At 34.5% G+C, this 72,089-nt stretch overlaps 1 protein-coding gene and 1 pseudogene across 1 annotated transcript; one reads left to right on the forward strand and one right to left on the reverse strand.

The window, feature by feature from the left end:
• Positions 1-2,456: 2,456 nt before the first annotated feature.
• On the reverse strand, positions 2,457-5,941 carry LOC141707076 (serine/threonine-protein phosphatase PP1 isozyme 4-like; annotated as a pseudogene).
• Positions 5,942-39,911: 33,970 nt separating this feature from the next.
• LOC141707082 (uncharacterized) lies at positions 39,912-45,390 on the forward strand. The gene is made up of 4 exons (XM_074510069.1): positions 39,912-40,832; positions 40,974-41,366; positions 41,733-41,974; positions 45,168-45,390. Exons 1-4 carry the CDS (start codon positions 39,912-39,914, stop codon positions 45,388-45,390), a joined length of 1,779 nt encoding a protein of 592 aa, XP_074366170.1.
• The last annotated feature ends 26,699 nt before the right edge of the window (positions 45,391-72,089 follow it).

Genomic DNA, 72,089 nt, shown 5'->3' on the forward strand with positions numbered 1-72,089 from the left:
TTGAAATAATTAAAAAGTAATAAAATAAAATTTTTATAATTTTTGAAGAATTCTTCAATTATATACTGATTTTACAATTGAAAACACTCATAAAATCATTTAAGGGTAAATAATCAATAAAATATTGATTTCTCAATTTTAAAAACTCCTAAAAATAATTAATAAAGTTATGAAGCCATAAAAATAATTTTAGAGATAATCCCCCTATTTATGAAAATAAATCTTGAATAGAATCACCTTTAAATACAAAACAAAACAACCCAGCTTCACAACTAATTACACCAATCATCCTCGAACACCAATAATCACATATGATTAGTAACAAAATAATAATATCCAGCTAACTGAACCCATATACATATTTTATTTATTTACTAATTCAGAATCACATTAAATCACATAAATAATTCCAAATAATTATAAAAAATAATATCTAAAAAATATGGGATATTACATCAACGAATGGACCCTGTGATGATTTTTTTAAAGAATGAGAGGTTTATTTTAGAGATATTCAAGAAATTAAAACCAAGTAAATATGCTGAAATAAATTAATTAGTTTTTTTATTTGGTTGATCTTTCGAGAGATACGAGTATTTCAAAAACTTTCAATGTGAAAGACCTACATGAGTTCCATGATGACGTTCCTTTATATCCAAATTTAAATCGAGGTCGAATTTTTCAAAGGTGAGAGGAACTAATGGAGAACAAGAGGTTTTAGGTTAGGAAAAAAACTTGAGAAAAGAAGGCATGAAAGTAAGCAATAAGTTAATAATATTATTATGCTTAAAACACCGAGATGCATTGAACCTTGTTAGAGATGCTAAAACCGCGTTCTTCTGGAATGGTAAAACCCAACTCTGGAATGGTACGTTAAGTTGCACATTCGTTAAGGAAGCTTAAACCGTGCGTATTCTACACCCTAATTCTGAAACAGTGAACCCCATATGAACCATTGTCATTATATATAAAAAAACTGATATTTTCAGTTTATTGAACCTCATTTATATGTGTGTTCATGGTTCTACTAGTTCTCATTTATTTATTGGTTCTCACTTGATCAAAACCCACCTTTTTAAATATTTTGCCTTTTTTAGTGAGTTAGCAAATTAGGGCTCTAAAATCATTTTTAAGATTATTGTCTTGAATCAGATTAGATTTAAGGAAAAGATAAGAAAACTAGATATAAGTAATTATAAAGAGGCCTAAGCGACAGATGTGTTAAAAAACAACAGTCAGCAAGACTGTTGTTTAACAACAGTCTTTTGTGTGCTCAATATAAAATTTTAATAACCATCTTTTATCTTGTTCTATTTAAAAGTTATATTGCAACTCCTCTTCATTCTTTAACAACCAATTTACTGAATCTTCAGATAAGATAGATAAGGAAGCTTTGCATTAACAACCATGCTAGATTAGCCAAACTTAAAGTCTACTAAAACTAATTTACACGTATGCAAGTAGACAAATAATTTGAAGGGCAGGGGCGAACCCACAACATACCAAAACTTTCATTACTTGTCGATCCCCTCCTTTAAGAGAATCAAGATACTGGAACTTCTCATCTTTCCTGTTGATTACCGCCAAGCACCAATGTGCTTCTTTGTGGATAGGGACAAATATCTAAAATTAATAATGATGATAAGAAATATTGTCAGCATCCCAACTATAATAGGGTAACAATAATTAACACACACACACAAATTACTTTTTCACGTTCAATGAGACTGTATCCCAACTTCCTTTGAGTAGTCCATCTTCTGACTGATTTATAATCATAGCCACTTCCCCCACCTATCAACTGAGATCATATATAAAAAAATTTATCAAAACAAATAGGACGCGTAGAGCAGAAAGAAAGATCCAACACTAAAAGAAAAATATATCAGTCAACTCTAGCAGGAACCTTAATTAAATAGGAAATAAAATAAGTAATATTTATATAGGAATAAATTAATAGTCATTATATAAAGAAGTAGCAATACTGCAATCAAGTCAAAAAACTATGAGAATTTTGGCAGCATGACACCAACATAGCCGTCTAAAACTAAAGGCTAACTGACTTTTACTAATTGTTGACATTTGAAACACCAGGACAGGGGACTATATGTGTAAATACAATAGTCAAAATTCCATCTCTTCTCATTCGGATGATGGTTCTTGAAGAAAGACCCTTTATATAAATATAAAGAAGCAAAGCAAACACTGCAAGAAGTGACAAATAAACTAAGTTAATAATAGTAGCAGGTCTTGCCAATTGTGGTAGTTGCAATACATTGAAGTTCAAATCATACTTAATAATCTAACTTGTTTTATATTTTAAGATATGAATAGTACTTCTTTATAAGTTTAAAAGGTGAACCAGTCTAACCAACAAGGTCTAAACTACCATAAACCTGCTAATGGCAAATTAGCAATATACCCAGAAAGGAAAGGCAAGAAAAAGTATATACCAGTTACATTTTTGTGGACAATAAAAAATTATTCTTTTTTTCAGTTGGCTTCAGTACTTGGAAAGAGCACATCAAATTTCCATCAACGCTCATCATTGCACCAGCATTATCAAATTCACCGCAACAGTTGGGAGCGGAAAATATGGTAACAAGCTGTCTTTCAGCAAAGAATTCATAACCATCCTCCACAACCTGCACAAGCATAACGTCAAGTCATCAACTCCGGTGCAAATTAATTGTTGAAAAAGAGAAAATTATTTTTTTTACCTGATGAGCACGACAAACAAGGTCCAAGTCATGCTTCGCTAAGAACTCTGACATCTTATCAGGGCCAAAGGGGAATGATACTCCTCTATCATTCAATCCCCATCCCTTGACATCATTACTGGGATCTGACCAAAGTAAATCAGAGAGCAAACCTGTGTCAGGTATAGCAGTTGGACGTGGCAGTTTTTGATCTGATCCAAATTGTTAAGATCAGGGGACAGACCACCATAGATGCACAATATCTTATCATCAACAACAGCAGCCACAGGAAGACAGTTGAAACAGTCAGTAAAGGTTTTCCATAGTTTAACATTGAATCGGCACTTACATTCATCATAAAATCCATATATTCTATTGATAGAGGCGCATTCATGGTTTCCCCTAAGAAGAAAAAAGTTATCCGAATACTTAATTTTATAAGCAAGCAAGAGCCATATCGTTTCTAAACTTTGTTTTCCACGGTCCACATAATCCCCTAAAAACAGATAATTTGATTGAGGAGGAAAGCCACCATATTCAAAGAGTCGTAACAAATCACTATACTGCTCATGGATGTCACCTGAAATGCAAACGAGTGTACATTATATATTTTCAGCAAGCACAAATCTTAGTATTAAGTGAACCATAGCAGTCTTGTGTAGCAGAAAATTTAAAAAAATATAAACAAAAAAGCCAGACATTGAAGTGTAAAGTGTAAATAGCTTCACCTTTTATCCAAATCAAAGGTACAAGCCTTAAATTGCACACATTACATATAACATTTTTACAGTTATTGCTACAATTCAATTTGATGTTGTAGAGCTAAATCAAGAGATGAAATCTATAACAAGCACCAAGCACCAAATCAAAACATTTAAAACCTAATCATATCCGTAATAAAATAATAGATCAACATTTATAACGAGCAAAATAAGATAAACAACACTAAATCAAATCACAAATCACAACTAAAGCAAAAAAAATGAGGATTGAAGTTAAAAAATACCATGTAATCAGTAGAGATGAAAGGATCGTTAACTTTACACAATTTATAAAAATAAAAAAAATACAAAAATACAAATGAACAACCAAAAACACCCAAATTACCTAAATCTCTAAATCTTTTTCTCAGATTAGGTCATGTATATAACAAGAAGAAAAGTATTAGCAACAAGTTTAGACACTAAATTAATAAAAAAATAAGGGTTTCGAATTAGAAAAAAACCCAATTTACAAAATTAGGGTTTTGAATTCAAAAATCCTCAACTTTTAAAATTGGTCTTCATGCAGAGAAGACCAGTTTGATTCAAGTAGATACAACACTTACCGAAGTAGAGAGGTTAACTGAAAGAGGCTTAACGGAGAGATTGGGAGCGGAGAGAGGTTCAGAGAGAGAGAGAGAGAGGTTCCAGAGACAGGTTCGAGACAGAGAGGTTCAAGAGAGAGAGAGGTTTGGGAGATTGTGATGGTGAGATGATGGCCGGAGTTCAGAGCGATTGTGAGGGGAGAGAGGTTTGATCGAGAGAGAGAGGTTCGAGAGAGAGGGAGGTTCGAGAGAGAGAGAGGGAGGTTCGAGAGAGTGAGAGAGACTGTTTTTTAGTTTTTAGTTTTGATTTTTTAGTTTTTTGTTTTGATTTTGTATCTGAAGATTAATTTGGGGGGAACCAAAATTTGGTTAAGGGGGGAGAATTTTGGGATGGGGGGGAATTTAGAACTAAAACTGAATGAAAATTTGACTAAGGGGAGAAAGAAAAGGTGGGCGTGAAATTATTTTTTTTAATGAATTTTAGACATCGGTTTAATTATAACCGATGTCTACAAAGAACAAAGACATCACAAAAACACGGGGTGATGTCAATATTTCTTTTGACATCAGTGGCAAAGTTAACCGATGTCTAATGTGTGATGTCTATTAACATTATTCTTGTAGTGCAAGGTGAGAGGAACTAATGGAGAACAAGAGGTTTTAGGTTTTGAAAAAAACTTGAGAAAAGAAGGCATGAAAGTAAGCAATAAGTTAACAATATTATTATGCTTACAGGCTCCCTCATCATGCCAAAATAGTGGATTAAGATTGTGGTGCATGAATATGCTGAAAACTGCAAGATCATGTTACTTATATTTAATATTATATTTTTCATTAAAAAAAAATTATTATCTTCGAGGGTTTTATCCTTAAGTAAATAGTAATATGATGGTACAATAATATTAACAACAAACAATTCCCGAGAGTTTTTCGAATTCATGAATGCGTATCAGAAATTGTTCTATCTTAGGAAACCCACATCTGCTACCCTTCGTGTGCGCACTGGGTAAATCCCACGGGTTCACGCAAGCCTGTAACTACCCTTCGTATGTGCATTGGGTAAACCCCACTGGTTCACGCAATCCTGTAAACCACATGAATCAGGTAAATCACATTTAAGCGACAGGCTCTAGCTCAGGCTCAGGAGGCATAATCATAAATTCTCCTGCAGTTGGATTGGAACCTATGAGCAAGAGGATAGTTATCCCCTCTTTAACTAACTAAGCCTATATAACCATATTTTAGTATTTCTTAGTATTATTCTTATGTCAATATTTCTTAATATTCACTACAAGTAACAAGGCTAAATCCGACCGAAAAAATTGGTCGTATTTAGCTAATTTCGACCGAAAACGGTCATTTTTAACTAAATTCTATCGATTTTGAAACAGTTGTTTTTAAGGGAGTCGGATTTAGGAGTACGGTCATTTTAATACTAAATTCGTCCGGTTAATTATGATCGGATAAATACAACCGATTAAATTTGACCCGATAAATTCGACCAAAAGTGGTAAATTTTAAATTTTCACTTAAAATTTGAAAATCCCGCCCAAAAAAATTGAATTTTCTTAAAAAATTTAAAAGGCCCGCCCATAACTTATTTGACCGTATATAGTTAAAAATATGATTCTAAATTCGAATGTATTCAGTTGAATTAATGAAAACCAGATTTAAAAAAAAAACTCGCCGGAAACCGGAAAATTTCTATATTCCGGTGATCATCAAGAATCCGGCCGCTCGACCAAAATACCATTACAAACAAAGAATAACAACAGAAGATTATCTTGATAACCCAGAAAGAGCAGCAACATCTTGTTAAAAAAACAACAACATCTTTAGACTTGCGCTTTGGTGGACGGCCACGATCACGCTTGAGTAGCACATCTGAGTCTGGCTTCATGTATTGATTCTTGACTAAAATTAGTTCACCGTTCATGCCATCTAGGTTTGGTATTGAGATGCTGAGTAAGCACGTTGTTGTGGCAATTTATTACAATATCATCGGTAATTTAAACGTCATAAACTTCTATAACATAAATGAATAACAACAAAATGTTAACATAACCAGCTTTGGTGGCTCGAACAATCCGATGATTACAATTATTGAACACTGAAACCATATATTTTTTTTGCTAAGCATTTGATCAAACACCTTAAATGAGCTAACAATATTGATGAAATTTACTTTATTAATGTTATCATTGCAGCAGTTTTGCCGTGTCTACTTCCACATGATTATACAGAGAGAAAGAGAGCGAGGGAGCAAGGGAGGGAGGGAGAGAGGGCGAGAGGGCGAGAGAGTGAGAACGAGCGAGAGGGGGAGGGAGGGAGAGATATAGGCAATATAGATTTATAAAATCTAAGATTATACAAAAAAATAATTGGATACAGAGGTGAAGAAGGGATGGCGTGCAAGATGTTATATAAGAATTAAAATGTAGGGCTTTGAACTTTGGGTTTGTTAAGCTTTAAACTGGGTTACAATTTGGGCCTGCTTGGGTGAATGAGTTATTGGTCTATAATGATTTCTAAGTAAATAAAAAGGAAAATGAATAAATTAATTTAGTTTTAAGTTATTTATTTATGAAAAATAAAAAATTATTAATTTAAATTGTGAAATTGGCCGAGTGGTAAAGAATGAGGTGAAAATAAATATGAGGAGGTGAATGGATTCAATTACACATAAATAATGTGCATTGTAACTAGACCCGGCCAATAATTTTGATACACGGATAATAAAGTACACAAACACAAAAAAATACAAACATAATTTATATCGGGTTTGGTTTTTCAAAACAAGTATACGTCACATGACCAAGTAAATAGAATAAAAAATTATATAATTTTTAATCACACACAACTAATGAGCTACTCCATTTTTTATCACTGATTCATTATAACTAAACGCAAAATCACTAAAACTTTATCATAAATCATTGATTTACACAAATTATTTACCAACTCTTTTGAGATTGAATTAAAATACTATTTTATATTACACAAATTACTAAAATACCGGTTAATGCTAAAATAACTAATTTATTTTACAAAAATCACTAATAAGTGATTTAAAATCACTAATTAATTTTGTAAAAATCACTAAAAATTGATACAAAGTTATTACATATTAAACACATCGATTACAACATAAATGCCTATCTCACAATTATCACCTTAATCAGTTCATCACTATGACTATGTAAACGCAATAATGTCAAACATAAATCAATAAATTTAACTATTAATACAGTAATTATTATGTGTAGAGAAATTTGAAAGTTTCCTTTATCATATAATTTTTTTGAAAGAACAAACCTTTATTTACAACTCAATATTTTATTAAAAACTTGGAATGGTAATTGTGGTTTATTTTAATATAAATTTCATCAATAACAATATGCAGTTCAATTTGGGATTATGTTTTAATATACCTTATTTGTTTAAATAATCAAGCTCTAATAATTAGAATTTTTTAAAATTTTTTGTATTATGTTTTTTTTTAAACTATTTTAACACCGGTACGGTTGAATCATCCAATATTTATTTTGAATTGGAGAAACATTATAGGATTATGATCTTAGACACTAAACTGTAATTGCTATAAAGTCTAGGAAATGAACTTTGGAAATATATATTTTTTGCATACAATCCTAACCTTTCAAAATAAACACATATAGGGCTGTAAACGAACCGAGTCGAGTCAAATTTTTCCTTAATGACTTCGAGTTCGATTTTTTTCTTAACGAGTCCAGCCGAGTTCGAAAAGTTTAATGATCAGATTTTAATGTTTGAACTCGAGTTCTTTAACAACCGAGTCGAGTTCGAAGATTATGGTAAGTCTGTGGATTCCAGGGGTTTAAAACATTCTAATATCACCATGAGGATGAGTGGCAAGTATAAATCTCTTTAAGCCTTATTGAAATGTGCATTTTTCATTTCTCATAAAGTCAGTAGTACAATAATAAAAATTATCATAATTAAATTTGTATGAATAAGGAATCCTGCAAGGTGAAAGATGATATAGTAAGTTAACATGTTAGAACTAGTTAAGGCTGGTGAATGTATTTATAACGCATGTGAACACGCATTAGCTAAACAATAAAAGTACATGCAAGGTCCACAGAAGAATTCATATGAACTCTTTAGCTTCCATTAAAATGCCAAAGAGTAGCTTCTGACTGTGTTCTTGCTGATCCCAACCCTGAGTGTACAAAATTACAAAATTGGACAAAAAAATAAATCTTTCTCATCAACAATCCTGCTGACTTCCATTTCACCATATGATGGGAATCTTCTTAGGCAATATTTAAACATTAAATGAAACAAAAAAAGATGTTATTTTAAACTTTAAAGTCTAAACCCTCTTGTAAAATCATACAGAAATTGTTCATAACTAAAGAATTCATCAAAATAGATAAACAACAGCGACAACATCAAAGATTTAACTTCAACCTACTTTCCAAAAGTATAAAAATAAGGTTTAACTTCGATCATAGAGTGTAGAAGATGAATGAGTGCTACACGCAAAGAACAGCTGCACCTATTGCACATTAATGTTTGGATTACGGGATCCTGTTATAACATCATATCAGACAAGATAAACTGTTCCCATATTAAACAGAATGTAACAAGTTCAACAATTTTTAATTATCCGGAACTGATACTACTGTGAGAAAATGGAAAGTTTGAGGCATATTTTATATATGTGCTTGATATGATTTCCGGAAACTAACACTTGGAGATTGTTCCTTGACATGAGGACCTAAACTTTCATATTTGGATCTAAGATATTTTCTTAGTGGAATCCATGAATATATTGAGACAAAGTTGCTTGTTTGAAATCGGTTATGGGGATTTTGTCCCACATTGGTATTATAAAAGAAAGATATTGAGTTTATATAGTATCTTGTGTTAGTGTTGTTTACAACTACTAGCATAAGTGGAATGCTTGTGGCCTAGTGCTAGTGAGAACTCTTATATTTTTTCTTTTCTATTACAAGTTTAATTATTTATATTGATTATTTAATTATTAATATAAAATATATTGAGTAAGAATTATTTTAATCATACTCTGAATATATTTTGTAATATTAATTTTAATTAATCAGGATATAATATAAATAATAAGGAAAACCCATTTTGTTTATTTTTTTCTGTTTTGATACTTGGTGTACCACATCGAGTAAAATAGAAGAACAACAACTTGAGATGCCTATATATTGAGAGGTATACTTGAGATTAAAAGGACACAATTCTCGATGCCTACCTCGCAAACATATATGAGTTGCATATGTTTTTTTTGGCAAACTGATGTGCGAGTCGCCGTTGATCATTGTTGGTTCTGTGGCCGAATTGATCAGTTATTGTTTTATCCTCGAAGCGATATTGCTGCATTCCATCACAGCTTAAGTGGGGGCAATAATCTCTTCAAGAACAGTCCTCTTGAAGGGTTTGGCGACTTAGCTGTTGTGTTCTTCTTCTTATCAGAATTTGGAAAGTGATAAGAGATAAGTTTTCTTTACTTTCTTTGTCAATTACAGTCTTTATCGTTTGTTATTGCCTTCGTGTTTTATTTCGTTAGTTGGTTATTTGCCATGTTCTTGTTATTATATATATAACTGCCCATTGTTGCTGTGTAGTTAGAATTATACCCAACAATCTTGAACAGATTATCTGTGTTATATATTAATTAGCAAGATGGTTAACGAAACTGCTGATGTTCCTAAAATTGTTGAGACTGGTTCTGGTTCTGTTGGTACTACTACCATTGACTGGACCACGTACCGTTTTCCCCAGCCAATAGATTTATCGGGGATGCCTGATAAATTCGGTGGTGGAGTTTCTTTTTCTCGTCGGTAGAAAAAGAAGAAGCTCTGGTTAACGGTTAAGGGTCTATTGGTAGTAGTACAGTATGATCCTCCTGGATTGGATCAAGAGAAAGTTGAATATGTTAAGGTTTATGCTTTATGGGCTGAGAAGGATGGGGTGGCTAGGGCAGCCAATTTTGGCATCCTTGGAGAACACCTTGTTCGATATTTATTCATCAGATGCCTATACTGCTAAAGTCTTATGGGATAAGCTGGACCAAACCCATAATACTGATTCTCAAGGATTTGAGAAGTATTATGTGGCTAGGTTTCTTGATTTTAAGCTGGTGGATGGAAAATCCATGACTGAACAGGTTCATGAGTTTGAGATGTTAGTTCATGATTTGGGTGAGTCCGGTATGGTCTTGCTTGAGAAGTTTCGAGTGATGTCTGTGATTGAAAAGCTCCCTAAGTCTTGGGAAGAGTTTGCTCTCTCCCTGAAAAGACAGAAAGGAGAGATCACATGGACTAACTTGATGTTGGACATCTCAGTACAGGAGCAGCACAAGTCCAAATAGGGACATGTGTTGCTTGTGGAACATGGGAGTTCGAAGGTATATGTAGTTACTGTAGGACAGAAAAGAAAGGTAGTCACTAGGAAGGCTAACACTAAACCTGACAAGAACAAGGCTAAGAAACCAAAGGCGAACAAACCATGTTGGTCTTGTGGACGGGTTGGTCATTGGAGCAAGGACTGTCCAAGTAAGAAATCTAAGAAAGCTGGAGTGGTAGCTCAAGCAAATATTGTGCTTGGACTTGGAACCACGAGTGGGCCAGTAGCTAACATGGTCATTGGTGAGGTTCTTGCCTCTGGAACCGATGACGGGTATGTTACTTACAACCCTGTACTACTTTTCACTTATCTGTCACATAAGTGGTTGATTGATACTAGAGCTAATGTACATATTTGTGCTGATATTAGCTTGTTTGTATCTTATCAACAGAGTCATAGAGTGACAGTGACGATCGGGAATGCTAGTGCTACACAAGTGCTTGGAATAGGAAACGTGGACCTGAAGTTTGCTTTTGGGCGGATTCTTTCTCTCACTAGAGTGTATCATGTTCCCTCTATTCGTAGAAATATTATAAGTGGAAGTTGTTTAGTTAAAAATGGCTTTGAACTTTCTTTGAAGTGTAATAAAGTAGTTATTACTCATACTGGTACATTCTTTGGCAAGGGTTACTTGTTTGATGGTTTGTTTTTAATAAATGTTGAACCCGTTTTGGGTGGTTTAATTAATGATAGTGTTGCACCTTCTGTTAATTGTGTAGAATCATCTGATTTGTGGCACTTACGACTTGGTCATTTAAATTTTGCTGCTCTAAAGAATATGATGAATTTAGAGTTGATTCCAAAGTACGCCATTGATAAGAAATCTAAGTGTCAAGTGTGTGTAACTGCTAAACAAACAAGGAAACCTTTTTATAATGTTGTTAGGGATTCATACTTGTTAGATTTAGTGCACTCAGACATATGTGAATTTGGTGGTGTGTTGACTAAGGATCACTGTAGATATTTCATTGTAGTAGATATTGTTATGTTTATTTGCTTAAACATAAGGATGAAACACTAGATAAATTCATTATGTATAAAAATGAAGCTGAAACACAAACTGGAAAAGTACTTAAATGTTTGAGGTCTGATAGAGGTGGTGAGTATACGAGTACCTTGTTTAATGAATTTTGCGCAAGCAATGGTATAGTTCATGAGGTTACTCCACCATACACACCTGAGTCTAATGGGGTGGCCGAACGAAAGAACAGAACTTTTAAATACATGATTAACAGTATGCTTATTATTTCTGGGTTACCTAAGTACATGTGGGGAGAGGCTCTGAATACGGCTTTACATATTCTGAATAGGGTCCCTCTGAAACATATGGACAAGACACCATATGAATTATGGAGAAAGTGTAGGACAAGTTTGAGTTATCTTCGTGTGTGGGGGTGCCTTCCTAAGGTGCTTTTCCCTGAACACACGAGAAAGAAACTGTGTCCGAAAACTGTTGATTGTATCTTTCTGGGCTATCTTGAAACCATAACTGCTATGAGATTTTTAGTATTAAAATCTGACATAGATGGTATTGTGGCGAATACAATAGTTGAGTTTCGTGATGTAACTTTCTTTGAGGAAGTATTCCCAATGAAGACTGGTATATCTTTGGGTAGTTCTGAGGATGATCCCACTCACACATCAAGTTCTATTCCTGCATGTGGAAAAGATGACAAATGTGGGGGTGGATCCTGGTAGTAGCTCTACTCCTAACAAAGTAGAGGAACCTAGAAGGAATAAGCGTGCAAAGGTAGTCAAGGACTTTGGAAGTGACTTTATCACTTACAATGTCAAGGATGAGTCTTTAACTTTCCGTCAAGCCAAGGATTCTTCGGAGTAAAGGCATTGGAAAGGCGCTATAAAGAGTGAAATTGACTCAATTGTTTCAAACCTCCAGGGTGTTCTACTATTGGATGTAAATGGATCTTCAAGAGGAAGCTTAACCCTGATGGCTCAATAAATAAGTACAAGGCTAGGCTAGTTGCTAAGGGCTTTAGGCAAAGGGAAGGCATTGATTATTTTGATACATATTCTCCAGTTGTCCGAATGACAACAATCAGAATGCTTATTGCATTAGCTTCTGTACATGGTCTTATCATCCATCAAATGGATGTAAAGACAGCTTTTCTTCATGGTGACCTTGAAGAAGAGATTTATATAGATCATCCTGAGGGATTTGTTGCTTCTGGTAATGAGAAGAAAGTATGTAGACCAGTCAAGTCCATCTATGGCCTTAAACAAGCACCTATAGACTGGCATAAAAAGTTTGATAAAACTGTTTTAGACTTCAAATTTTTTAGTTAATGAAAGTGACAAGTGTGTCTACTATAAGGTTAGAGGTAATGATTGTGTGATCGTGTGCTTGTATGTAGATGATATCTTGTTATTTAGAACCAATATTGAGATTATTAACGAGACAAAGAGTTTCTTGAAGATGCACTTTGAGATGAAGGATATGGGTGAAGCTAGTGTGATTCTTGGGATCAAGTTGACTCAGTCAACTGATGGAATAACTTTGTCACAGTCTCATTATATAGAGAAATCTATACTTGAGAAGTATGGTTATTCAAATTGTAGAATCACTAGTACACTATATGATTAAAAAGTTGCCTTAGTCAAGAATAGTTCAGGAGTTCCTGTGTCTCAGTTAAGGTATTCTTAGATTATTGGGAGTTTGCAATATCTTGCTAATCTGACTAGGCCAGATATTTCTTATTATGTGTCTAAGTTGGCTAGATATATAAGCTGTCCAAACAAGACTCATTGGGAGGTACCGGATAGAGTTCTTAGATATCTGAAGGGGACTATTTCCCTTGGCTTGCATTACCGGAGATTTCCGGGTGTACTCGAGGGGTACAGTGATGCACGTTGGATAGCTAAGAAATCTGGTTCCAATAGAGTGATTAGATATGTGTTTACCCTTGTGGGTGGAGCAGTGTCCTGAAAGTCTTCTAGACAGACTTTGATTACTCGGTCTACTTTTGAGGCTGAGTTATGTGTACTTGATGCCACGGGGACGGAGGCTGAATGGTTACATGGACTCATGAGTATGTTACCTGTAGTAAGCAAGCCGTTTCTGCCATTTCTGTTCATTGTGATAGCCGTACAACTATCAACAAAGTCAGAAGTGTAAAGTATAATGCTAAACAAAGAGACACATCCAAGTTAGACTAAAGTCTATAAGGGGTCTTGTGTCTGATAGGATTATTGGTATAGAGTTCATAGGAACTCAAGATAATATAGCCGATCCGCTGACTAAAGGGATTGAGCATGCTATAGTCCTTAAGTTGGGGTTGGGGATGGGACTTGTAACCCACCATAATTCATCAACACCGGGAACCCAATACACCTGAGAGGAGATCCCTCGAAGTATATTCAATGTGGTAATAACAAGTTGTAAGGATGAATTAGTAGTACCTCTACCATATACATTTAGATACTTATGTATCTGAGTCTATTCCCTATAAACCTTAAGAGGTACTTGAACTGCTAGTTAGCAAGAGTTATTTGAACTCTGAATGGGGTCAAGTCATTTGACGAGATGATAGCAGTACATCTCTGGAGATGCCCAGCTAAGCGAATGTAATTGTGTGGTCGTAATTAGAGGAAAGGGTTATTCCTCGAAACATTCGACGAACATGATCGAGCATGACCATTAATGTCTCAAAGCCGTAGATTGGCACAATAGCCTTTGACTTGTCATCGTCTATGGAGTGTGGTTACACCCAACAGATAAAAAATTCAAGGTGAAACATTCCATCTGTATCCGGTAGCCATCGATGTAGAGGACTTAGGAGGGTTCAAACCCGGGAGGGTACAGACTCTGAAAAGAAAGTCATGATAAAATCTGGTATGCAATTTAATTATGGATTTGTGGGGGATTGTTAGAAAATGGAAAGTTTGAGGCATATTTTATATATGTTCTTGATATGATTTCCGGAAACTAACACTTGGAGGTTGTTCCTTGACATGAGGACTTAAACTTTCATATTTGGATCTAAGATATTTTCTTAGTGGAATCCATAAATATATTGAGACAAAGTTGCTTGTTTGAAATGGGTTATGGGGATTTTGTCCCACATTGGTATTGTAAAAGAAAGATATTGAGATTATATAGCATCTTGTGTTAGTGTTGTTTATAACTACTAGCATAAGTGGAATGCTTGTGTGGCCTAGTGCTAGTGGGAACTCTTATATTTTTCTTTTTTATTACAAGTTTAATTATTTATATTGATTATTTAATTATTAATATAAAATATATTAAGTAAGGATTATTTTAATCATACTCTGAATATATTTTGTAATATTAATTTTAATTAATCAGGATATAATATAAATAATAAGGAAAACCCATTTTGTTTACTTTTTTCTGTTTTGTTACTTGGTGTACTACATCGAGTAAAATAGAAGAAGAGCAACTTGAGTTGCCAATATATTGAGAGGTATACATGAGATTAAAAGGACACAAGTCTCGGTGCCTACCTCGCAAACATATATGAGTTGCATAGGTTTTTTGGGCAAACTAAGGTGCGAGTCGCCGTTGATCATTATTGGTTATGTGGCCAGATTGATCTGTTGTTGTTTTATCCTGGAAGCGATATTGCTGCATTCCATCACAGCTTAAGTGGGGGGCAATAATCTCTTCAAGAACAGTCAAGTCCTCTTGAAGGGTTTGGCGACTCAGCTGTTGTGTTCTTCTTCTTATCAGAATTTGGAAAGCGATAAGAGATAAGTTGTCTTTACTTTCTTTGTCAATTACAGTCTTTATAATTTGTTATTGCCTTCGTGTTTTATTTCATTAGTTGGTTATTTGTCATGTTCTTGTTATTATATATATAACTGCCCATTGTTGCTGTGTAGTTAGAATTATACCCAACAACTACTACGACTATCAGAAGGGAAAAAATTTATACACGAATTTAACAAAATCAAATATCAACCTTGGTCAATGTATTCAAAGACAAAAACTGAACTTAACTAATTACACTTTCTAACTAGGTATACTCGGATACTAACAAGTTCCTTAATATACAAATTTTAATTGTAGCTCTTTTTTCAAATAAAGATAAGTGTATGATAAATTCAAATAAAAATAAGGATATTTTACCCTTATATACAAGTTACAAGTTAAATAATGACAAAAACAATGAACCAAGCACTTCATGTACAAAATTAAACGTACATTTGGAGCAACATAGGTGATCATAATCAATTTTATCCCAAACAAGTACCTCAAATATACTCACCTAGGTCAACACGTAGCTCTTGAATTACTTCTCGTAAGAGCCCTTTACATTCCAACTAGTCAGAATCCTTATAAAACCTTGACATTCCAAATAAAATATTTTATCATTAAATTCAAAATAAAAAATATATTACACAATAAATCAAACAAATAAACATACACATATACATTTAACCTGTAATGTAAGAACAAACTACATAGAGCCATTTAGTTCAAATCGCAGAAGTTTAAATCGCTCGACCAGAGAGGGAAGCTTACGAATACAGTTAAATACAAAATTTGAAGTATATATGACATGAGGTGATTTATCAGCAACTAAAATCAATGAACAAAAATACTTTTATTGAACTTAAATTCAAAACCGAATTCAAAATTTTTAAACAAATTCAAAAATTTTAAACAGGGATGATCTAAACAAATTAGAAATACATATCGGCAAATTAAATCGAACGAAATGAGGTGAGCAAAGTAGAAGCCAACAATCGTAAATGAAGTACCTAAGAGCTTGACTCCCAAAATCAAAAACCCTAAAATTGGGAAACATTAATCTATTAAAGAAGCAAGGATGAACAACATTGATGGTTACGTATGTAGATCGAGGCATAAATTGATTATAATCGATTATAATGTTAAATATATAAGATAGATTAAATCTCAATGAAGATGAACCATCTTGATATCACACTGAGAGACGGCAAAGAATAATACCCGATGAAATAATAAAGCACCAATCAAAGCCCCCAGAACTAGAAGAACTTCAACTCCAATTAAAGAAACCCCAATCGAAACCCCAAATCTTGAATCCTGAAATCAATAATTTGAAAATCCCAAATCAAACCTAATTATAATTAGCACCATTGATATATGAGTTGGAGATGTGTATTTGTACTGAACACTTTCCTTATGTTTCTTACGGTTACATGTGCGGTAGTATTTTTTTTATTGAGTACAGGAAATAGAGAACTTCTTACTTGTGTCCTCCAGGGATGTATCTTTATACTACGAGGAAATTTTGTATTTTATACTGAAATATCTCTGATATGATCGTGATGTTTCGGATTACATGGAAGAGGATACTGACAATGAAATTTTGGTATTTTCTGTATGCTTCGCGTTTCTTGTGTAATAATATTGATGCATTCTATGTGCTACTTAAATTTATCTACTTTTAAGTACTTGTAGCGATAACAATTGTGAATATATAGATGATGTGGATGCTTGAAAGTGCGGAGGGCAGTTGCGAAATTTTTAGTAGCTTTAATTATTTCTAGTCCCGAGATGCTCCAAAGCTATTTGTGGAGGTAATGTCAATTGTTAGATGACTTCAAACTCAGGTCACTACAAGAAATATGTCCATTTGCGACGATCAGCTTGCGACGGAAAATTTTTTCGCGCAACTTTATGACGGAAAGGTAGAAGTCGTCGTAAACACTTGAGATGGAACAAAACTGACGTCGTAAGTATAGTATTTTATTAATAAACAGGTTCTGTACAATTTAAAGAAAAAGAAAAAAAGCACTGTAAAGAGAAACGACGTCATTTTGAATTTTGGACGGAACTGGTTTCCGTTGCAAGTTTTATATTTTACTATTTAATTATAATTTAAATTAAATGAATAGAAAGGTTGTTTGCATGTGCAAGAGAAAATGATAACGTTTGTACCTAATTTACGACGGAATGGTCATCGTAAATATCTTACAACGAAACTGCGTCGTAAGTTTCCGTACCTAATTTACGACGGAAAGGTCGTCGTAAACAGCTTACGACGGAAATGCGTCGCAAGTTCCCCCACCAACCATAATTAATGCCACCTTCTGATATTTATAGGAGGATTTAAAATAATATTTATTAAGAAAACTTCCGACAAAATCAGTCGCCATCGTAAGTAAACCTATGTAAAATGCTACTACCTCTTTTTTTCTTTCTCATTCTTTCCCCTCTTCTTTTAATACAAAAATACATCATATGTAAAATGACATAACAACTAACGTCGGCAACATTCATCAATGTAAGAACTCCATTCTACACTTATATATTTAATTTGTATGCGTGTATCTATGTGATTTATATTTAAATTTATTTCATGTTTAACTTATTATGTGTGCATACATATGTAGCTTATTTGCAATTTATTTTTAGATTTGTAGATGTCTTATGATACTAGTTGGATCTCCAAAAGAACTATTCCCGGTGGTTATGATTTTACGGAAGAATAGATCAAAGGTGTTGATTTTTTTTTTAAAATTTACAAGAGAAAATAGTAAGGAACCCAATGATCTGGAACTTTTAATTAGATGTCCATGTAATACATGTAAAAATTAACTCATCCAACTTATTCTCGATGTCGAGTTCCACTTATATGCAACCGGTTTTCTTGAAACTTACACCATATGTAAATATCATGAAAAACTGATTGGTTCAAGAAATGAAGAAATGAATGATCATGAAGATGTGTTTGATGAATTTGAAATGGTGAGAGATGCCTTTAGAGAGGGAGATTTTGGAGAGGAAAATAGCAACCACGAGGACCCGAATGAGCAAGCATCTAAATTTTTGAACAATGTGAATGATGTCGGGGAGCCGATATATCCAGGAAACTTGAAGTACAGGCAATTGAAGTTTGTCACAAAATTACTCCATTGGAAGAATAAAAATAAATGTAGTGATAAGGCCTTTGATGAGTTGCTCTTTTTACTAGGAGACGTGTTTTTGGAGGGGCATAAGGTATGTTCTAATTATTATGCTGTCAAGAAGATGGTCACGAAGTTGAGCTTGGGATATGAAAAAATACATGCATGTGAGGATGATTGCATGTTATTCTATGGTGAAGATAAAGATTTGGAAAATTTTAAGTACTTTGAGTTGAGACGTTACAAAGATGTGACTAACGGCGGGAGCGATACAATTTCGAGAAAGGACTTAAGATATTTCAAAATCACTCCTCGTCTACAATATTTGTACATGTCTACTCGCACATCCCAGTATATGAAGTATCACAATAACAGAATTGTGACCGAAGGAGTCCTTAGTCACCCTGCAGATGGAGAAGAATGGAAGGAATTTGACAAGAACTATGCGAATGTTGCAGCCGAGATTCGTAATGTTAGACTTGGTCTTGCAACTAATGGATTTCCCCCGTACAGCAACACTACTTCTACTGTATACTCTGTTTGTCCTGTTGTATTACTAGTATACAATCTTCCGCATACCATGTTTATGAAATATCCATACATGTTCATGGCACTACTAGTACCTGGGCCGAATGATCCTGTGAGAAATCTGAATGTCTATCTCAAGCCTATGATTGATGAGTTGATTAACTTGTGGCAAGTTGGTGTGCATACATTTGATGCTTCTACGAAGACTAATTTCATGACTTGTTATGGACAATTAGTGACTTTCCAGGATTGGGTATGGTTAGTGGGTGGTCAACCCATGGTAAGATGGCTTGTCATATTTGTATGGGTGAAGTCAAAGCTAATCAACTACCAGTTGATTACATACAGGGTTCTTGGAAAAATATCGAGGAAGACGACAAAAAGGGCTCATTGTTCGTAATATGTGTGCCAGTATCACTTTTCCACCACCTATGAAACCACATAGAAAAGAAAGGGCAATTGGGTTTGGGGATTCACACAATTGGACGCATGTCACTAGCTTTTTCAACTTGCCATATTGGGATTCATTGTGTTTGCATCACTGTATTGATGTCATGCACACAGAGAAAAATGTGTTTGATAATATATTTCATACAATTATCAAGGGTTTGAAGACAAAGGATACCACAAAGTCCAGAGATGATTTGAAAGCAATGGGAATTATGCAAGAGTTATGGATGAATGGTAAATACAATCCTAAAACAAGATACGAACTCTCCAAAGGTATGAAGCCACATGATTGTCACATATTTATGCAGAAGTTGTTACCTTCTACATTTCGTGAACTTCTTCCGGATGATATACATAAAGTACTTTGTGACCTTAAAAAAATTTCAAAGATTTGTGCTCAACTACATTGCTGGCATCAGATTTGAGAAAAATGGAAAAAAAACATAGATGGGATCATTTGTACTTTAGAGACTAAATTCTTTCCATCACTATTTGGCCCAATGGAGCATTTTCTCGTTCCTTTTCCCGAAGAGTGCATGCTTGCAGGTCTTGTCCAGTCATGGTGGATATATAATATTGAAAGACTAAAATGCAGAATGAAACAAAAAGTAGGGAACAAAGCATGAGTTGAAGGTTCCATTGCTGAAAAGTATGTACATAAAGAGTTGAAACATTTTTGTTCCATGTACTTCAAGTCTGCAGTTGAGACAACTCACAACTTGCTAGGTCGTAATGTGGTAGATGATTGTTAGATATATTTGATAATGTCATGTGTAATATGATTTGTGTTTAGTTTTCAGATCTTACTTAACAGGACAAATCAGTACTTAACTGGAAATCAGCACTAATACTGAAGACAGAACTTAAGATATCAGAACTTAAGTTATCAGAACTTAAGTTATCAGAAGATATTTATCAGGAGATAATATCAGGACTTAAGATGACTTTCAGATAAGGCAGGCGGCTGATTGAAAGGAAAGAAGATCGAGACTAAGGAATAAAGAATTATGCATGAAGAAAGAATTCTATGAAGAATTGAACACTTGGAAGAAAAGATAACTGGTTGATATATTTTAGGAAGCAGAATTGTTAGATATATTTGATAATGTCATGTCTAATATGATTTGTGTTTAGTTTTCCGATCTTACTTAAACAGGACAAATCAGTACTTAACTGAAATCAGCACTTATACTGAAGTCAGAACTTAAGTTATCAGTACTTAAGGTTCAGGAGATACTTATCAGGAGATAATATCAGGACTTAAAGGAAACTTTTAGATAAGGAAGGCGGCTGATTGAAAGGAAAAAAGGTCAAGACAAACGTAAGAAGAGATTTGCATGAAGAAGGAATTCTGTGAAGAATGGAATACTTGGAAGAAAAGATAACTGATTGATATATTTTAAGAAGTAGAATTATATTACATATCAATTAGTGATTATCTTGTAACTGTGTAGTATATAAACACAGACATAGGGTTTACACTATATCTGTTATCATTATCGAGAATATTATTCATTGTAACCCTAACAGCTCTCTTGATATTTGTTCATCACTGAGAGAGGACAGCTCTACATTGTAACAGAGTTTAATAAAGTTTGTTTTCTATTACTTGTGTTCTTTGAATTCGATTTCATTGTGCTATACACTGTATTCAACCCCCTTCTACAGTGTGTGTGACCTAACAAGAATTTTATTTCATATCAGTTAGAATTTATCTTGTAACTGTGTAGTATATAAACACAGGCATAGGGTTTACACTATAAGTGTTATCATTATCGAAGTTATTATTCTTTGTAACCCTAGCAGCTCTCGTGATAATTTGTTCATCACTGAAAAAGGACAGTTCTATATTGTAATAGAGTTTATTGTGTTGAATAAAATCTGTTTTTTGTTACTTGAGTTCTTATATTCGATTTAATTGTAGTAAACACTATATTCAACCCCCTTCTATAGTGTGTGTGACCTAACAAGTGGTATCAAAGCTGATCTGTTAACACACATACAGTTTAAGATCCAGAAACAATCATGTCTGAAGAAGAAACTCCAACCAAGCCCACCAAAACTGAAGAACCTCCAAAAACCATAACCCATAGTCGATATGAGACTATAAGAGTTCCCATGTTGAAACCTTCAGAGTATTCCATATGGAAAGTGAAGATGGCTATGTTTCTGGAAGCTACAGATCCAAAATATCTTGACAGGATTAATAAAGGATCACATGTGCCAACCAAACCCTCTGTGGAAGTTGCATGTTAGCCAGCAAAGTTTGTACCAAAGGAGAAAAATGATTACACTACTGAAGATATCTCATCGATTGTAAAGGATGCAAAGGTAAGACACTTGCTGCATAGTGCCATTGATAATGTCATGTTAAACAGGGTAATTAAATGCAAGACTGCAAAAGAGATATGGGATGCTTTGGAAACAAGGTGTCAGGGAACTGATTCAATCAAGAAGAATAGGAAGACTATACTCACTCAAGAATATGAGCACTTTGACTCAAAGCCTGGTGAGTCATTAACTGATTTATATGACATATTTGTCAAACTCTTGAATGATTTGTCACTAGTTGACAAAGAGTACGATATTGAAGATTCAAATCTTAAATTCATGTTAGCACTTCCCGAAAGATGGGATTTGAAGGCCATAATAATAAGAGACAACTATAATCTTGATGAAACAACTCTTGATGAAATTTATGGGATGCTCAAGACTCATGAACTTGAGATGGAACAAAGAAGGAAGAGGGATGGAAAAAAGTCAAGGACAATTGCATTTGTGGCTGAGGAGGAAAGTCCCAAAGTTCCTGCCCTAAAGAAAGGAAAGGGAAAAGCTCTCATCACAAAGTCTGATACTGAGTCATTAAGTTCTGATAGTGATGATGACTCAAAAACTGAAAGTATACCTGAGATAGACCCTGATGAAGAGATGATGAAGCTGTGTTCTCTTATGGTGAAAGAATCACAAAGATTGCATACAGGAAATTCAGGAGAAAAAAGAACTTTTCCAGGAAAGGTGCAAGTTCTGAAAAGAAAGGTTTCAGAAATTCTGAAGGCAAAGGAGGAAAGTCTGACAGAGGAGATTACTCAAATGTTAAATGCTACAACTGTGGTGAGAAAGGCCACATATCTCCTGATTGCAGAAAAGGGAAGAGTTACAAAGGAAAGGCTCTTGTCACAAAGAAGAAAAGCTGGTCAGATGCTTCAGATTCTGAGGATGAGGAAAACTATGCCTTGATGGCAAATGCTGATAGCAGTTCTGATACTGCTGACTTAAAGGTACCTCAAACTACTTATGTCTTTCATACTGATGATATTACTGAGTTGAGAAGATATCTTAAAACCATGGTCATTAGTTATAAAGATCAAACTTTAACATGTGAAAGATTAAATTCTGAAAATCTTGCTTATAAAAAGAGGAATGATTATTTAGAAAAATAGTTAGTCATGTTCCATCAAACTCAGAAAGATAGAGATGATGCCTTTTATGTTAGGGATGAAGTGCTAAAAATGAATGAATCTCTTAAAACTGAGTTAGAAAAGGAAAGAAAGATTATCAGGACTTGGACTAACTCAGAAAATTTGAAGGCAAAGGAGGGAAGTCTGACAGAGGAGATTACATAAATGTCAAATGCTACAACTGTGGTGAGAAAGGCCACATATCTCCTAATTGCAAGAAAGTGAAGAGTGACAAAGGCAAGGCTCTTGTCACAAAGAAGAAAAGCTGGACAGACACTTCAGATTCCGAAAGTGAGGAGAACTATGCCTTGATGGCAAATGATGATATTGTAAATGCTGATAGCAGTCCTGAAGCTACCGAGTTAAAGGTACCTCAAACTACTTATGCCTTTCATACTGATGATATTAATGAGTTGAGAAGATATCTTAAAACCATGTGCATTAGCTATAGAGATCAAACTTTAACATGTGAAAGATTAACTTCTGAAAATCTTGCTTGTAAAAAGAGGAATGATTATTTAGAAAAAGAGTTAGTCATATTCCATCAAACTCAGAAAGATAGAGATGATGCTTTCTATGTTAGGGATGAAGTACTTAAAATTAATGAATCTCTAAAAACTGAGTTAAAAAAGAAAAGAGAGATTATCAGGACTTGGACTAACTCTGGCAGAACAACTCAGAATTTGTTAAGTAGTGGAAACTGGAAAGAGGGCTTAGGTTATGGAGATGATAAGAATGATAAAGGAACTCTAGAAATTAAGCCTATAGTTGTTAAACAAAAGCCAAAGTTAAAACCTGTTAAGTTTGTTGCTGTAAATTCTGATACTGAGAAATCAGAAGTTAAAGAGGAATTAACTTCTGACAAACTAAAACAGGAAAAGAAAACTGAAGTTATCATAGGGTTAATGACAAAGAAGCAGCTTAAGCATAAGCAGAAAGATGTAAAGAATATAAACAAGGTAAAGTCACCTAGGAAAAATAGGAATGGAAAGGAAGGTGTGAATAAAAGCAATGATTATAAGCCTGTTCCTAATGTTCCTAGAAAAACATGTCATAACTGTGGAAACTCTAATCATCTGGCTTCTTTTTGCAGGAAGAATAAGAACATAAACTCCTTACCTTCAAAGTCAGGAGTTAAGAGTCATTCTGTTAGATATAAGCCATAAAATCCTTGTTTTCATTGTGGTAGTTTATGGCATTCCATTTATACTTGTAAGGAATATCATAGTTTGTACTATGATTATTGTCAAATAAAACCTTCTGTAAAGAAAGTTAGCATTATTCCTTCTAGTGTAAGTTCTGATGCAAAGTCTAATATTGCAAATTCTAATAAGAAAAATATTAACATAAACTCTGATGCTAAATCCGCTGCAAATGTTAACAAACTTAAAAAGGCCGAATGATCCAAGCAAGTCTGGGTCCTTAAAACTAATCATTAGTGGTCTTTGTGATTGCAGGGCAACAGGAAAAACATCCTAGTTCTGGACAGTGGATGTTCAGGACATATGACTGGAAATAAAGCCCTGCTATCAGACTTTGTGGAGAAAGCTTGCCCAGGTGGTTCTGCAATCTGTCTGTTGAGTAGAGCATCAATTGAAGAAAGCTGGGATTGGCACAAGAAACTCTCTCATCTAAATTTTAACAATATAAATGAAATAGTCAAGAAAGATCTTGTGAGAGGACTGCCAAAATCAGTATTTGCTCCTGATGTCCTTTGTGATTCATGTTAGAAGGCAAAACAAAGAAAATCTTCATTCAAGAGCAAGACTGAATCATCAATTCTTGAGCCTTATCACCTACTACATGTTGATCTATTTGGTCCAGTGAATGTCATGTCTATTGCAAAGAAGAAATATGCTATGGTCATAGTGGATGAGTTCACCAGATACACATGGGTATATTTCTTGCACATAAAAAGTGAAACTGCATCTATCTTGATTGATCATGTCAAGCAACTGGATAAATTGGTCAAAGATTCTGTGAAGATCATAAAAAGTGATAATGGCACTGAGTTCAAGAATCTGATCATGGAAGAGTTCTGCAAAGACCATGGAATAAAGCAGGAATTTTCTGCTCCTGGAATTCCACAGCAAAATGGAGTTGTTGAAAGAAAGAATAGAACTCTTATTGAAACTGCACGAACTATGCTTGATGAAGCAAAGTTGCCAACCTACTTTTGGGCTGAAACTGTGCAAACTGCTTGTTTTACTCAGAAGTCAACACTTATCAACAAGCATGGAAAAACACCATATGAGATGGTGAAGAAAAAGAAGCCAAATCTGAAGTATTTTCATGTATTTGGATGCAAGTATTTTGTTCTTAAGACTCATCCTGAACAGTTATCCAAATTTGATCTAAAAGCTGATGAAGGAATTTTTGTTGGATATCCACTTTCCACAAAAGCCTTCAGAGTCTACAATTTAAGAACAAGGGTTGTCATGGAATCTATCAATGTCTCCTTTGATGATAAGAAGATTACTGGACTTGAAGATTTCAATGATCATGATCAGCTGAAATTTGAGAATGAAGTTTTAAATTTTGATTCTATAAATCCTGACAGTCTAAATCCTGATATTGCAAACTCTGATGGATTAAACTCTGATGTTATTGAAACTGTGGTGACTACGCCTAAGGAAAATGCACCTGTGCAGGGGGAGCATATTGAAGATCCAACCACATCTCAAGAGGCATCAGAATCTACAATAGGCTCTTCAAGTTCTGATTCGTCAAGTTCTGATGGGCGAAGTTCTGATAATTCTGGAAACTCATGTTCTGATATTTCTGGAAACTCAAATTCTGAAGGATCCAACTCAAAAAGTATAATTTTAGGGGGAGCATCAGAAAATGTTGATGGAGACAGCATGGATAATGGGGGAGCATCCAGTTCTAGAGAGAACCTTCCATATATAAGGAAGTGGACTAAAGCACATACACCTGACTTAATTATTGGAAATCCTGATGCAGGTGTCAGAACTAGAACAGCTACATCAAATGAATGTCTCTATCATTCTTTTCTATCTCAGACTGAACCAAAGAAAGTGGAAGAAGCTCTTCAAGATACTGATTGGGTGCAAGCAATGCAGTAAGAGTTAAATGAATTTGAAAGAAATAAAGTCTGGACCCTAGTGCTAAGACCAAAGAACAGGTTTGTTGTTGGTACAAAGTGGGTGTTCAGAAACAAAACTGATAGTGATGGTATAATTACAAGGAACAAAGCAAGGCTGGTTACAAAAGGATACTCTCAACAGGAGGGAATTGATTAGGATGAAACATTTGCACCAGTTGCTAGATTGGAAGCCAAAAGGATATTTTTGGCTTATGCTGCTCACAAGAAGTTTAAAGTCTTTCAAATGGATGTGAAAAGTGTTTTTTTCAATGGAGAATTGGAAGAAGAGGTATATGTTGAACAACCTCCAGGCTTTGTAGATCCCAAATTTCCCAATCATGTCTATAGGCTTGATAAAGCACTTTATAGCCTTAAGCAAGCTCCAAGAGCATGGTATGAGACTTTAGCTCAGTTTCTTCTGGAAAGTGGATTTAACAGAGGGACTATTGACAAAACATTGTTCTACCTCAACCATGGAAAGGACTTACTTTTAGTGCAAATATATGTTGATGATATCATTTTTGGTTCTACAAATGACAGACTTTGTAAGAAGTTTTCCAAGCTGATGCAGTCAAGATATCAAATGAGTATGATGGGAGAACTTAACTATTTTCTGGGCCTTCAAGTCAAGCAGAATGAAGAAGGAACTTTTATTTGTCAATCTAAGTACACCAGAAATTTGTTAAAGAAATTTGGAATGCAAGATTGTTTAAGTGCATCCACTCCTATGGCCACTGCAACAAAGTTGGATAAGGATACTGGTAAATCAGTATATATTATTAATTACAGAGGTATGATTGGCTCTCTACTCTATCTAACTACAAGTAGACCTGATATCATGTATGCTACCTGTCTTTGTGCAAGATTTCAATCAGATCCAAGAGATCCTCACTTGACAGCTGTGAAAAGAATTTTCAAGTACCTTAAGGGTACAGCTGATCTGGGATTGTGGTATCCTAGAGAATCAGACTTTAAGCTAATAGGTTACTCAGATGCATATTTTGCAGGATGCAAAATTGACAAGAAAAGCACAACTGGAAGCTGCCAATTTCTTGAAGGAAGATTGGTTTCTTGGTTTAGCAAGAAACATAAGTCAATTTTTACATCAACTGCAGAAGCAGAATACATTACTGCAGGAAGCTGTTGTGCACAGATTTTTTGGATGAAGAATCAGTTACTGGATTATGGGTTAGAATTTTCTAAAATCCTTATTTACTGTGATAACCAATGTGCTATTGCTATGACAGGTAATCCAGTTCAACACTCAATGACAAAGCACATCAGCACTAGGTACCACTTCATACGGGAACATATAGAGGAAGGTACAGTGGAATTGCATTTTGTTCCAACAGATCAACAACTATTATATATCTTCACAAAACCACTGTGTGAAACTACTTTTACAAGATTGGTAAATAAACTTGGAATGGTTTCAGGTTCTTTCTCTAAATCTGCTTAGTTTATGTTCTGATACAACAGACTTTATGATCAGTATTTACAGATATTACTATCTTTGTATATTCTGTGCTTAAATTGAAAATTACTTAAGTGTTGATTGTTGTCTGATGTGAATTTCTAAACTCTGATAGTGATATGAATGTTTCTGTGACTATTCTATCCAATAAGGATAATTGTGCTAGATGCTGACCTAGTAGTCTTTAATATACTAAAGATCCCATGTTTCAAGTAATTGTTTATGTGAAAATCTTTTAACACAAGCAAATTCTGATACTAAGCTTAGTTAACTTTACTTTGTGTATCTTATTACTAAGTCAAAAACTAGAATAGTGCTTCTTATTTGTTAAGTTGTGATGTTAGTAAATCTAATGGATGTACTAAGTGCTGATAAGCCTCACTTATCAGAAGAAAAAGTAAAGAAAAGAAATAAAAATCAGGTACTCCTTTGAGATCTAGAGTAAAAATATGGAAGGGAAGACCCAAGTGCATTGCTGGTATTAAGTAATATGCATTAGAAAAGCAAAATAAAATTTTCTTGGTAAGTTTTCACACTCTATGATTTCTGGAGAAATACTCTGATAGCAGCATAAATTCTGATAAGCAGTCGTGACTCACTTACACTGAGAAGCCACTGTAAAATAGAATTTCAAAAGATGCATAAAATGAGCACAAAATAGTTGAGGTGGACTCATGCATGAACTCATTCTAAAGTAGACTTCAAAATAATGACAGATTTTGAGTAAAGTTCTTAGTTATGCCTTATTTCTAAGATGTACTAAAGTGAATCAGACTTTACTCTTTGTCTGATATTTAGCTTAATGCGCACACATACACTCCATATGAATGATGAAAATTACTGTGGTGATAAATGTTGTTTTAGATGAACAGTTTATGTGTCAGATTACATAAATTCTGATGACAAGTTCTTATAGAAGTTCTGATGATTAAATTCTGATAAAACCATATCAGTATTTGTGTGAAGAATTACAGGAATACACATTCACTTATCGAGTTAAGGAGCCATATTCTGATGACTTTTAAATCCTGATAATAATCAAGTTCTGATGCTGATGTGGCAGTATTTATTTCCTTCGTTTTTTTTGTCATTACTTGAACGATAATATTTTTACAGAATATTGGTTAATGTGAGATAAAACAGTCATAATTATTATGGGTTAATGGTTAGCGTGTCTGTCTTGAAAAACTGCATGCGCACAGTAATTATTATTGTATCTCGTGCCCATTCACTCTGGCTTTAGATCTTTTACTGACTGTTATTATTACACATCAGTCTAGGGAGTCGAGGGGTCATTATTTTTACTTGTAATGTTTAACCAGTCCTTCTGTCCCTTGGTATTCAATTGGCTATTTAAACCAACCATTCATTCCAGCCAAAACATCTTTCATTTTCTCACAAACTTACTCTCCTTTTATTCATATCATCAAAAATGGTCCGTTTCAACATGTTCCTGAACTATGAAACCTTTAACATCGAGTTGAGTTGTGATGAATGGCAACAGGAGTAGCATGTCACCGCCATTCCTGACGAGCTTTGGAACTCAGTTCCATAAGAGGTTCAAACAGAACTCTTGTTCTTATCAATGGAGTATCACCTCCATCTTGATAGGTTGGAAGAGGAAATGAGAGAAGTTCTCCGTCAGCAAAAATGGATCATCCGTCTTGCAGTGCTCTTCGTCAACAGCAGAAGAAGTAGTCGTTAGGTCTTCTTAGACTAGGACTAAGGTTGTTGATGTTAGGTTGTAATTTTTGCATGTAATTACTAAATTTCATCAAATGTAATCATCTGATATATCAATGAAATTTTCTTTAATTGTAAGATTTGTTCCTTGTTTCTCAAATTATGTGACTGTGCATGTTTAATTGCAATTTATTAATCTTTACTTCATCGACTTTTCATTTTATTTTTTTATGGATGTTTTTATTAAATTCTGTTGATTTGAGGAAACAACTGAGGAACAGGTTCCCATATCAGAACCTGTTGTTGTAGAAGCTGAGAAGGTTTCTTCTCAGAAAGATAATGTAACTGGGAGTTCTAGACCCCTCAAAAGGCTTAGAAAGTTCAATTCTGATGATAAAGCTCCTACAGTGTCTCCACCATTAAAGAAATTAAAGAAACAGAGAGCTCACAGGGACATAATTGAGTCAGATTCAGATGTAGTGGAAGCATCTAAGGAAGGGGATCAGGAATCTCTGATCTCAACAGAACCAATTGTTATTGAATCACTTCCTTCTGCAAAACATGAAACTGCTCAAGATAAAATTCCTACACCTCCTATGTCATCTATAGTTTATCCAGTACATACTGAAGAACTAGGTAAAAGTGTTAAAATTGATATTCATAACTTGATTGTGCCTGAGGTTTTGTACTTGGAGGCTCCACCAATTCAACTCACTCCCCCAACAACATCAATTTTGGATGTTGATCAGAACCTGGCTGCAGATCAGAATTTAGAGGATGATGTTGAAGCCTCTATAGCCTCACATACTGCTATTTTATCAGCAGGATGCTGATACTGCAGGATCTACAAGTTCTGATGCTGCAAATGAAGAAACTACCGGTGAAGCTGCTGCTAATTTAGATGCTGATGCAGTTGGTCCATCAGGACATGCACCTCAACAAATAGTTAATAAAGCTGATTTAGTTAAGAAGTTTATTACATGGGAAGCACCAGTACCTTGGAGTGAAACTCATAGAGGAAAGGAGTGGACTAAGGAATGGAACACAGTTAGTTTTGTTCCTTCTGAAAAGATTCTTGCTGAGCATCTGGAAAAAGCTGATGAAATGTTGTTAAATGATGATTTCAAGGCACAGCTTAGAGTTACTACATTGAGTACCAGGCACCTTCAGGGTCAACACTCAACAACTCATGCCAAGGTGAACAAAATTCAAGAAACCTTGATCCAGCAAGATATGAATGTGAAACTTGAAAGGAACAGATTTTTCAAGCCAGCCTTTGACAAAATTGCCTACATTGAGAAAACTCAGGAGAAGCAACAAACTCAAATTGAAGAAATTCTGAAGAATCAAGCTTCTCACCAAAATCAACTCAATGAGATCCAATCCTCAGTGGAATTGCTTGTCTCTCTTCTTTTACCTGCTGATGCCAAAAAGGGGGGAAAGTGATTAAGTCCCAATGCAAATCTATTCAGACACTGAAAGGAAAGGATGTTGGAAATGATGACCAGGGAAACTCTGATAAGGGTAGAGGTCAAGGTCAAGGCAAATGATTTTCATCAAGTAAAGCTAGAATTACAAGTCAAAGAATAAGTTCTGATACTGGGAGAAGAATAAGTTCTGATACTGGTAAAAGGATAAGTTCTGGTGAACATCTGGAACTTGATAAAGAAATTTCAAAGCAGTTATTTCTTAAAGAAAATCCAGGAATGGACTTTGAGAGTCTAAAGGAAGAAGAAGCTAGACTCAAAGCAGAAGGTGTCAAGACAAAATCTAAAGTTTCTGTTGTTGACAAGAAATTTCCAAAGCCTAAGGGTATTGTGATAAAGGAAAGAACAAGTTCTGAGGCAACCAAAGACAAATCACAAGTGGAAATTGATCCAAGGTCCAAGGGCAAAGAAAAAGTTGATGAACCTATAAAGGTTTATATGCCAGTCATGGATGAAGAAATAATTGATGAAGAAGAGGATGCTAATCTTACTCTGATGCAAAAGAAGATTTTTCAAACAACCTCTGACATGGCTCATGTTGTTCAGAGTCAAGATGTAGTAAGTTCTGATATGACAGTAAAGCAAGCAACCTCTGACATAGCTCAAGTTGGCTTGATATCAGAAGATAAGGAAAAGGAAACCTCTGACATTACTCATGTTAAACCTTCAAAGATTCTCCTACCAGGATTCACCAAAGCTAAACAGGCTCAACCTTTGAAGACTACAACAAGTGGTTTTGAAGTAAGAGTTGTTACAGGAAAGGAAGCAAGAGATAAATCTGGATTGGGTAGTTTTGATGAAAGAAGAGTACATAACACTACCAATGATCCAACTTCCTTAAGTGAACCAGGTGTTGGAGCAACTCCTCAAAGATTGAATCGACTTGAATTTGTACAAATGGTTTATCATACCTTTTTGAAAGAACATATCTTGTTATATTTTATGATAGATGGAAGGGTATACCAGATTAGGAAGAATGCTATACCACTGAAGTATTTTGAGGAACTGGAACATGTTATATTCCTACTTCAAGTGAAAGACAGATTAACAGATAGTGTTGCAGGGTATTTAAAGTCTCAAATTCAAAGATAGAAGAAGCTTTATTCTGTAAAGTCTGACAGCACATACTGTCCCAAGTACAGAGATCATAAAGGTGATATTGTCGATATGAATCCTAACTCTGCTAAGATAAATGATCTCAGAGCAGCTATTTTTTAAACTGGTGAACATACAACTGAATTGATAAATGCTAAAAGGAGGATGGTTAATGAACTTGAATATGTTGAGACATGTTTGTTGAAGAACTATCTCAGAACAACTCCTGATATCAAAGAGATCAGAAATTGAAGCCAAGTCAAAGATCTAAAACTGCTTAAATTCTGAAGTGTATACAGACTGAAGCTGTTATCAGAAGTTAAAGATGGTAAAGTTGAAAGGACTGTAGGTTGTAGTTATCTAGTCAAATTCTCATGCATTTGTACTTAATTTTTTGACATCATCAAATATCTGTTGAACTTGTATATTATGCCAATTTACAAGTTGGGGGAGATTGTCAGATATATTTGATAATATCATGTGTAATATGATTTGTGTCTAGTTTTCAGATCTTACTTAACAGGACAAATCAGTACTTAACTGGAAATCAGTACTTATTCTGAAGACAGAACTGAAGATATCAGAACCTAAGTTATCAGAACTTAAGTTATCAGAAGATATTTATCAGGATATAATATCAGGACTTAAGATGACTTTCAGATAAGGCAGGCGGCTGATTGAAAGGAAAGAAGATCGAGACTAAGATAGAAAGAATTATGCATGAAAAAAGAATTCTATGAAGAATAGAATACTTGGAAGAAAAGATAACTAGTTAATATATTTTAGGAAGCACAATTATATTTCATATCAATTAGAAATTATCTTGTAATTGTGTAGTATCTACACAGGCATAGGGTTTACACTATAAGTGTTATCATTATCGAAGTTATTATTCTTTGTAACCCTAGCAGCACTCGTGATAATTTATTCATCACTGAGAGAGGACAGTTCCATATTGTAACAGAGTTTATTGTATTGAATAAAATCAGTTTTCCAGTTACTTGAGTTCTTATATTCGATTTGATTGTAGTAAACACTGTATTCAATCCCCTTCTACAGTGTGTGTGACCTAACAATGATCACTCACGGGATCCTGATAGACTTGAGGCATTTACATATCCGATAGAGCTTTTGGGAGCATATATTGGTTATCATTTAGATGAGGTTCGTCCTTTAGCACGTGATGTAGTTGAAGGAGACTCTTCGCTACCATCAGATCATCCCATTACTAGGGAGACTCGACATGCAATTATTCGGGTCATTGTTGAGGTACTAAAAAATATATATATAAAGGATGGACGTGGAGCAGTTAAGGTAAAAATACGTATTACGATATTTTGTTAAGTTAAGAATGTGTCTTTCTTTTCAAATTTAATTTCTGGATTTTCTAAGGTTATGCATATTTGTATAGTATAATTAAGGATCAAAATGCATAACATAACCAAGTATCCAGTGCATTGTCTTATATATTTAACCATTTTTATATTAACATGATCGTCTTATATATATGAGTAAATCTATATTTACATCCTAATTGTGCAGTATGAATCATGAACCTCTATTTGTTTTAGATATCTTAGACAAAATCAACTGCTCTAATATTATCAAACAGATTGTAGTTATACAAAAAATTTAATTATCTTTTAAAAGTTTACTTAATAATGTTTTAGCACTTACATATTATATTATGTTGGATATTCAGATTTTAATATTATATTTTTATGTATATTTTAGGGAAAGGCCCCGGCTGACAATGATGATGTTGATGATGGTGGGGACAGTGAAAGGACATAATCTGTTGATAACGATGACCGAGATATGATTGTGTAACGACCGATAAAACTCAAGTAATATTCTAATTTTTAATTTAAACTGCCTTGAAAATTTATAAATTTTGCCCTAGAGAAAATTTTGTTTTTGTTCCCGGATAAAAAAATAATAAATAAATAAATAAATGAAGAAATAATTAAATAAAATAAAATTTGAGGCTAGAATTAATTCTTAGAAAATTTTATTAGTCGTTTAAAAATTTTATTGCGTGTGCGGAGATCCCTAATTTCATTGATAATAATTATTAGTCATTAATTTTATAAATTTACTTTTTTTTATAAAATTGGAGCAGCTAATTAATTTATTTAGAATACTATTTTATTTTATCTAGTAAAATTATTTTGTTAGATTTAAATTCTGTTAATTATGCATTTGAGACTCAATAAAATTAGTACCATAATTGTTTCAAGATATTTTAATTTAACTCACCTAGGAATTTTTTTATCTTTATATTTTTTAATTGTGTTAGTAATAATCTTTTCATTATAAAGAAAAATAATAAATAAAATAAAATACTTGGCTTATAAGTGAAGCTTGTTAGATTTTTTGGGTAGATATTTTATTTAAGAAGAGTCTAGATGAAGATACCTTTATAAAAAATTAATTAAATAATGGTCATTAAGAGTTACAAAGGTTACTCTAGAATACTCTACGACTGTGAAGAAGTGAAAGATCAATAGAGAGAATTTATGAGACACAATTGTATCATTAAGGTAACTACTGCGCTCTTAATTTTGATTAGTGTCTTTAACTCTAAATTATTTCCAGAGAATTATTAGGGATTAGATTAGTATTGTTATTTGACAGTGTGTTGCAAATTTCAGCTTTTGAGTTTTATTTGTGCTTATAATAAATTAATAAGATGTAATTAAACGGGGTTACGGATAAGGGAAAGAGGTAGTAAAAAATAGGGTTTTTTTCTTTTGTGTACAGATGAGGGTTGCTGTAGTTAGCCCAATTACAAACGGGAGGAAGAACAACTGTATGTGAGATGTGTGGCCGTCGGAGGAGGAGAGGAAGGGGCGGAGCCACCACGGCTGTTGAGTCGCCGGCGGTGGTTTCCGATATGATGGTGGAAAACGGAGGTTCTGTGTTGTGTGTTATTTGTGTGTATATTGTGTATATTGTGGAGTGTATGTGTGTGTATTTTGGGGAGGTTAAAGGAGGAGCCACCACATTGGTGGTGGCGATGGGTGGCTACGGTGGTGCTTGGAGAGGGAGTAGCTGTGCGGGGATGTGATGGTTGTAGTGTTTGTGTGAGATTAAAAGAAGGCAGCCACCGCTGCGGCGGTGGTGGCGGCGTTGGCATGGTCGCACGAGAGAGATAACGAGGACGGGAGAGAGAGGGAGTGCGAGAGAGGAAAGAATGAGGGAGAGGGAGAGGGAGAGAGGGAGAAAGAGAGGAAGAGAGGGAAAGAGTTTGGCCGGAAAATGGGTGGGTAGTGATTTTTGGAAAAACGATTGATAGGAGCTTGTAGATCGGGCTATGGGCAGCAAGATTATGCAAAGAAATTCAGGTTTCGGGTTAGCCGGAAAACGGCCGACGGCGGCGGCTCCGGCCGGCGGCAGCCATGGAAAGTGAGGAGGTGGTGGGGGAGGAAAGGTTGAAGATGAGTTTGGGGAAGATGGGGGTAAATCTGTAAATTGGTAAAATGAAATTAAAATGATTTGATAAATGATAAGTATTATTAAATTGATAATAAATATTGGGTAATAAATGTAATAAAAGAATTGGGCAAATAAAAGTGACATTAAAAAAGGAAATAGTTGGATTAATGGGAAAAAGAAAATGAGATAAAAGTAATGTATTATTATTTTGGTTAAACAAGAATTAGAGTATTAAATTATGGAATATACTATAAGTTGTGATTAAAAATAATACAAGATACTAAGAGTTGATGCATTGTTACCAAGTTATTTAATAGTAAAATAATCATGAAATAAAAGTAGAAGAGTGTAAAGGCGATTACAAATAAAGTCAAATTTTAGGGATATTATCGTTAGCTTAGTATAATATAATGAATAAAATGACTCGATTAATTCATTATTAAAATAATGAATTAAAAGTTTAATTGGAATTAAAAATATTTTAAGAAAGAATATTTAGAGTGAGTGTTTGAGCTCCTTTATCGAATATTATTTAATATTTCTTATTTTATGAATTGATAGAAATTCTAGTTTACTTCATGGAATTATGGAGCAATATTGAGCTCGCGTATTGCTTTAAATTATTATAATTATTTTTAGCATACGGGCGAGCAAGGCAAGTTTACTATCTATCCACTCACCTTAAAATATTAATTTTCGTAAATGTTTTTAATTATATTTTTCCCAAGTGTTGTTTATTTTAAGTTTATTTATTTATTTAAGAATGATTTATTTTCCGAACTTTAAAAAAAATTATCGTTATTTTGGATTAATTATTTGAATTTAAATTTCCTCGATCGAATACCCTATCTTTTAATAAACCTTAGTCGTACTCATTGTTCGAGACGACTCCTTTTAATTTCTTTTAGTTAAGGTTTGATTCCTTAATTCGGGTCAACCACATTCGTTTCTTGTCGGTTACATCTATTGTCCAGATGTATCCAATTTTATTGAAATCAAAGATTGATTCATTGTTCGAATCAGAAATTAATAGGAAATATATTAAGTTACTCGTAGTGATTGGTCCTACTCACAATGATCCTGAACGTTATTTAGTCGTTTGGTTATTCTTTTGCTTTGAGATAACCAAATATTTTTCTTTGAACTCGACCATTCTCTTTGTTCGAGATGGTTACCTTCTTTTCTTTCTAGACAATGCTTTATTCGTGTCATCTTAAATTATTTTCTTGTTCTCTGGATTAATCCATTGTTCGAGTTAATGTAATTTATTTGAAAAGTGCTAGCTGTGTGCTAGACTTATCAAATAAATTTTCTAGTGTCTAGCTTCGTTATGAGAGAACTACTCGGGATTCATATTCTAAACTGGTCAACGTGGTCCAGAAATGTTGACCATGATTTGATTGTATGGTGCAGAAACATTGACCATATTCAATCTAGTCTATGACGGTTAACCATGGTTAGTGATAATGTGTTATGTTCAAAGTGACATTTGGCTATGTGGAAGCCAGGGTTGTGTGATACCCCATTTATGATTAATTTCTAGCAAAATTTGAAATGTAAGGTGGGACTTGCCTGAAGGCACTGATCACGCTACACGCGAGTTCTGCAGGAGTCGATACTTGTGACATGGTAGTTGATCGAGCCATGGGGTATCGAAAGGTGGACGACTAGTATGCTCTTGTGTCATGTTATTTAAAGATGTGTTTGAATTTGTTAATATTCTCGGATTCGAGATTTATTATTTAAGTTGTCAGTTATCTTTTATTCTTAAAATTTCAAATGTATTCTGTTATTTCCTATTTTTGGGTATTGGATAAATAGTAAATTTGCTGAGCATATTAATGCTCACTCTTGCTATCATTACATTTCTTTTAGCAGTCAAATCAGAAAGTGATGAACATCCAAATCCGCGTGCGAAGGGCAAGGAAAAGATGCCAAGTTCAAGCAAGGATCGGTAGATTGTCTGTGTGCCAGCTATATGCTATGGAAGTCGCCAAGTAGTGGAATAAAATTTTAGTTGTGTAATAAAGTTCTAGTGGTTAGTACTTGGTTTCGCGGAGTATGTATGGTATTAGTAAGTGATCTTTGGATCTATGGATGTGATAAGATAAATGTAATAAGGTACTTTTATGATATTGTAATAATAAACAGGTATTTGATACACTGCATGACGTGGCGACCTAAATCCGTGAAAGAGCGGGTTTGGGGGTGCTACAGAGGTGGCATCAGAGCTATAGTTATATTCTATGGACGCGAACCCCTAGGAATGTAATGTGAGAGCGAAATAAGATTATACTAAGTATGTATAACTTTAAACCTATAAGTATTTAACTAAACCTAACAATTAAGAAATAAGACTTACTATGGAGTATATTAGAGAATTGAGTAGATTTTAGAGACTAATATCTAATAACGACTTGGTGCAGTTGTGTATATGTATATAGGTATCAGGTACCCGATCTGTTCGTGATAGACCCCCGACGCCATACCCTCGAGACACATTCAGCTCTGGATCTGAGTCTGACAGTGATCCTTCAGAGGAGATTATGGTTATCGACAGTGATAACGATGACTCATCCATTGCGGTTATACCTCCACCACCAGTTACACCACCTAAGATCTTTGATTTGGATGATGAGGTTGACTCTGTACCTGTAGTGACACCTATAGTTGTTTCTGCTCCTGAGGTACAGGATTCTGTGTATGCTTCATTGGCGGAGATCACCGATGTTGTACCTCTATATGCACTCACTCAGACGTTATCATCTGCTTATGTTCCACCCGAGTCTAGAGAGGGGGATGTCATGGTTGCTGAGTTGGTTAGTCACTTCCACCCTGCCTCGGTCGAGCCCCAGAACTATATGATCACTGTTGATAGGTATCGTTTTGAGATACCAAGCCCTGTTAGGACCGAATATGTTGATGAGAGCCAGCTTTCACCAGTCCGTACTGAGAGATTGATTAGCTCTGCACCTCCAGGACCACTTGTCTCTTTATCTACTCTGTTTTCTACATCAGCTCCTGTTTATGTGCAGGCTCCTGTAGGGCCGACTGTTCTTGGTCCCATAGTTGCTGTTACTTCTAAGGCACCTATTTGTGATACAGCGCCTCCTGCACCTCCAGTATTTGTTCATACTCCTGATACTAGCCTTGTAGGCGCTACGACTGTTATGCCACCTTTACCCCTTTCTTCTGATGTGGCCGAGACTGGCATGGTACCATTTCACCTTTACTACTCATTATTCCAACAGCATCAGTGGTTATGGCATAGGTATGAGGAGCTTTTTGACACTATGGAGTCTCTTATCAGGCTACTTACTGCTATGGACCCTACTCGTGTTCACCTTGCTGGTAGTGCTTTGACTAGGGATATTCAGATGGAGATCGTTCACCAGATTGCTGAGACTATTCTGATTGGTTTGAGGAGTTCTATTGCTGGGATACCATCTATGAGTTCTGGCCAGGTTGATAGTGCCACGGTGGCCGCACTTGTGGAGAGAGTTATCACGGAGTTTCGTGGGAGGATCACCTCGTTGTTCGATCATTGACCGATCATGACTATGGATATTGTGCAGTCTTTTGACTTTTTGAGGGATAACACGTCTATATAGTGTGTATTCCTATCTTTTGGTGACTCTTACTTATGATGCTAGCTGCTGACTATACTGCTGATAGTTATAATGATAGATTTGATGATGATGAGGCTTGCAGACTTTTTGTTTTGATGCAGTCTTGAGATTAACATAGTAGTTGACTTGATCTCTAGTATGTAGTAGGATGTTATGATGATGTACTTTGATCATTTTGGTGTACTGATATTTTGACCCAGCCTGTTGGGGTATCACTTTTATTATGTATTATGATATACTCTCTGTCAGCAGACTATGATAACATCATCAGATGGTTGATGACTCTTTTACATTATGGATGTTATCATATTTTATATTTGTTAGCATTTTATTATGTTGCCTTGGTAGATAGAGATTTTACGTGGTTACGATAACTACCGAAACTTTTCAAAAGATAGAAAACAATTTTCTTTAAAACCAACATACTTTAGATGAACACGATTTACACCGAAACTACTAAGTTTTCAAAATTTAAAACTTTGAAAAATAAATGAATAAAACTCGAGATTCACATAATGAGATGTGATTTATATTTTGGGAAAATAGTTTGATTATTGTTATGTTACTCAAGTTCAAGAGACATATTTTCGGAAAAAGGATTTCATGATTATATTCGACTCGAATTTGAGATTTACCTTTTTGTCATGATATACAAGAATTTTTTTTTGAAAAGACTATTGCTTACACCATGTTATTTTTTTTAATTTGTTGGGATATTATACTATTTTGGAATATTTTAATCAACTATTTTATTCTAAATAGCAAGAAGATACCAAGATGACGGCCTCAGAAGAATCCTCCACCTCCACCAAAAGAAGAGAGCCATGATACCCAACCTCACGTACAACAAAACCAAGACCGAAGGAAACATAGGGACCCAACCCCACCTCAGAATCAAGATGACCCTATGCGACTATTGTAGGCATTTCTGCGACAAAACCCTCAAAATCCTCCAACTAGAGGAGGGGGACCACAACATCAGCAAACCCATCTACTGTTACCTTCAAATCCTTTAAATCTTTGAACCCGCCTGAGTTCAAAGGTACCACTGACCCTGTTGAGGCTCGAGTTTGGCTTCATGAGATCAAAAAGACATTTGAAATAGTTGATGTTGAAGAAGAGAAGAAAATTATATTTGCTGCCTATATGATAAAAGGATAAGCCAACTATTGGTGGGAAGCCAAAAAAATACTTGAAACCACTTTTCCTATACCATGGACTAGATTTACGGAACGGTTCCTCGAAAAGTACTTTCCAAAATACATGGAGAATCAGATGGAACTTAAGTTTTTAGAATTTAAGCAAGGAAACATGTTAGTAGCTGAATATGAAGCTAAGTTCATTGAGCTCTCTAGGTTCGTTCCATACCATGTTGACACTGATGAGAAGAAAGCCAAGCGATTTCAGCAAGGACTAAAACCTTATATTCAGAACCGCATAGCTGTGTTTGAAATCACCAACTACACCACACTAGTTCAGAAAGCTGCAATTATGGAAAGTGGAAGTGAGCTGTATGCTAAGGACGCAAATATGAAGAAAAGAAAGTTCCAAAACCATAGTGAAAGAAGCTTTGAGAAAAAGGTTGAAAATCAGTCAGGGAAACGACCTTTTGTGAAACATGAGAACATGAATGTTGGAAATAGAAGGATTGAAAATGTTGGTGCTCGAAAGGATAATCCAAGATTCAGGACCCCTCAAAACTCTAACTTGCTTCAGGGCAGACCACCTTTACCTGAGTGCAAAACATGTGGAAGAAAGCATCCTGAGGAGTGTTATCAGGCAAATGTCACTTTTTTCAACTGCGGACAAAAAGGACACTATGCATCTTACTGTAAGGAAAAAGCTACTATTTGTTACTCTTGTGGAAGGAAGGGTCACATGGCTAAAGATTGCCGAAAGCAAGCACCTAAGGAAAGCTCTAGACTTAGACTTATGGAACCTCCAAGCAACAAGCCTACTGCACGCACTTTCAACATGACGGTTAAAGATGCCATTGTTGATAATGATGTGATAGCAGGTACGCTTCTAGTTAATTCTGAAGATGCGTGTGTTTTAATTGATTCCGGTGCTACAAGATCTTTTATATCTTTGAACTTTATGAGTAAGTTGGGCATCGAGTCAGCTACATTAGAAGAAGTTATGGCCGTAGAAGTAGCAAACCAGGAAGTTGTCAATGTTGATCAAGTATGTCTAAATTGTGACATAGAAATACGTGGACAACATTTTACTGCTGACCTCATTTCTTTTAAGTTAGGAGAATTTGACATGATTTTAGGAATGGATTGGTTAGTTAAATATGACGCACAAATCAATTGTCGACGAAAGCGAGTAAGTGTGAAAAAGCCAGAAGGTAAACGAGTAATGTTGCATGGACGAAAACAAAGGAAGAAGTTCTTAACCACGATGGAAGCAAAGAGATTCCTTCGGCAAGGATTTCAAGCTTATTTAGCTCACGTAATAGACATAGAAAAGCACACCCCTAATATCAAAGAAATTCCTGTGGTTAATGAATTTGAAGATGTCTTTCTGGAAGAATTACCTGGATTGCCCCCTGATAGGGAGATAGAATTCACGATCGACCTTGCTCCAGGAACACAACCTATTTCTAAAGCACCTTATAGGATGGCACCCATTGAAATAAAGGAATTGGTGACACAACTACAAGAGCTTCTAGAAAAGGGAGTGATTCGTCCTAGTGTGTCTCCTTGGGGAGCACCAGTACTGTTTGTAGAGAAGAAAGATGGATCCATGCGGTTGTGTATCGATTATAGCGAATTAAATAAGATGACAATAAAGAACAAATATCCACTACCGAGGATTGATGACTTGTTCTATCAATTAAAAGGAGCTGCTCACTTTTCAAAGATTGACTTAAGGTCAGGATATCATCAACTAAAAATCAAGCCTGAAGATATTCCAAAGACCGCTTTTAGGACTCGATACGGATATTACGAATTTTTAGTCATGCCATTTGGACTGACGAATGCTCCAGCTGCCTTTATGGATCTAATGAATAGAGTATTCAAGAAGTAACTGGACAAGTTTGTAATTATATTTATTGATGACATCTTGATATACCTCAAGACACCTCATGAGCATGCGGAACACCTTAGATTGACTTTGGATATCTTAAGGAAAGAAAAGTTGTATGCTAAATTTTTGAAATGGGAGTTTTGGATGGAGAAAGTGCAATTCTTAGGTCATATAGTAAGTCGTGAAGGAATTTCTGTTGACCCTGAAAAAGTGGAAGCGGTTGCAAATTGGGAACGACCAAAGACACCAATGAAAGTTAGGAGTTTTCTTGGATTAGCTGGCTACTATCGAAGGTTCGTCAAAGATTTTTCCAAAATATCCACTCCGTTGACCAAACTCACAAGAAAGAGCGAGAAGTTTGAATGGACCCCGAAATGTGAAGAGAGTTTTTAAGAACTCAAGAAGAGATTGATATCTGCACCAGTTTTAACTTTACCCGATGAGAAAGGAAACTTTATAATTTACAGTGATGCGTTGCATAAAGGCCTAGGTTGCGTTTTAATGCAAAATGAGAAAGTAATTGCCTACGCTTCTCGATAACTAAAGGAGTACGAGACTAGGTACCCAACGCATGATCTGGAATTAGCAGCCATGGTATTTGCACTTAATATTTGGAGACATTATTTATACGGGGAAAAGTGCGAGATGTTCACGGACCACAAAAGTCTGAAGTACATTTTCACCCAGAAAGAGCTGAATATGAGACAAAGACGTTGGTTGGAATTGAAAGGACTACGATTGCACGATAAATTATCACCCTGGAAAGGCAAATGTCGTTGCAGTCGCTTTGAGTAGAAAAGAAAGACTTTAGATGTTGATTACTTCGGAAGAGCTGATCAGGGAGTTCGAGAAGATGGAATTAGAAGTCAAGATTCCAGTCCAAGCTAAAGAACACGTATTTGAGATTCATGTGCAACCAGAGCTAATTGAGAAGATACGCAGATGTCAAGAGAAGTTTCTAGAAGAAAGAAGGTCTGAGTTGACCGGAGAAGAACTTTGAAGTTCAAAAGATGAAAAAGGAATTAAGAGATTTGCCTCACAAATCTGGATTCCAAATGTTGAAGAGTTGAAACATGAGATCATGAATGAAGCCCATAACTCACTATTTTCAATTCATCCAGGGAGCACAAAAATGTATCAGGACATTAAGCAAAATTATTGGTGGCCCAATGAAAAGAGAGATTGCAGAGTGGGTTAGTAGGTGTTTAACGTGTCAACAGGTAAAAGCTGAACAACAAAGGCCAAGCAGACTTTTGTAACCTCTAAAAATTTCCGAGTGGAAGTGGGAGCATATTACAATGGATTTTGTGGTAGGTTTACCTCGAACTAGAACCTATCATGACACCATATGGGTTATAGTGGACCAACTCACTAAATCAGCACAATTCCTACCAATAAATGAAAGGTACATAATTGAGAAATTGGTGACTCTATATTTAAAGGAAATAGTGACTCGACATGGAGTCCCTATTTTTATAGTGTCAGATAGAGATGCCAGATTCACATCGAAGTTTTGGAAAAGCTTTCAGGAATACCTTGGTACAAGACTTAGTATGAGCACCTCTTATCATCCACAGACGGATGGACAAAGTGAAAGGACTATTCAAACACTAGAGGATATGTTAAGAGCTTGCGCTTTAGACTTCAAAGGGAGTTGGGATGACCATTTACCTTTAGTTGAGTTCGCCTATAATAATAGCTATCATTCAAGTATAGGTATGGCTCCTTATGAGGCATTATACGGAAGGAAGTGTCGCTCACTGATTTGTTGGGATGAAGTTGGAGAAAGGAAGTTATTAGGCCCAGAAATGATCCAGCAGACTAAACAATCCATTGAAAATATCCGTAAAAGGTTAGTGGTTGCTCAAGACCGATAGAGAAAGTACGCGAATCAAGGAAGAAGAGATAAGGAATTTGAAGTTGGAGAAAAGGTTTTATTAAAGATTTCCCCTTGTAAGGGCGTGATAAGATTTGGTAAGAAAGGCAAATTAAGCCCTCGATTTATTGGACCTTTTGAAATCTTAAAGAGTATCGGATCAGTCTCTTATCAATTGGCATTACCACCAGATCTACAACATATTCACGACGTATTCCATATATATGTACTAAAGAAATATCATCAGGATAACCGACATGCCCTTAATTACGAACCGATTGAGGTAAAATCTAATTTGACTTATGAAGAGCAACCGGTGGAAATTATAGATCGGAAAGTACAAGAATCGAAAAAGAAGAATATACCTTTGGTCAAGGTGTTATGGCGAAATCACGCAATTGAAGAAGCAACTTGGGAACTGGAAAGTGAAACGCGCAACGAGTACCCGTTTCTATTCAACAACGAGAGTGATTCCGGGGACGGAATCCTATAAGGAGGGGAGAATGTAATGACCGACAAAACTCAAGTAATATTCTAATTTTTAATTTAAACTGCCTCGAAAATTTATAAATTTTGCACTAGAGAAAATTTTGCTTTTGTACCCGGATAAAAAAATAATAAATAGATAAATAAATAAATGAATAAATAACTAAATAAAATTTGAGGCTAGAATTAATTCTTAGAAAATTTTATTAGTCATTTAAAAATTTTATTACGTGTGCGGAGATCCCTAATTTTATTGATAATAATTATTAGTCATTAATTTTATAAATTTACTTTTTTTTATAAAATTGGAGCAGCTAATTAATTTATTTAGAATACTATTTTATTTTATCTAGTAAAATTATTTTGATAGATTTAAATTCTTTTAATTAGGTATTTGAGACTCAATAAAATTAGTACCATAATTGTTTCAAGATATTTTAATTTAACTCACCTAGGAATTTTTTTTATCTTTATATTTTTTAATTGCATTAGTAATAATCTTTTCATCATAAAGAAAAATAATAAATAAAATAAAACACTTGGTTTATAAGTGAAGCTTGTTAGATATTTTGGGTAGATATTTTTTTTCAAGAAAAGTCTAGATGAAATACCTTTATAAGAAATTAATTAAATAATGGTCATTAAGAGTTACAAAGCTTACTCTAGAATACTCAATAGAGAGAATTTAGGAGACTCAATTGTATGGTTAAGGTAACTACTGCACTCTTAATTTTGGTTAGTGTCTGTATCTCTAAATTATTTCCAGAGAATTAAATAGGGATTAGATTAGTATTGTTATTTGACAGTGTGTTGCAAATTTCAGCTTTTGAGTTTTATTTGTGCTTATAATAAATTGATAAGATGTAATTAAAGGGGGTTAGCGTAAGGGGAAAGAGGTAGTAAAAATTAGGTTTTTTTTCTTTTATGTACAGATGAGGGTTGTTGTAGTTAGCCCAATTACAAACAGGAGGAAGAACAACTGTATATGAGCTGTGTGGCCGTCGGAGGAGGAGAGGAAGGGGCAGAGCCACCGCGGCTGTTGAGTACCCGGTGGTGGTTTCCGATGCGATGGCACAAAATGGAGGTTCTGTGTTGTGTGTTTTGTTTGTGTGTATATTGTGCAGTGTATGTGTGTGTATTTTGGGGAGGTTAAAGAAGGATCCACCACATCGGTGGTGGCGATGGGGGGCTGGGGTGGTGCTTGGAGAGGGAGTAGCTGTGCGGGGATGTGATGGGTGTAGTGTTTCTGTGAGATTAAAAGAAAGAAGCCACCGCTGCGGCGGTGGGGGCGGCGTTGGCATGGTCGCAGGCGAGAGAGAACGAGGACGGGAGAGCGAGGGAGTGTGAGAGAGAAAAGAACGAGGAAGAGGGAGAGTGAGAGAGGGAGAAAGAGAGAAAGAGAGGAAGAGAGGGAGAGAGTTTGGCCTGAAAATGGGTGGGTAGTGATTTTTGGAAAAAAGATTGATAGGAGCTTGTAGATCAGGCTATGGGCAATAAGATTATGTGAAGAAATTCAGGTTTTGGGTTAGCCGAAAAATGGCCGGCGGCAGCGGCTCCGGCCGGCGGCAGCCATGGAAGGTGAGGAGTGGTGGGGGAGGAAAGGTTGAAGATGAGTTTGGGGAAGATGGGGGTAAATCTGTAAATTGGTAAAATGAAATTAAAATGATTTGATAAATAATAAGTATTGTTAAATTGATAATAAATATTGGGTAACAAATGTAATAAAAGAATTGGGCAAATAAAAGTGACATTAAAAAGGAAATAGTTGGATTAATGGGAAAAAGAAAATGAGATAAAAGTAATGTATTATTATTTTGGTTAAACAAGAATTAGAGTATTAAATTATGGAATATAGTATAAGTTGTGATTAAAAATAATATAGGATAATAAGAGTTGATGCATTGGTACCAAGTTATTTAATAGTAAAATAATCATGAAATAAAAGTAGAAGAGTGTAATGGCGATTACAAATAAAGTCAAATTTTAGGGATATTATCGTTAGCTTATTATAATTTACTGAATAAAATGACTCGATTAATTCATTATTAAAATAATGAATTAAAAGTTTAATTGGCATTAAAATATTTTAAGAAAGAATATTTAGAGTGAGTGTTTGAGATCCTTTATCGAATATTATTTAATATTTCTTATTTTATGAATTGATAGAAATTCAATTTTACTTCATGGAATTATGGAGCAATGCTGAGCTTGCGTATTGCTTTAAATTATTATAATTATTATTAGCATACGGGTGAGCAAGGCAAGTTTACTATCTCTCCACTCACCTTAAAAATATTTATTTTCGTAAATGTTTTTAATTATATTTTTCTCAGGTGTTGTTTATTTCAAGTTTATTTATTTATTTAAGAATGATTTATTTTCTGAACTTTAAAAAAAATATTATCATTATTTTGAATTAGTTATTTGAATTTAAATTTCCTTGATCGAATACCCTATCTTTTAATAAACCTTAGTCGTACTCATTGTTCGAGACGACTCCTTTTAATTTCTTTTAATTAAGGTTTGATTCCTTAATTCGGGTCAACCACATTCATTTCTTGTCGGTTACATCTATTGTCCAGATGTATCCAATTTTATTGAAATTAAAGATTGATTCATTGTTCGAATCAGAAATTAATAGAAAATATGTTAAGTTTATTACTTGTAGTGATTGGTCCTACTCACAATGATCCTGAACGTTATTTAGTCGTTTGGTTATTCTTTTGCTTTGAGATAACCAAATAATATTTCTTTGAACTTGACCATTCTCTTTGTTCGAGATGGTTACCTTCTTTTCTTTCTAGACGATGCTTTGTTTGTGTCATCTATAATTATTTTCTTGTTCTCTGGATTAATCCATTGTTCGGGTTAATGTAATTTATTTGAAAGGTGCTAGCTGTGTGCGAGACTTATCAAATAAATTTTCTAGTGTCTAGCTTCGTTATCAGAGAACTACTCGGGGATTCATATTCTAAACTGGTCAACGTGGTCCAGAAATGTTGACCATGATTGTATGGTCCGAAACGTTGACCATATTCAATCTAGTCCGTGATGGTTAACCATGGTTAGTGATAATATGTTATGTTCGAAGTGACATTTGGCTCTGTGGAAGCCAGGGTTGTGTGATAACCCATTTATGATTAATTGCTAGCAAAATTTGAAATGTAAGATGGGACTTGCCTGAAGGCACTGATCACGCTACACGCGAGTTCTGCAGGAGTTGATACTTGTGACATGGTAGTTGATCGAGCCATGGGGTATCGAAAGGTGGACGACCAGTATGCTCTTGTGTCATGTTGTTTAAAGATGTGTTTGAGTTTGTTAATATTCTCAAATTCGAGATTTATTATTTAAGTTGTCAGTTATCTTTTATTCTTAAAATTTCAAATATATTCTGTTATTTCCTATTTTTGGGTATTGGATAAATAGTGAATTTGCTGAGCAGATTAATGCTCACTCTTGCCATCATTACATTTCGTTTAGCAGTCAAATTAGAAAGTGATGAACATCCAAATCCGCGTGCGAAGGGCAAGGAAAAGATGCCAAGTTCAAGCAAGGATCGGTAGATTGTCTGTGTGTCAGCTATATGCTATGGAAGTTGCCTAGTAGTGGAATAAAATTTTAGTTGTGTAATAAAGTTCTAGTGGTTAGTACTTTGGTTCGTGGAGTATGTATGGTATTAGTAAGTGATCTTTGGATCTATGGACGTGATAAGATAAATGTATTAAGGTACTTTTTATGCTATTGTAACTATAAACAGGTATTTGATACACTCCATGATGTGGCAACCTAAATCCATGAAAGAGCGGGTTTAGGGGTGCTACAGATTGTACCCTATAACGTAGTCTCTCGCGGCGATCCTATAATTAGGGGTTAAATATCGATATAATGGGTTATGAATGTTTATAGGATAATTATCATTGTGAACTAAATTTATGAAAATTTGTAAGATGATCTAAGCTAATGTCGGATTGTTTTAACTTTTTGTGTAGTCTGAATGGTTGTGTGATAATATTCATGTAAAGTACGGTATCTTTCATATTTATGTTGGTTTAAATGTGTGGATGATTTCTTATTATTAGCTTTGCATATTTTTATATAATTTGGTGCTGAATTACGCTACGATTTTATATAAATTGGGATTTGTGATTGGACAAGTTTAGAATTCAATTTGAAAGCCGAAAAAGGCTGGAATAAAAGAACAGCAGGATGTTGCTTCTGGAGAGAGAATTTAACGACGGAATTCTGAATAACTTATGACGGTTATGACGGAATTCTGTAATTATGCTGGCTACTTACGACGGAAATTCTGGGTTACTTGGGACGGTTGTTCTTCATGATTTACTCATTTTTTATTTTAAATTAATCCTGGCAAGCTTGTGGGCCCAAGATGCTAACTTACGACATACAAATTATCGTAAATTAAAGATAAAACGACGGTATATTCCATCGAAGGTGTAATTATCAGCCCACTAAAAGTGGGCTCCACTTCCCTAACTTGCGACGGTTTTTATAGATTTGTTACGAAATGAATACTTATGACGAAATGGTAACTAATGACGAAATATGTACTTACGAAAAAATCGGTACTTGTGACAGAATTGATATTTATGGCGAAAAGGTTATTTGTGACGAAAATCTGAACTTAAAACTTGAGCAAAAATGTCGAATATTTTCCGTCGCAATTGGGCCAATTGCGACGAATTCTAGTGTAAAAATATATATTTTTTAGCCCAATAAACCATTAGTCCCGGTAAAAAAATATAGCCATGTATTTATACAACTCAGCCCAATAGTTTGTCAAAAACACTCACCCCAATATTAGCAAGGATCAAATTTAACCTGTTAGCCCAATTTAGAGACATATATATAACCAAATAATGATATAAAGTAGAAAACAAAAATTAAGAGAAAAAAATAATTTAAAATTTCAAAACATAAAAATATATACAACTAAAAAATTAGGTTTGGCGCTCAACACATTCAATTGTCATATATATTGGATTATATATTCTTCCACTGTCGATTAGACCACTCAGGCACTCACCATGTGAGTAATTTTAACTTCTTTAATTTTTAATTGATTTTGCATATGTGTAATATGATATGTGTGTGTCTATATATACATGTGCGTAGATGTTCTTTTTTATTGTATTCGTTAAGAAATTAGTTTATAAATCCTGTGATTATTGTAAGTTATTAGCGATTAATCTCTTAGTTTAATAGTTAATTAGGTTATTTTTTATTTAATAGGCAAAGATATTTAAAATTTAGTATAAATTAAATGACATAATAATTTATTTATTTTACATGACTAAATTTCAATTATTTTTTATTTTATTATGGACAGAGTTTAATATATTCATTCAAGTTCAGTTTGAACACGATTATTTTTTATGTACTCACATAAATTAAATATAATCTCATATTTTGACTTGTTACGGGAATCAAGATCAAAAGAGGAAAACATTATATTCCTATTTTTCTAATCCTACGGCTACTACTAGTACTCCGCCTACATATATAGTTGGTTGTCCCCACTGAATAAAATGATGTGATAATGTCACAGTAACATAGAACATGCATGCATAATCTTCTTCCAAAGCTAAGCTAATCTCATGTCAATATCATATCTCTTCATCAACTATTTAAAAAAGAAACACGTCACTGTGATGTGTTTGCATTAGTTGTGTGCTTGATCATATATTTTATGTTCCTCCTTTCATCTTTTTTCTGTTATAGGATATTTCCCGTCCTACTTTATTAGCTGTCAGTGACGGTTTTACAAAGTTACAACTGAGGCATTAAGAGTATGTGGGAAGATTGTGTGTGTTATTCATCCAAACACCCAAGTCCAATTCATCATCTTGTTCTTGTTAAGTAACCAATGGCTCTAAAATCTTAAGATTTAGAAGAAGGCCTGAACACGATCTTATACTCTTCCCCCTCATTCATACAATTCGTATCGATTGATAATCACAAATATAACCAATACCAATATATCATAATAATAACAAATACCTTTGGGTGAGCTCGACAACAAACAACTGTTATCCATCTTTTTTCAAACTGCTGTCTATGTGGAAATATCTTATAGTGTCGTACAACAATTTTTTAAGTGCATTGTTGTTTTGAATGATAAACTCAACGCTTAAAAACCGTTGTTACTATATTAACTTATAGTGACTTGTGACAACAATTTTGTACATTATGTTGTGTAATTCAAGCCACTGTTTTTCATAAGAGTTATCTTACAAAACATCAAATAGCGGACGAAAATAGTTGTATATGTGGTATCCCCTCATCGAGTCAAACAATGGTTTTTAAAAGCAATTTTGTTGTAAATCTTATACACAACGCCTAAATATCGTTGTTACTATAATAACTTATATTGACTTAAGAAAACAATTTTTTTTAAATAAATTGTCTTAGGAAACATCAAACAATGGGATAAAATAGTTGTCTCAAATATTTTTTTTAATAAAAGTTGTTTTTCATTAAATCAGAAAAAATCCGACAATATTGTCTCCAACAAAATTGATGGAGGAGACCTAAAATCCAAGAATCAATTAAGCGCACAAAGAATTTTGCAATCTCATGTGCCACCCTATTTGCTTGATTTCTATAAAAATCTACAAACACTCCTCCTCTACTAATAAGCATAGATTTGCATTGTTGCACCAGGTTACCCAGCTCGAGCAAATTAGTGTTTTCTCATCTTATTGCTTTGATAAATAGTTGTGAATCGCTCTCAATGGTTACTGTTGACATTGGAAGATAATCCAACCATGAAAGAGCCTCGACAATCCCTACCATCACTACAAGAAATTTGGCTAAATTCCACCGATTTTGGTCTAAAATGGCTATTTTTGACCAACCCATTGTTGGTCGAACAAAGGCTAGTCGAAAATAAGGGGTGGGGTTGAATTTATCCAAATTCGACCGAACTAAATTCGACCGAACTAAATTCGACCGAATAAAAATGACCAACTTAATTCGACCGAAATTGGTTGAAAAAACTCAGCCCAAAATTACTACGCTAAATTCGACCAAATCTGGTCAAAATAAGTATTCTAAATTAGACCAAATTTGGTAGAATTTAATAAGCACGAGATTTTTAAAAAACAGCAGCAGAATGCATTTTGTTGCTCAACAAAATTTTTTGAACTTTTTACTAGGTTTTTCATAATGTAATTTCATAAAATAATAATGGACACAATAGTAATTTTTGTTTATTAATATAAAATTACAAAATATATAATATAGATTTTAGAATACAACAATTTCTATCCTTTTGTAACATATTGAAAATTAAAAATTATAAATTTAACTCACCCAGATGATAAACAAATAAAAAAAACTTAAATCGGTTCATATACATGAACTAATTAATACAAGTCTTATTTTACATCTTAGTTTTCGAAAATGAATTTATCGGAGGCGGATGGCATAAACTCTCGTCTGAGGTGATAGTGATGAACTCGCAGAAATTGTTGTGAAATGGTGAACTCCCCGGAATCTGTGTGAATCGGATGAATTCACTGAAATTGGTTTAAAATAATTTGCCACTTGGATAAATATAATTAGATGATATTTAGTATGAGAGATGTGTGTTTGTGTTAGGTCACACTTTCACTGTAGAGGGGGTGAATACAGTGTTTATTACAATCAAATCAAACTTCAAGAACTTATGTAAGAGAAAACAAACTTTATTGAAACAATAAACTCTGTTACAATCTGGAACTGTTATCTCTCAGTGATGAACAAAATATCATGAGAGCTGCTAGGGTTACAGTAAATAATATTCTCGATAATGATAACACTTATAGTGTAAACCCTATGTCTGTGTTTATATATTACACAGTTACAAGATAATCGCTAATTGATATGGAATATAATTCTGCTTCCTAATATATATCAATCAGATATCTTTCCTTCCAAGTATTCCATTCTTTACAGAATTCCTTCTTCATGCATATCTCTTCTTATGTTTATCTTGATCTTCTTAACTTTAATCAGCTACTGTCCTTATCTGATCGTCCTTCAGCACTTAAGTTCTGATATCTATCTCCTGATGCTTATCTCCTGATAACATAAGTACTGATATCCCTTAAGTTCTGACGTCCAGTATAAGTACTGATCAGTTAAGTACTGATTTGTTCTGTTCAAATAAGATCTGAAATCTAAACATAAAACATATTAGCCATGACATTATCAAATATATCTAACAATCTCCCCCAACTTGTAAATTAGCAAAATATACAAGTTTAACAAATATTTGATGATGTCAAAAACATTAAGTACAAATGCATGAGAAATAGACAAGATAACTACAACTTACAGTCCTTAAAGCTTTTACCAATTCAACTTCTGATAACAACTTTAGTCTGTATACACATCAGAATTTAAGTAGTTGTAGATCTTTGACTTGGCTTCATCATTTTCTGATCTCTCTGATGTCAGGAGTTGTTCTGAGATAATTCTTCAACAAACATTTCTCAGCATATCTGAGTTCATCAATCATTCTCCGTTTGACATCTTTAAGCTCTGCAGTATCTTCACCAGTTTGAAATATTGCAGCTCTGAGATCATTAATCTTTGCTCTTCTCAACTCCCGATCTAGTCTTATGACATAAGCTTTGTTAGACTCTAGATTGAATTCAAGCCCCTTAATACCAAGATATGTTCTGATCTGTGCAGTATTAGGCTTCATATCAACAATATCACCATTGTGATTTCTGTACTTTGGAACATATATGCTGTCAGACTTAACAGAATAAAGTCTTTTCTGTCTCTGAATCTGTTCTTTCAAATAATTTGCAGCAGTCCCTGTCAATCTGTCATCCACTTGAAGTAAGAATAATACATGCTCCAATTCTTCAAAATACTTCAATGGAATGGCATTTTGTCTTATATGATAAACCCTACCATCTGTCATGAAATACAACAAGATGTGTTCCTTCAAGTAGGTATGGTAAACCATTTATACAGATTCCAATTGATTCAATCTTTCAGGAGTTGCTCCAATTCCTGGTTCACACAAGGAAGTTGGATCATTGGTAGTGTTGTGTACTCTTCTTTCATCAGCACTTCCCAATCCAGTTTTATCTCTTGCTTCCTTTCCAGTAACTACTCTAGCTTCAAAACGACTTGCAGTAGTCTTCAAAGGTTGAGTTTGTTTTGCTTTAGTGAATCCTGGTAGGAGTGTATTTGATCTTCCTTCTGATATCAAGTTAACTTGAGCTGTGTCAGAGGTTACTTGCTTCTTTTGAATATCAGAACTTTTAATTTCTTGACTCTGAACAACTTGAGCTGTGTCAGAGGTTGTTTTAAGAACTTTTTTTGAAGTCAGAGCAAGATTATCTTTGTCATCAGTAATTTCTTCATCTTCAGGAGGTACATAGACTTTAACAGGTTCACCAACCTTTTCTTTACCCTTGGATCTTGGATCTATCTTTGGTTGTGATTTAGCAAATGTTGCTTCAGTTTGTGCCTTTTCTTTAATCACAATACCTTTCAGTTTTGGAAGTGACTTTTTACCAGAAGCTTCGGATTTAGATGTGACTTTCTCTGATTTAAGTCTAGCTTCTTCTTCCTTTAAACTTTCCAAGTCCATTCCTGGATTTTCTTGAATAAATAACTGTCTTGACATTTCTTCATCAAGATCTAGAAGTTCATCAGAATTTATTCTTTTACCAGTATCAGAACTTAATCTCTTCCCAGTATCAGAACTTATCCTGTGACTTGCAATTTCAGCATTTCTTGATGAGAATCTTTTACTTTGACTATGACCTCCACCCATTCCAGAGTTTCCTTGGTCATCTTTTTCATCATCCTTTCCTTGCAGTGTCTTGTCATCCTTGCATTTGGACTTAATCACTTTCTCCCCCTTTTTGGCATCAGCAGGAAGTAGAAGAGAGATAAGCAATTCCACTGAAGATTGGATTTCTGTCAGTTGTGATTGCTGAGAAGCTTGATTTTGCACAATTTTATCAATCTGTGCTTGTTGGCGATCTTGAGTCTTCTCAATATAAGCAATCCTGTCCATAGATGGTTGAAAGAACTTTTTCTTATCAAGTTTCCAAACTTGTTCTTGTTTGGTAAAGTTCTCCTGAATCTTGTGTATTTCGGCATGAGTAGTTGAATGAAGACCTTGTAGATGTTTAGTACTCAATACAGTGACACGAAGTTGAGCTTTGAAATCATCAGAATTTAACATTTCATCAACTTTAGTAAAGTGCTCAGTAAGATGTAACGCAGATGGAATACATGAGACTGAGTTCCATTCCTTAGTCCACTCCTGTCCTGCAGGAGTTTCACTCCAAGGCACTGGTGGTTCCTCTGTAACATACTTCTTTACTAGTTCAGACTTTGAAAGAGGAATGTGTCCTGAAGGACCTGCTGCATCAGTATTTGCAGTTGGAGCAGCATCACCGGTATCTCCAGCATGTGCAGCATCAGAACTTATAGAATCAGTATCATCTGATATAATAGCAGTGTGAGTAGCAATGGAGGTGTCAGCATCCTCTAATTGCTGATCTGATGCTAAGTTCTGATCAACAGCCAAATCCTGATGCTCACCTAAAGTCTGATCATCAGTGTCTAGATGCAGAGAAGGTGACTTAGATAATTCCGGAGTTTTAATAGCATCAGTATCAGTTGTTGGCAAAAGATTTGTTGCTGTTGGAGCTTCTAAGAAAATTACTCCAGGCACAACTAAGTGTTGATCAGCATTATCAGCACTTGTGCCTTGATGACCAAGAGACACAGATGGGAAATTAGCCTTGTTAGATACAGTGTCCTGAGATGGAGTGGATGGAGAAGAAGTAACTGGAGCAAATTCTTTTTCTTGTGAGATCAGAGATTCCTGATCCCCTTCCTTAGCTGCTTCCTCATCATCATCTGAAACTGGCCTTTTTGCCCTCTGTTTCTTGTATGTCCTTGGTAATTTAGAGTCCTTAGAAGTGTCAGGAATTGTCATTTTTCTAAGCCTCTTGAGAAGCTTAGATCCTCCAAGTTCAGAATCCTTCTGAGAAATCTTTTTCTCAGCTGCAGTTACCACAGGTTCTGAAGAAAGAATCGGTTCCTCAGAATCTGAGTCATCTCTCAAAGTGATCCTCCTCTTCTTCTGAGGTGTGTGAGAAACAGTCTTTGTTCTCTTTGGCTTGGAAGATGTAGGTTTCACATAGGACTTGAGATATGTTCTGAGAGATGGTTGAGAGGTTTGAGGTGGCTGAGTAGAGATGGTAGGTGCTGATGAACCAGGTTCTGATGTTTGAACATCAGGATAAAGTGCAGTGTACTTAACAGGATCATAGGTGATTAAGGCTTGTTTGACAGATAAAGGTATTAAGAGGGGTCTTAACACAGCCTTTTTATTATCAGAAGATAATAAATCAGTAAAAGCTCTCTTAGCTATTCTGAAAGATGGAATGAGATCACCAAAATTTTGGGGGGAATTACAACAAAAATTATAAATAAGCTGACAAAATCTTGCAAAATATATAGTATTGCGATCTTCTGTCATCCTATCCCCAATAGAACCCAAAACTGCACGTGCATAATCAAAATCAGTGTGATTTAGAAGTGCATACCCGATTTGTTGGCTGAATATGGGAATTGCATCAAAATTTGAACATTTGTTGGCGAAAGCTTTGGTAATGCAATCAAAGAAGAAACTCCATTCCCTCCGTATGAAGGATCTCTTCAACTGTCCAAGCTTGGTCAATGTCCCTTCATATCCCAGACTAACCATCATATGTTGAAGAACTGAGTCATCAACAGTAGAATAAACACAGTCCTCAGGAAGCTGTAATGCCTGTCTAACCGTAGACAGAGTCACAACATACTCATTTTCCCCTGATGAAAATATTAAACTTGGGGATCCGTGAGCACCACCATTGTCATATACTCCACTCCTCCAAAACTCCAGTACTTGAACCCCAGAAATTGATGTAGGCTCAGTTAGAGCAAACCCAATATCAGAACTTGTGAGAAAGTCTTGAATAAAATGAAATTCAGAGGGTGCCTCTGTAGTGTGTAGTATCGCAGAGAAGTTATTAGGAACAAACTTTGCTCCATCAAAGAGAATGTCCTTGGGTGCCATGATGTTTTGATAAGAAAATAGTAACCTATAATGTGTTTGAGAAAATGCCTCTGAAAAGAAAATCGTCAGAAGATGAGAGAGTTTAAAAGTAAAGAGAGAGATAAAATATAATGGTAAATAAAAGATTTGACAATCTTTGCTCTCTTTTACTTATACACAAAAAGTAACCGTTGAGGACACATGGCAGACATGCATTTAAAAGTAGTGGTAAATACCTGGACACCTGTTTTTCATAGAGAAAGCAAAAAGTAATGGGCACGGTAAATAAGGAATAATTACCACCCACTTGCAGTTTTTCAAGGAAAAACAAACCGTTTCACTTACCTAGATTCCATTAATCAAGGTGAATCAGTTTTAATTTAAAATTGAAACTGTTCCCACTAATTCAAATATTTTACTCTGCAATATTAATATTCTGAGAAAAAAACTGTGTGTGAGAATGAGTAAAATCAATCAGTTAAGTAAGTACTGATAAAACATTATCAGAACTTAAAATCAGACACAATTTATACGATCATCAGAATATTTATCAGGATTTATCAATGCGTATCAAAATTTCTCAGAGACAAGATCATAAGACTTAAAACAAGTTCCATTAATATATCAAAATAATACATTGATGAAATTGAAATTACATCAGAACTTTTACATTCTTGTCCTAAGCTTCTAAATCTAACATCAACAGCCTTAGTCCTAGCTAAGAAGCCTGACAACGCTGAGGATGAAGAAGAACAGGAAGAAGACGAGATTAAGTCATCTTCCTCTTCCTATCTTCGACAAACAAGATAGCGAGTCGAATGATTCGCTCTTGCTGACGGATAGCTTCCCGCCGTTCCGCCTCCAATCGATCAAAATGAAGCTAGTAGTCCATCTCGAAGAACAGAAGTTGGTTCAACACCGCCTGTGGGACAGAGCCCCATATCTCTTCAGGAATGGCAGTTACATGCCACTCCTGCTGCCAGTCGGCGCAGCTAAGCTCCATATGAAAATTTTGGTAATTCAAAAACATGTTGTATCGAACCATGATGCTTTTGAAAAAAAATATGAAGTTAAGATTGTGAGAAAAATTGATGAAAGGGCTAAAGTGAAGTGGCTGATTATATAGGCAAGAGAATGCCAGGAGACGCGAAGATATTTAATGCTGACAGATAGAGTTAAGTCTACCTCGTCTCCCTAGACTTGAAAAAGAATAATAGTCATTGGAAAAGGAATGTGCACATGTAACAAGAGTGAACTGTTCAAGGACGAGTGCCATTATGTTTTAACCATAGACTATTAATCTTCCACTTCAACATTTCGAAATTAATCTGAGACTGTTACCAAATTTTACTCACAGATAAGTCAAGTAAAGGGTTAGACTGAAAAATCAGAACTTAGACCTATACCAGAACTTAACAGTCATCAGAACATAATGTCTTAACTCGAACAAGGAATATCTATCTTAGTAAGTTTTCATACAAGTTCTGAGTTATAGTCTTCAGGACTTAATCATCAGAGCATATAACTAGAACATGTCCTCAGAATTTGTGCAAAGGGACACAGTGACTGTTTGTCTAAAAGAACATAGACCACCACAAAAATTTCATCATTCATATGGAGTAATTTGTGTGTGCATTAAGCTAAATAACTAATAAAGAGTAAAGTCTGATCTACTTCAGTACATCTTAGAAATAAGTCATAATTAAAATTTTGCTAAAGAGCTGTCATCATCCTGAAACCTACTGATAAATGAGTTCATGCATGAGTCCACCTCAACTGTTTTTGTGCTAATTTTATGCATCTTTAAAATTCTCTTTTACAGTGGCTTCTCAGTGTAAGTGAGTCACGACTGCTTATCAGAATTTATGCTATTATCAGAGTATTTCTCCAGTAATCATAGAGTGTGAACAGTCACCAAGAAAAATATTTTGCTTTTCTAATGCATATTTACTTAATACCAGCTATGCACTTGGGTCGTCCCATTCACATTTTTACTCTAGATCTCAAAGGAGTACCTGATATTATTCTTTGATTTTTGTTCTTCTTCTTTTGATAAGTGAGGTTTATCAGCACTTAGTACATTCAGCAGTTTTACTAGAATCAGAACTTAAACAGATGAGTAGCATTATTCTAATTTGGGACTTAGTAATAAGATGAACAAAGTAAACTAAACTAAGCTCAAGTATCAAAATTTGCTTGTGTCATAAGATTTCCACAGAAATAATTACTTCTTTCATGGGATCATTTGTTTATTGAAGACTAGTAGGTCAGTATCTAGCACAATTATCCTCATAGAATAGAATGATTACTTAAACAGATATATCACTTATTAGAGTTAAGAGATATGTATCAGACAACAGTCAGTACTTAAAAACATTTATCAATTAATGCACAGAATATTCAAAGAGATTAATTCTGTAAATACTGATCATAAAGTCTGATAACATAGAACAAGGTTAAGCAGATTTAGAGAAAGAACCTGAAATCATTCCAAGTTCATTTACCAATTTTGTAAAGGTAGCTTCACACAGTGGTTTTGTGAAGATATCTGCTACTTGTTGATCTGTGGGAACAAAATGTAATTCCACTGTACCTTCATCCACATGTTCCCTGATGAAATGGTACCTGATGCTGATGTGCTTTGTCATAGAGTGTTGAACTGGATTACCTGTCATAGCAATAGCACTTTGATTATCACAGTAAATAGGGATTTTGAAATATGTTAACCCATAATCCAGTAACTGATTCTTCATCCAAAGAATCTGTGCACAGCAGCTTCCTGCAGCAATATACTCTGCTTCTGCAGTTGATGTGGAAATTGACTTTTGTTTCTTGCTATACCAAGAAACCAACCTGCCTCCAAGAAATTGGCAGCTACCACTTGTGCTTTTCCTGTCAATTTTGCAACCTGCAAAATCTGCATCTGAGTAACCTATTAATTTAAAATCTGATTCTCTAGGATACCATAATCCTAGATCAGCTGTTCCTTTAAGATACTTAAAGATTCTTTTTACAGCTGTTAAGTGAGGTTCTCTTGGATCTGCTTGAAATCTTGCACAAAGACAGGTAGCAAACATGATATCTAGTCTACTAGCAGTTAGATAGAGAAGTGAGCCAATCATACCTCTGTAATCAGTAATATCTACTGAATTACCAGTATCCTTATCCAGTTTTGTTGCAGTGGCCATGGGAGTGGATGCACTTGAACAGTCTTGCATTCCAAATTTCTTCAGCAAGTTTCTGGTGTACTTAGATTGACAAATAAAAGTTCCTTCTTCACTCTGCTTGACTTGAAGGCCCAGAAAATAACTAAGTTCTCCCATCATACTCATCTGATATCTTGACTGCATTAGGTTGGCAAACTTTTTGCAAAGTTTGTCATTTGGAGACCCAAAAATAATATCATCAACATAAATCTGGATCAAAAGTAAGTCCTTGCCATGGTTGAGATAGAACAGTGTTTTGTCAATAGTTCCTCTGTTGAATCCACTTTCCAGAAGAAACTGAGCTAAAGTCTCATACCATGCTCTAGGAGCTTGCTTAAGTCCATAAAGTGCTTTATCAAGCCTGTAGACATAATCTGGATGTTTGGAATCTACAAAGCCTGGAGGTTGTTCAACATATACTTCCTCTTCCAATTCTCCATTGAGAAAAGCACTTTTCACATCCATTTGAAAGACAGTAAACTTTTTGTGAGCAGCATAAGCCATGAATATCCTTATGGCTTCTAACCTAGCAACTGGCGCAAATGTTTCATCATAGTCAATTCCCTCCTGTTGAGAATATCCTTTTGCAACCAGCCTTGCCTTGTTCCTTACAATTATGCCATCACTGTCAGTTTTGTTTCTGAATACCCACTTTGTACCAACAACCGGTCTATTCTTAGGTCTTGGCACTAAGGTCCAGACTTTGTTTCTTTCAAATTCATTCAACTCTTCCTGCATTGCTTGCACCCAATCAGCATCTTGAAGAGCTTCTTCCACTTTCTTTGGCTCAGACTGAGAAAGAAAAGAATTGTAAAGACACTCATTCAAAGTACCTGTTCTAGTTCTGACACCTGCCTCAGGATTTCCAATTATCAAGTCAGGTGTATGTGATTTTGTCCACTTCCTTGCAGATGGAAGATTTTCTGTAGAACTGGATGCTCCCCCATGATTCATGCTGTCTTCGGTTTCATTTTCTGATGCTCCCCCTGAAACTATGCTCTCTGAGTTGGATCCTTCAGTATTTAGATTTTCAGTACTGTCAGTACTTGGCTTATCAGAACTTGACGAATCAGAATTTGAAGAGCCAGATGTATGTTCTGATGCTTCTTGAGATATGATAATATCTTGAGTATGCTCCCCCTGCATTGGTGCATCTTCCTTTGACGTAGTCACCACAGTTTCAATAACATCAGAGTTTAATCCATCAGAATTTACAGTATCAGGACTTAGACTGTTAGGACTTGAGGTATCAGAATATAAATCTTCATTTTCAAATCTCAGCTGATCATGATCAATGCAATCTTCAAGTCCAGTGATCATCTTGTCATCAAAAGAGACATTGATAGATTCCATGACCACTTTTGTTCTCAAATTATAGACTCTGAAGGCTTTTGTAGAAAGTGAATATCCAACAAAGATTCCTTCATCAGCTTTTAGATCAAACTTGGATAGCTGTTCAGGATGAGTCTTGAGAACAAAACACTTACTTCCAAATACATGAAAGTATTTGAGATTTGGCTTCTTGTTTTTCACCATCTCATATGGTGTTTTTCCATGCTTGTTAATGAGTGTTGCATTTTGAGTAAAACAAGCAGTCTGCACAGCTTCAGCCCAGAAATAGGTTGGAAGCTTTGCTTCTTCAAGCATTGTTCGTGCAGCTTCAATGAGAGTTCTATTCTTCCTTTCAACAACTCCATTTTGCTGTGGAGTTCCAGGAGCAGAAAATTCATGCTTTATTCCATGATTTTTGCAGAACTCTTCCATTATCAGATTCTTGAATTCAGTGCCATTATCACTCCTCAAAATTTTCACAGAATCTTTGATCAATTTATCCAGATGTTTGACATGATCAATCAGGATAGATGGAGTTTCACTTTTTGTGTGCAAGAAATACACCCATGTGTATCTGGTGAACTCATCTACTATGACCAACGCATATTTCTTCTTTGCAGTAGACATGACATTCACTGGACCAAATAGATCAACATGAAGTAGATAATAAGGCTCAAGAATTGATGATTCAGTCTTGCTCTTGAACGAAGATTTTCTTTGTTTAGCCTTCTGATATGAGTCACAAAGACCATCAGGAACAAACACTGATTTTGGCAGTCCTCTCACAAGATCTTTCTTGATCAGTTCATTTATCTTGTTGAAGTTTAAATGAGAGAGTTTCTTGTGCCAATTCCAGCTTTCTTCAGTTGAGGCTCTACTCACTAAACAGATTGCAGAACCATCAGAACTTGTTGAAAGCTTAGCTTCATAAATGTTACCACGCCTGAATCCCTTCAGAACAATTTTTTCTTTAGATTTACTAACTATTTCCCAATGTTCTGCAAAGAAATCAACATGATAACCTCTGTCACAGATTTGACTTATACTCAGTAAGTTGTGTTTAAGTCCTGAGACCAGAGCTACATCTTTAATGATGACATTCCCAAGATTGATATTTCCATATCCCAAAGTTTTTCCAATGTTGCCATCTCCATAAGAAACACTTGGGCCAGCTTTCTCCACAAATTCTGATAGCAGGGCCTTATTTCCAGTCATATGTCCTGAACATCCACTGTCCAGAACTAAAATATTTTTCCTGTTGCCCTGCAATCAAAAAGACCATTAATTATTAGTTTTAAGGACCCAGACTTGCTTGGATCCTTTGGCCTTTTTAGGTTTGTTAACATTTGCAGCGGATTTAGCATCAGATTTTATGTTAACAGTGTTCTTATCAGAACTTATACTACCAGACTTTGAATCAGAACTTACACTAAAAGGAACAACAGAAACTTTCTTTAAAGAAGGTTTTATTTGATAATAATCATAGTACAAACTATGATATTCCTTACAAGTATAAATGGAATGCCATAAACTACCACAATGAAAACAAGGATCTTGTGGTTTGTATCTAACAGACTGACTCTTAACTCCTGATTTTGTAGATAAGGAGTTAATATTCTTATTCTTCCTGCAAAAAGAAGCCAGATGGTTAGAACTTCCACAGTTATGACACGCTTTCCTAGGAGCATCAGGAACAGATTTATAGTTATTGCTTTTATTCACACCTTTCTTTCCATTCCTGTTTTTCCTAGGTGATTTTACCTTGTTTGCATTCTTAACATCTTTCAGCTTATGCTTAAGCTGCTTCTTTGTCATTAAGCCTATGTTAACTTCAGCTGTCTTTTCCTGTTTTAGTTTGTCAGAAGCTAATTCCTTTTTAACTTCTGATTTATCATTTTCAGATTTTTCAGTTACAAACTTAACAGGTTTTAACTTCGGATTTTGCTTATCAACAGGCTTAATTTCTACAGTTCCTTTTTCATTTTTATTTTCTCCATAACCTAAGCCCTCTTTCCAGTTTCCACTGCTTAGCAAATTTTGAGTTGTTTTGCCAGAGTTAGTCCAAGTTCTGATAATCTCTCTCTCCTTTTCTAACTCAGTTTTTAGAGATTCATTCATTTTTAGCACTTCATCCCTAACATAAAAAGCATCATCTCTATCCTTCTGAGTTTGATGGAACATGACTAACTCTTTTTCTAAGAAATCATTTCTTTTCCTAAAAGCAAGATTTTCAGAAGTTAATCTTTCACATGTTAAAGTTTGATCTCTATAACTAACAAACATGGTTTTAAGATATCTTCTCAACTCATTAATATCATCAGTATGAAAAGCATAAGTAGTCTGAGGTACCTTTGTTTCAGCAGCTTCAGAACTGCTCTCAGAACTTGATTTATCAGCATTTGCCATCAATGCATAGTTCTCCTCACTTTCAGAGTCTGAGGTGTCTGTCCAGCTTTTCTGCTTTGTGACAAGAGCTTTGCCTTTGTCACTCTTGGTCTTCTTGCAATCAGGAGATATGTGGCCCTTCTCACCACAATTATAACATTTAACATTAGCGTAATCTCCTCTGTCAGACTTTCCTCCTCTTCCTTCAGATCTTCTGAAATTCTTCTTATCAGAACTTATGCCTTTCCTGGAAAACTTCTTTCCCTTCCTGAACTTCCTGTATGCAATCTTTGTGATTCCTTTCACCATAAGAGCACACAGCTTCATCATCTCCTCATCAGCATCAGTTTCAGGCAAGCTTTCAGAATCTGAGTCATCATCACTCTCAGAACTTGATGACTCAGTATCAGACTTTATGATAAGAGCTTTACCCTTGTCTTTCTTTGAGGAAGGTGGTTTGGGGGATTCCTCTTCATCCTTGAGAGCAACTGTCCTTGACTTTCCTCCTTTCCTCTTGCTTCTTTGTTCCATCTCAAGTTCATGAGTCTTGAGCATTCCATAGATTTCATCAAGAGTTGTTTCATCAAGATTGTAGTTGTCTCTTATTGTTGTTGCCTTCAAATCCCAACATTCAGGAAGAGCTAACAGGAATTTAAGATTTGTATCTTCAAGATCATACTCCTTATTAACCAATGACAAGTCATTCAAGAGTTTGACAAATCTATCATATACATCAGTCAATGACTCATTAGTCCTAGAGTCAAAGTGTTCATACTCTTGAGTGAGTATTGTCTTCCTGTTCTTCTTAACTGTTTCAGTTCCTTGACACCTTGTCTCCAGTGCATCCCATATCTCCTTAGCAGTCTTGCAGTTGATTACCCTGTTTGACATTACATTATCAATGGCACTATGCAATAAGTGTCGTACCTTGGCATCCTTAGCAATAGATGTTATATCTTCAGCAGTGTAATCACTCTTTTCCTTTGGTACGGTCTTTGCTGCTTCACCTGCAACTACAACAGCGAGCTTGGTAGGTTTGTGAGGCCCTTCCTTGATTCTATCAAGGTATTCTGGATCTGTTGCTTCCAGAAACATGGTCATCCTTACCTTCCATATGGGATATTCAGATGGTCTCAATATGGGAACTCTGATAGTCTCATATCGACTCTGAGTTGATGTCTTTGATGATTCCTCAGTTTTGGTAGGCTTAGTTGGAGTTTCTGTGTCAGACATGATTGTGTTTGGATCTTTAACTGTATGTGTGTTAACAGAAGGCTCTGATACCACTTGTTAGGTCACACTTTCACTGTAGAGGGGGTGAATACAGTGTTTATTACAATCAAATCAAACTTCAAGAACTTATGTAACAGAAAACAAACTTTATTGAAACAATAAACTCTGTTACAATCTGGAACTGTTATCTCTCAGTGATGAACAAAATATCACGAGAGCTGCTAGGGTTACAGTAAATAATATTCTCGATAATGATAACACTTATAGTGTAAACCCTATGTCTGTGTTTATATATTACACAGTTACAAGATAATCGCTAATTGATATGGAATATAATTTTGCTTCCTAATATATATCAATCAGATATCTTTCCTTCCAAGTATTCCATTCTTTACAGAATTCCTTCTTCATGCATATCTCTTCTTATGTTTATCTTGATCTTCTTAACTTTAATCAGCTACTGTCCTTATCTGATCGTCCTTCAGCACTTAAGTTCTGATATCTATCTCCTGATGCTTATCTCCTGATAACATAAGTACTGATATCCCTTAAGTTCTGACGTCCAGTATAAGTACTGATCAGTTAAGTACTGATTTGTTCTGTTCAAATAAGATCTGAAATCTAAACATAAAACATATTAGCCATGACATTATCAAATATATCTAACAGTTTGTGTGTGTCTGTGTGTGTTTATATGTATATTATTTGGAATATACAAAATATGTATGAGTGTGTGTGTACTTAGAGAGTAAGGTTAAGTATGAGTGTAATTTTTTTATAAGAGAATGAAAATGAATGAGGAATATAAAGAAAAAAAGATGAGGGTAAAAGATTGAATGGTTGGGATGAAAGAAATGAGAAATAAATGAATGATCAAGATTAATTCAAGTTGGCAATTCATGTGCTTTCTTCTCAGCCAATAGAAGCGGGACAAATGCCAATTTTGAAATATGCTAAATTCGACCAATAATGGTCAAATTTACAATTTTCAACCAGATTTATTCGAAAATATAACACTGGTAAATTCTACCATTTTTTGTCAAATTTAGTAGTTAAATTTGAATAATTTTGGTCAAATTTAGCAGCTAAATTTGACCAATTCTGGTAGAATTTAGAAGTTAAATTGAACAACTACGGTTTGTGGTACTCTTTAATGCATGTGACACAGATATTTGTTCAAATATTTAAGATTTTAATATTTAAATAGATTGATTTTTCACATACACTCTTAATTTAAATATATTTTTGGTGATATGACAAAATTTAAAAAAAAAGAAATTTATTTGGTTTTTTATTTTGACAGTCAACCAGTAGTTTGATCGGTATTTGTTACTAGTGTCTAACCCTATATTGATATTTCAATTTAATTAAAAAATATTTATGAATAATCCAAACATACGGATGTCAAGATCTATATATTTTAGTGATATGACAAAAAATTTAGAAACAAAATAAATTGATATTATTTGTTATTTTAACAATCAACTAATAGTTTGAATATTACTTCTAACTAATATTTAGTCCTATATTGATGTTTTAATTTTTAAAAAAATATGTGGCTAATTCAACCATACGAATGTTAAGATCTATATATTTAATGATACCACAAAATTTTAAGAAAAATATAAATTTATTTAGTTTTCTATTTTAACAGTTAACAAGTAGTCTTACCGGTATTTCTTACCCGTGTTTAATCCTATAATGATGTTTCGAATTTAAAAAATATTAATGAATGATCCAACCGTCAAAATGTCAACATATATTTATTTTGGTGATGTGATAAAAGTTTTAGAAAAGAATAAATTGATTTTGCCTGTTATTTTAACAATCAACCAATAGTTTGAATAGTAATTCTCAATAGTGTTTAAACTCTTATTGATGTTTCAATTTTTTTAAAAATATATATGAATAGTTCAACTATACGGATGTTAAGATATATATTTTTTGATGATATCACAAATTTTTTAGAAAAATATAAATTTATTTAGTTTGCTATTTTAACAGTTAACAAGTAGTCTCACCTGTATTTCTTATTTAGTTTGCGATTTTGGTCGAATTTAGATAAATTCGACCGGTTTTGGTCTAAAATAGCTATTTTCGACCAACTAGTTTTTGGTCGAATAAAGGCTAGTCAAAAATAAGGGGTGCGGTCGAATTTAGCTAAATTCGACCGAATAAATTTGACCAACCAAATTCGACTAAAATTGGTTAAAAAAACTCAGCCCAATTTTTTTTGACAAAAAATTAAATTTTTCGTAGAATTCAAAAATCCCGACCACAAATACTAAATTCGACCAAATCTGATCGAAATTACACGCTAAATTCGACCAAATCTGGTCGAAATAAGTATGCCAAATTCGAACAAAGTTGGTAGAATTTAATAAGCACCATATTTTTAAAAAATAGCAGCATAATGCATTTTGGAACTTTTTACTAGTTTTTCAATAATGTAATTTCATAAAACAATAACGGACACAATAGCAGTTTTTGTTTACTAATATTAAAATTAAATAAATAAATAATATAGATTTTAGAATACAACAATTTCTATCCTTTAGTAACATATCGAAAATCAAATATTATAAGATTAACTCACCCAAATGATAAACAAATATGAAAAAAATAAAAAATAAATTTAAATTGGTTCATATAAATGAACTATTTGATACAAGTCTTATTTTACTTCTAAGTTTCCGAAAATAAATTTTCCCGAGGTGATGGCATAAACTCTCGTCAGAGGTGATGGAGATGAACTCGCCGTAATTGTTCTGAAATGGTGAACTTGCCGAAATTGGTGTGAATCGGATGAATTCATCTGAATTGGTTTAAATTAATTTGCCATTTGGAAAAATATAATTAGATGAGATTTAGCATGAGAGATGTGTATGTGTATATTATTGGGAATATACAAAATATGTACGAGTGTGTATGTAGTTAGAGAGTAAAGTTAAGTATGAGTGTAATTTCTTTATAAGAGAGTGAAATTGAATGAGGAATATAATGAGAAAGATATGAGGGTGAAAGATTGAATGGATGGGATGAAAGGATTGAAAAATAAATGATGGTCAAGATTAATTCAAGTTGGCATTCCATGTGTTTTCTTCTCAGCCAATAGAAGCGTGACTAATGGCAATTCTGAAATGTGCTAAATTCGACCAATAAGGGTTAAATTTATAATTTCAACTAGATTTAGTCAAAAATAAAACATGGATAAATTCGAGTCTACCATTTTTGGTCGAATTTAGCAGTTAAATTTGACTAATTTTGGTAGAATTTAGCAGCAAAATATGACCACTTTTGGTAGAATTTAGTAGCTAAATTGAACAACTACGGTTTGCGGTAGTATTTAATGCATATGACACATATATTTGTTAAAATATTTAATATTTTAATATTTAAATAGATTGATTTTTCACATACACTCTTAATTTAAATATATATTTTTATGATATGATAAAATGTTAAAAAAAGAAATTTATTTGGTTTTCTATTTTAACAGACAACCAGTAGTTTGATCAGTATTTGTTACTAGTCTTTAACCCTATATTGATATTTCAATTTTTAAAACAAAATATTTATGAATAATCCAAATATACGGATGTCAAGATCTATATGTTTAGGTGATATGACAAAAATTTTAGAAATAAAATAAATTTATATTGTTTGTTATTTTAACAATCAATTAATAGTTTGAATATTACTTCTAACTAGTGTTTATTCTCATATTCATGTTTCAATTTTTTTAAATATATATGAATAATCCAACCGTATGGATGTTAAGATCTATATATTTTAATGATATCACAAAATTTTTAAAAAAATATGAATTTATTTAGTTTTTTATTTTAACAGTTAACAAGTAGTCTCACCAGTATCTTTTACTAGTGTTTAATCCTATATTGATGTTTCGATTTTTCAAAAAAAATATTAATGAATGATCCAACCGTACGGATGTCAAGATATATATATTTTGGTTATGAGCATCAAATTTACTATAACTCATTTACTTAAGTGGGAAAACCCAACCATTCCTACTAACGTAGGAAGAATGGTCCAAACGAGCCAACAACAAAGTGAATGTCAGAGGTAGAAGTGGCTTTGGTTTTAATAACCGTGGCAGAGGAAGGACCAATTATAGAGCCAATACCAGTAGCAAAGCCTGTCAAAACCAGGTGAAAGAAGGAAGCGGTAACAACACACCGAGTGAAGATCGTACCAAGGTGAAATGCTATAATTATAATGCCTATGGGCATTATGCATCAGAATGCAGGAAGCCTCGATGTGAAAGGGAGTGGCAATGTGACAATGAGCAAAAACCAGAGGCTAACTTAACTCAGATAAAGGATGATGAATCAGCCTTATTACCGACTGAGTATGAAGAAGTAAATGGCACTGCGTTGCTACTAAATGAGGAAGGTGTGACTCCAAGGTTGGGAACTGAGATTGAGAGTGGAAAGGCGACAAATGTCTGGTATCTGGACAACAGGGCCAGCAACCATATGACAGGGGTTAAGTCAAAGTTTTCGGAACTAAATGAAAGCATAACAGGGAAAGTGAAATTCGGTGATGGATTCAGTGTCAGCATCAGAGGAAGGGGAATAATTGTTTTAAAATGCAAGAATGGAGAATCTCGCAAACTTAACAAGGTATATTTTATCCATAGTCTCTGCAACAACATAATTAGTTTGGACAGTTATCCGAAGAAGGTAACAAAGTAACACTGAATGGTGAGTTTCTGTGGGTACATGATAATGTCGTAAAATTATTGATGAAAGTGAAATGCACCTCGAATAGATTGTACAAAATTTTACTTAATGATGAAGCAAATAAATGTTTACTAACAAGTACAGAGGTTAGTGCGTGATTGTGGCATACAAGATTGGGGCATGTGAACTTTCAAGCTTTGACCCTTATGTCTGAAAAGGAGATGGCAGTACACTTACTAAATTTGTCACTTCCCAAGTCTGTTTGTGGTGGGTGTTTAATGTCCAAGAAGTCCCGAAGACCGTTTCCGCAGAAATCAAATTTTATAGCAAAGACGTGCCTTGAATTGATACGTGGGGATATTTGTGGTCCTATCAATCCACCGACCTCGGCTGGAAATAGATATTTTTTATTACTTGTTGATGACTTCAGTCGTGTAATGTGGATCTACTTACTCAAAAACAAAGACAAGGCACTTGATGTTTTTGGTAAATTCAAATTGCTGGTTGAAAAAGGTCGTGCAGAAAAGATCAAGGTGCTGAGGATGGACAGAGGGGGTGAGTTTTTCTCCACTAGATTTAAAGAATTTTATGACAATAATGGTATAAAGAGGCATTGCACGGCTCCTTATTCACCTCAACAAAATGGTGTCATTAAGAGGCGAAATAGGACCGTGGTAGAAATGGCAAGAAGCTTACTCAAGGAGAGAAAGATGCCACTGAAATTCTGGGGTGAAGCAGTTCGGCATGCCGTATACATTTTGAATCGAGTACCCACTCGATCTTTAATAGGAGTGACACCCTATGAAGCATGGTCGGGAAAAAGGCCACATATAGATCACATTAAGGTGTTTTGATGCAAAGCCTTCATGAAAGTTCCTGGTGTAAATCTACGAAAATTGGATGACATAGCCAAGCCTGTAGTTCACCTCGGTAAAGAACCGGGAAGGAAGGCATATCGAATATTTGATCCAGTTGCAGGGTCTGTGTATTAATATATACTTATGCCTCCCACTCATTTTGCCTAATCACGTTTCAACATTTTATTCAACCATATTGAACAAATAAATTAACATAATTAACACTTAAATTACCTATAACCGAATAACAGTTTTGACATAGATAAAATAGGAAATGTGGCCAAAATGAATTGGACGGAGGAGTAACATATTAATAGATTTGTTGTAGCATTGATGTAAAATGCACAGTTGCATAGTCTCATACAATTACCCTGCTTTACATAGTTTCTTTACACAACATGTTATGTGTTTTTAGTTTCACATTCAACACTTATATTAAAAAATTATAAATTTTTGCAAATTATTAATATTGGCAAATTGTTAATGTTGAGTTTTCAGCCTTTCTGTTGGAGACCGCTTCGGTACCTATCTTGGAGTAATGATTCCTCTATTAATGACTTATACGAGTGTATTAGAGAACAACGAGGAATCCCGTGAATGCATCTTGCAGGTAGTACTGACATATTTGTACTGAACACTTTCCTTATGTTTCTTACGTTTACATGTTCGATAGTATTTTTTTATCGAGTACAGACAATGGAGAGCTTCTTACTTGTGTGCTCCAGGGATGTATCTTCATACTGCGAGGAAATTTTGCATTTTACTCAGATATTTCTCAGATATGATCTGAGAAATTTATGCCCCAAAGATGGGTGCCTGTGATCCGCTCTTCGACCCATAAATGAGCTTTCGAGTGAGGGGGAGTGTTAGAATAATATAAGATCCTGAAAAAGGCCATTCTCTAACACCTTGAGATTTTAGATTAACTGGTTCCTTGACAAAAATATTAGAAAAAAACTAAGAAACCAATGAACAGTGTTTAGATAATACTTTGAAAAGAAAATGAGCTTTATTAACTTGATAATATGAATAAGATTACAAAAATATTATATAAGCAATCCTAACATAATTGATGGCTAAAAATTAGCAACATTACATTATTTGACTCACCACAACATGTGTTAACTTCATAAATATCAGCTACTGCATATGACCAAATCTTTCTAAATAAAACATTAAAGCTGATTGATTTATTAAAAACAGAAAACATGTTTATGCTTAAATAAAACCAACAAACACCCCCTTAAGCTAAAATTTTTTCTGCAGGTTCTTTACTCCCAAAAGCTTCCTCATTCCTTCAAATTTAACTGCAGACAATGCCTTAGTCTGTACATCAACTTTTTGTTGATCAGTCCTCACATGCTTGATAATGATCTCATCACGTTTCACGCATTCACGAATGAAATGGAAACGTATATCTATATGTTTACTGCGCCCGTGGAACACCTGGTTCTTCGCTAAATCTATGGCAGATTTGTTATCAATATAGATAATGATTGGACCTGTATCTCCATCTGTTATCTCTATTTCCTCCGTCTCATTGTAAATATCACTCAGCAACCTAAAATTTCTAGGTTCTGAGCTGGCCCGAGAAGTTTCAGAGTTATAACCACTGCTGGAATCAGCTATCTAGATAGCTAGATTTACTACTAACTGTTTTATTAGGGTGTATTTATTTACAACCATAATAGAAAAGCAATATTATTAATCACATAGAGGAATTTGCGAATTACAGATTTGATAATTGGGAAAACACACTTTACTTAATTACAATATTCAAAATTGCAGGTTTCTAATAAAAATTAACTCATAAATGCAGAAAATATTTGGAAAGATAGTTTCTTGCATGGAAGGACTTGATATAAAATAAACACAAAAGTTCATAACAAGCTTACCATAAAGCCCGTAACATCTGGATGTTAGTACAAGCAATTTCAGGCTTTTACTATATTTCCCAGAAGCCTAACAACTTCCAGCGTAGCTTTTTCCAACATATTGTCTGACAAGTATGTAGCCAAAAAGGCTGAGTAGAGTAGTTAGTTTTTATAAAATATATCCCACATGTACATCACAATCATGAATAACTAGATAGGCTTATGTGCATCTCACCAATGCATGAAATAGCCTTATTCCTAACACTGGTATGATTGTAACTTAATTTCTCGAGAAGGATATCTAGTATGTGCTGATTATATCTGGTCCAATTCCCACATCTAACCAAAGCCGCACATAAAATATCGAG

The sequence above is a fragment of the Apium graveolens genome, chromosome 1 (assembly GCF_009905375.1).
Source record: "Apium graveolens cultivar Ventura chromosome 1, ASM990537v1, whole genome shotgun sequence".
NCBI classification, from domain to species: Eukaryota; Viridiplantae; Streptophyta; class Magnoliopsida; order Apiales; family Apiaceae; genus Apium; species Apium graveolens.

What these genes read in the sequence shown, in the direction of transcription:
- LOC141707082 (XM_074510069.1), top strand. Translation starts at nt 39,912, where the DNA reads ATGGAGAATCAGATGGAACTTAAGTTTTTAGAATTTAAGCAAGGAAAC. An exon ending in AAGTTGTCAATGTTGATCAA is followed by an intron (nt 40,833 to 40,973) that starts GTATGTCTAAAT and finishes TGTCGACGAAAG; the next exon opens with CGAGTAAGTGTGAAAAAGCC. An exon ending in TTAGCTGGCTACTATCGAAG is followed by an intron (nt 41,975 to 45,167) that starts GTTCGTCAAAGA and finishes TATATTGTGCAG; the next exon opens with TGTATGTGTGTGTATTTTGG.